Source organism: Chroicocephalus ridibundus, chromosome 18, assembly GCF_963924245.1.
Source record: "Chroicocephalus ridibundus chromosome 18, bChrRid1.1, whole genome shotgun sequence".
In the NCBI taxonomy this organism is placed as follows: Eukaryota; Metazoa; Chordata; class Aves; order Charadriiformes; family Laridae; genus Chroicocephalus; species Chroicocephalus ridibundus.
Window position 1 is genome coordinate 3234442 of NC_086301.1, and position 70738 is coordinate 3305179.

General features: G+C 47.5%; 1 protein-coding gene across 3 annotated transcripts; it reads right to left on the bottom strand.

Annotated features, from left to right (window-relative positions):
- Positions 1 to 24271: 24271 nt before the first annotated feature.
- TRIM29 (tripartite motif containing 29) lies at positions 24272 to 52554 on the bottom strand. 3 transcript variants are annotated; one of them, XM_063355273.1, is made up of 10 exons: positions 52543 to 52554; positions 47420 to 48435; positions 39720 to 39815; positions 38243 to 38476; positions 37680 to 37878; positions 33991 to 34074; positions 30513 to 30572; positions 29162 to 29263; positions 27971 to 28047; positions 24272 to 25113 (listed from the first exon to the last, which is right to left on the bottom strand). In XM_063355273.1, exons 2-10 carry the CDS (start codon positions 48275 to 48277, stop codon positions 25051 to 25053), a joined length of 1773 nt encoding a protein of 590 aa, XP_063211343.1. In that variant the 5' UTR covers positions 48278 to 48435; positions 52543 to 52554; the 3' UTR covers positions 24272 to 25050. The 3 variants fall into 3 exon arrangements, with proteins under 3 accessions (XP_063211343.1, XP_063211344.1, XP_063211342.1); XM_063355274.1 differs by lacking the exon at positions 52543 to 52554 and having other exon boundaries at positions 47420 to 47825; positions 47901 to 48460; XM_063355272.1 differs by lacking the exon at positions 52543 to 52554 and having other exon boundaries at positions 47420 to 48460.
- Positions 52555 to 70738: the final 18184 nt, after the last annotated feature.

The window sequence follows — 70738 nt, forward strand, 5'->3', positions numbered from 1 at the left end:
TCGCCTGACGTGGCCCAACCCATCAGCGTCTCCTCTTGGGAGTGATGGGATACCAGGGATGGCCCCTGGGCGTGTGGAGGGAGGCAGGAGCCAGCAGCAAAGCCTCTGGCTGGCTGGTTTCCTTGCTTACCCTGAACAGCGAGCACACGAGTCCCCGCCGTAGCTGGCCCTCGCATCCCCATGTCCAGGTGAGATCTCTAGAGGCAGCAGCTCTGCGACTGGTGAGGGCAACAGGTAGGGCCTGAGCGAGCTAGTGGTGAGGCCAAGTGGCTCACTGGGGTAAGGAGCCCTGAGCCTGCAGGCTGGGCGCTGGAGCAAGAACACAGGGACACAACTTCCTATTCTTGCACCTTTGGGTTAACTCGGTCTCGTTTCTTGGAAAGCAGCCCTACCTTTCCAGGGAGTTTATGGCACTAGTCATAAAGTAGTCATTTTCTATGATATAAAAAAATGACCCCTCCCAGGAAATTCCCCTTCCCTGCTGTTTCTGTCTTCTCAGAAAAAAAATTGCAGCCTTCAACACTTAGGCTAGTGCTAACTTGAGAACAGGGTATGCAGGCGCTACTCCCAGCAGTAATGGACAGCTGAGAGGATTTGTTAAGGACACAGGGCCTCTCTGGATTAAGCTCAACATTACGGGTCTTTTAAAAATGGTGTAATTTTGCTCATACAGAAATTGCAGCCTATTTTGGGTAGGAAGTAGGTTTTCATGATACATGGAGCCTCTTCAGGCCTGTGAATCTACTGTGAATCTAATAGCGACTCCAATACTTTTTATCCAAGGATCTTAAAATGTCTTAAGTTTCAGATAATCAAAGCCTATTTTGCAAAGGCACAAAGAGGACTTGCCTGTGAGCTACCCTTCAGCAAGACACTGCCAGACTGGAGGGGGCTCACATTGCTAGGTAACACTTTGTCTCTCAAACAGGATCCAGAAACTGGGGAAACCCATTGCATCACAGAAAATAAAGACAAAAATTACTGAGAAGGTATTTCTTTGGTCCCCATGCAGAATTTTGGGGAGGGAAAGAAGACAAGGTGTCTAATCCTAGGAAGAGGAGAGGGACACTCATAGCAGGGGAGGGCAGCAATGGCTCAGCTGATCTCACTGCAGTCCCAAGTCACAGTGCAATATAAGTTAAGCCCAGGAGTTTCTGCAGAAACTGTAGGAACCAAATAGGAATCCAAGTGGTGTAGTTCTTAATACTGCAACAGGAAAGTGTTACCGCTGACCTTGAGGTGAGCCAGAGCTGGTGTTTCAATACAGTTTAATTGTAGCCGAATATGTTTCTAGGGGATTTTCTCCTCTGCCTTCCCCAGCTCCCAGCCACAATCTCAGTTTAACGAACTGTGTCTCAATATATAGCTATCCCTTCCTGTCTGAAAATGTCTAATTGGTTGTGAATAATACTGTATTAACTCTCCTGGCTGGATCAAAAGGCCCTTGCACACCTCTCCCACATCCCATCTCCGTGGAAGGTTTTGTTATCGTGTTTATAAGCAGCCAACACAGACAAGAAATTTGTATATAAATAACCTTGCCAGCACAGAAAGGCAGCAAGAGGCACCTGGTACCTCCTTCTTTTATTACTCCAAAAAGAAGCAAGTTACAAGCAGGCCACTGCTGTGGGCAGCTCTGCTGCATCCCACATTCACCCCAGCAGCCACCCTGACCCCATAAACATGAGCATTCAGGTACAGACCAAGAGTTTGGAGGCAGCTGGTTGTGGCCTGCCAGGGAGAGGGTGGGAGCCAAGGCGCAGTCTGTGTCCCTCCCTGATGAAGGGCACTCTCAGAGTCTTCCTCCCTGGCCCTGCTATCAGAGCCGTAGTGGTACTTCTTATTTGTGGACTTGGGATTAGCAGGAATTTAGTAACCTGTTGGAGAAGGGCTGTGCTGCCACTGCAGGTGTGCTGTCCTGATGGAGACCTCACCCCCATGACTGCAGAGTGGGGGGCTGATCCCTGGGACTGGGAGGTTTTGCTGTAGGAGACAGGAGGATGTGAGTGTGGACACTGAGAAGGGTGACCTTGGCAGGCCGGGGAGAGAAAGAGAAATTTGGAAGGGTCTGGGGTGGAGGAGGACAGAGCAGGAAATCAGTATGGGCCTGGAGAGGGATGAACAGATAATGGGGAGGGGGCAAGAAGCATCAGGGTCACCAGCTCAAAGCGGGTATTGATGCTGGAACAGGCTGGTGAGGAATCAAAGGGGAGATAAAAGATGTTTGCAAAGCATATAAGGCTTTCTTCATTTCACACACGCCCCTTCCTTGTAAGTAAGGATAATGAAACAGAAACAATTAATAATATGTCAGCCAGGGGCTGGAGTGCACGTCCCGGCAAGAATAAATAAAACCCAGGCTAATCTGGCTAAATGTTCAAATACATTCCTGCCCAGATTTAACGCATGCACACACACATAAAAATCTGTGACAAAAACAAAGGTATTAAAAGAGAATGTGATGAACTGGGGAAGCAGAGTGAATTGCCTGCAGATAGGAGAGAAGGGCTGAGGCACAACAGAGACAGGGAGCATAGCACCATGCCTTGTCCAAAGCAAAACTCTGGTGAGTCAGGCAAGGACTTGACTTCTGGAAGAGATGAACCACACATAAGAAGTGCCCCTTTCTCTCTGCTGTTTTAAAAAGTAGCCGGGTGAGGTTGCTGGGTGATTAGCACACACACCTCTGTGCCAGAGGCATCTCCATTGGCAGAGCTGAACCTTGCCCTTTAAGTTTGTAATGCTAATTAAGGTGCAAGCCAAATTCTCCTGTTCACCTGGCCAGCTCTTCCTGTTTCTCAGCAATTTGAGTCCAGCCCTTCTTAAATGGCATTGATTTCCTAGTTATGCTATAACCCTTCGTCCTCTGAGAACAGTTACATTCAGGGAGGCGAGAGGGCTTGGCCAGTCGTGCATGGGAGACACTGTCATGTCCTGGAAGAGCATCCAGGCTTTCTCGGTCCATCTGTGGTTCATACGGCCCCCAGAGCAGGGGCAGCTTTCACCTGGCTAAAGCCCTGTGACCACGGTCAGAGCATGTGGTCTCAAGGCCATTCCTTAACGCCAGGAAAAAGGGGTGAAAGTCAGAGAGATCTATATAAGATCTCTTTGATATAAAAGATAAATATAAGATTTATTTATTTATGTATAAGATAAATATAAGAAAATATAAGATCTAGAGAAAGCTAATATGCTAGCTAACCTTCAAGGTTTGTTCTTGAACACTTCTTGCTGTTATCCAGATGGGACTCGTTCCAAGTGGATGTTTGTGTAACTCCTGAGGGGCATTAGCAGCTCTAGATCAGCATTTTAATCTTAATTCAATTTCTATTTTCTTGTATGGCCTCTGGGGACCATCTTGGAGCTTTTAGAAGAAACAGTAATGGGAGATTTAAAAAAAATGAAGACAGAGACTGAAGGGACCGGTTTGCAGACTAGGAGACGCTGACCCCCAAAAGGGGAAGTTTAACAGAAGTTTTCTGAGCAGGGCGGCTGACGTCTGCCATCAGAGCGATGATCACGCTGTTAGAACCTGCCTAGCAACCCGAAGCGCAGACACAGCTCTATTTGAGACAAATTCCCCCTGCCAGCTCCTGCGTTCTGCAGTACTCAAGAAAGAAAACTCCATGCCTTCAGAAGCAAACCCCAGGTTTTCCCAAATTGGCAGGAAATGACTCATTCCGCAAACATAGTCTCAGAATATGAGTACAGCACTCAAGTTCTCATCCAGGTATGGCTGTGGGAGCACTAGAAAATCACTTAATTAGAGTTGTGTGGGGAAGTGTTTTCAAGATCTCAGGTACTCTGCTTGTTCCCTGTTTGTTTCAAGCCTTTTCAAGCGTGAAGAAATGCTAGGGCTTGCCATCTATAAGCGAGGCCTCCGGTCTGTGCTAATCACTCCCAGTCCATGTAGAAAGGCTGTCCTGGGACAGCAACACTCGGATTCTGCTCTGCCCGCGCCATCCAGCTGAGCAGCAGTGGGTGGGTTTGTTAATCTCCCCGGTCAGAGCCGTACTGTACAGGTAATTAGCCAGGCATTGACTGACAGGCAGCTTGGGCAGCACTTACCCGGAGTTCAACAGGAAAGACGTAGCTTTGGGTATGTTTTTCAAACTGCCTGAAGAGCAGATACTTAAGCTGGAGTTGCTCTCTACTATTTGTCCTTAACAAAAGGCTGGCTTTCTTTGGCAGTGCCCAAGAATTCTACTCTATTCTCTTTTATATAGTGCAGGGGGAAAATGGATAGAAAATGACAGAAGAACAAAACAAATCCAAAAATAAGCTCCTGTGCTTGTTTGTGTTCTGTTACTGGATCCCTTTGGCTGTGCTGTTTTACAGTGGCTGATGTTCTTTCATGGGCATAATCATATTGATTCCATTAATGTTATTCTGTAGGATTAGCAGTGTTGTTCTGATGCTTGGGCAAACAAAAGCAAAAAAGCTCTTCTGGACTAGGGGTAACTGACTAGAAGGTTATCGTAAATACAAACCACAGGTCTGTGTATTGGTTTGGCTTGTTCTCTAGTGGGGAGCAAGGGGTTGATGGAAGTAAAGAGACACTGCAAACGTCGAGGTCTGTGCAGTAGAGCAAATCACATTCGTTCCCTTCGATTTCTCCACCTTTGCGCCCCTTTCTGTGTGCCTGCCTTCATCTTACTGTATATAAATTTCAGCGTATCCCTAGTCCCCACCCTGGTGCTTCTATTCCACCAGGGAATTTTCTCATCAGCATTGTAAAACGCCTCATTAGGAAGGAAGCAGGCAGAGCAGGCTTTGCTGAGACAGAACCTAGGGCTGTGATACCGGCTTTTCTTTTGCTCTTCCTCAACTCAGATGTGCTAGTTTCATCAGTGATACTTTACTTGAATTGACCCAGTACGTTCATCTTTCAGATATGGGGGGATTGTATTATTGTATTATTAATACCCTTTGCCGGCTGAACTGAATGACCCCGAGGGCAGTCTGTCCTGTTTCCCCAGCACAGACCAACTCACAAGACCCGTGCTAATAAGTACCTATCAGTTTCCTCTTCTGCATTTAGTTTCCATCTTTGTGGATTTCTCAGACACTGGGCTCATATTTTCAAACACCTTATTGCACATAAAGGAATTGTTCAAATTGCTACGTATAGATGCACTAGAAGAACTTGATCTGTTTGTCTGGTGGGAGTAAATATTTCTCTTAGGATGTTCCAAGCAAAACTGAGTCCATTTTTCTCCTGTCTTTCCTCTGCGCTGGGCTGAAAGAGATGATTTAATCGGATTTCATTTTCTTGATTTTTCTTTTCTTAAAGTTTCACCTCCACGAATCATGTGTTTATCTTTAAAATCAAGAAGAAAAACTCTCTAGCTCCCCCCCTTGCACTTCCATTAAAAATTCTAAAAGCTATGTAGCCTTAGAGAATAGCCTTTCTAAAGACATGAAAAAGAATTGCTGATTTATTTATTATTTATAGATCTCATTATATTTTAACTCCAGGGGGTGGCAAATACAGGATACACTCCTTCAAACAACTTGTGGGCCCTCCAGTGGTGCTCACCGTGTTTCTGCGCCAAAGAAGGTAGCAAAAAGCAGTCCAAGCAGCAATGCGCAGCACGGAGAGACAGGCCAGGCAGTTTTTGAACAATGTGAGTCTCGGTGGTCTGACAAGAGAAACAGCGCCGGTTTGGGCTGGACAACTGGACGTTTTCTAAGGGGTTTCAGTGAGATGGGAGGGCTGGGAGCTGGCACAGGACCACCCTAGCTGTATTGCTCTCCGCAGGCCCAGCGGTTGAAGGGTTGTCCCTTCCAACCTAGACAATTCTATGATTGTAGGAAGCAAAAGCTTTCCCCCAGGCATGCAAGGAGAGCGCTCTGAAACCTTCCGCGTGGCTCCCCCCCGAGCCTGCTCCTGTGCACATTGTCTCTGCTCCATTAAACTCCTTCGGGAAGCAATGTGCAAATGGGTCTCAGATGGCAAATGGGCCCTGGAGAGCGGGAGTTTGTCAGCGTGTAAGAGGCAGAAAAACGCCTCACAGACTGTAAGGCTTTGTGAGCAGGGGGGTAGGGGAGTCATTTGGAAATGCACTTGGATTTCTGTTGCTCTCCTCATCCCGTGGGCTGTGCTCACTGGAGTTGCCAAAACTCCATGTGGGTCAGACTGGAGAGGGCATTAGACGAAAGAGAGTGAGCAGGGAGAAGCCCAGAGAGACCTTGGGCCCAAGCCTGGTAAATTCCTGGGACTCGTTGCCTGTGAGCGCGCTGTGTTCAGAGCAGCAGGTAGCAGAGGTGTGTGCCTTAAAGCAGTTTCAGCCTTGGATGATCTACAGTCTTTCTCATGCCTCCTTGCAGTGTCTCTGCACTTCCCTTGCCGCATCTCACAGCCCAATTCCAATGCTCCCCACATGACACTAAAGGTGTTTTCCAAAGCTGACAATTAAATCATGCACCTGAAATGGGTGCTAATGAGGCTCAGTGTTGGCCTGTTCATTATACTGCTGAAAAGCTCGGTATGACTCCAGCAACTGAAAAAACCAACCTGAGAAATGCAAAAAGCGCAGAGCTCGAGGCTTGTAAAATACTTAGTCCTGGTGCTTCGTAGGAGGAGTCCCTCAGAGTCAGCACGGGTAGATCTCTTGCTGCCCCACCACAAGTGGGTTCCTGGCTAACAGAGCTCTCTAGCCATTCTATCCGACAGTGGGGACCTGCCACGGACCTCTATGGTGCCGATGCAGGGGAAAACACCAAAGCAGGAGAAACAAAGGGCTGAGGCCAATGTTGACGCTGTAAAGGTGCAACATTGGCCTGCTGTGGGACAGAGCTAGGCATATAGTGCGCTGACCAAGATTTGCTGCCTTATGGCTCTCTCCAGTTTCAGGAAAACAAGCTGTAACTTTAAAGCAGCTGAAGGGGAAAGATATTTTAAACTGCTGTGGCTTTACTCCCCCCACCTCTGTCCCCCAGCTATATCGCTGTGCGTCAGACCTAGGGAGGGACATGACATGCTTCAGTCTGTTTTCACCTCTCTCTTCTTTTCTTCTGCTGTCCTGCTGAGCGAGCAAGGACAGAGGAACTCATAAATAAAGCCACGGATTTAAGTCAGGACTGAAATCTTATTTGAAAGGATTTGCTCTCTATTTCATTTTTTGTTCAATGTATTTTTATTAACAAGTCTATTCAATCAGAACTGCAACTCGTTGCCTCCCGCGCCTGGAAGGATCTTTTCTCAATGTAATTTGTCAGCTGGATTCCTTCCCGGTCGTGCTCCTGGTTTTTCTCAGCACATTCTGAATCCCCCATTTTTCATCAAAAGCAGACATTTCCTATTGCTGGGGCACGGGGACACTTCAATCCTCATTTTTGTCCCAGACACACAGAGACATATATATATATATGTATACACACATTCCCCTCTTTTTTCTTTTTTTCGTTCTTCCTTTTGGTCTCAAGTTCTAGTTGAGTTTGCTGTGACTGCCTGACAACATAAGACATGAAATTACTGTCCCATCATCTATTTCACAGCAATTGTTTGTGAGTGTTGTCTACATGGGCAATTCCCCGCTCCTACAGCTGTAGCAACACTGGCAGCAGGAGGATGCACTGGTAGTTTTTGTTTTATCACCCAGACAGCAAGGCCTGGGGGGGAGTGTGGGCCTTCATCTCCTGGGAGAGTCCACAAATACCCCGTTTCTGCCCCTTGATATGTACAGGGGAAGAGACCTCCCTGGTTCTGTGGGGCACCCATCTTCATTTAAAAACTTTATGAGAGAGAACGGGAACTGACTCAAAAAACAGAGCTCTTAGCAGGAGTGATGGATTGAAACTGAGCTGGTGTTTGGAGCTACAGGCTAAGGGGGAAAGCCCAAACAAGGTGACTACGCTGTCCTTTACTGTGCGGTAGGAAGGCTGTTAGGAGGAGAACAGTATAAAACCATGTCTAGAATAGATGCCTAAAACCTTGTTATCCCGTACTTAAATCCCCTCATTCCTAGAGTCCTGTTTAGGCAGCAGCGAGACGTGATACTGCTGTCATGCTGTTGATGGTAATATAAATATAGACCTGAAGATACGTAGAGGAGACTAGAGCCTTGCTGATTTGATTTCCAGCACCCAACCCTTGAAGCTTCCACTATTTCCTGGTTTTAGGGATTTTGTGATGACTGCAGACAGGCGAGCTTTAAGAACTGGCAGTTTTCTGCTGATTGCGATTCCATATCAAAACTTTGATTAAACTTTTTCAAAATCCTACTCATTAGCATAATTTGGGTGGATTTATGCTGTGTCTCGGCAATATATCTGATTATTTATGGGAGCTAATGGCCGATTACAATTAACCTTGATGAATGTAAAGCTTTCTGGAAGGAGAAAAATATCCCCTCCCTTTGCTATAATTTATAATGCAGGTTAGTTTAGTTTGCAGGTACAAATAAATAGAACTAGGTCATAAAATATCCTGACTCAAGCAATGGGAGAATCTTTGCATTACGCCATCAGGTGGTGTAAACCAGGGTAACTTCAAAAGAACTTAAAGAATTGCACAGACTTGATGCAATCCAATGATCTAGTCCTTTATCTTTAATCTGTTCTTTTCTGCTGATTAGACCTTTACTAGGTGTTGGGGAGGGTGCTAATTTATGTAGATTTATGTGCACTGCCAATATTTATGAAGGTGCTAGTGTGTGCACACCAAAAGGATGGGGAAAAAATTGTATTATCGTCAGAGATGTCCATAGTGAGCAGAGGCTGTGGTCTCCAGAGAGGCTTTGCCTTGAGAAGCAGCTCTCTATCCAAGCGAAAGGAGAAATCTTCTTAACCTCAAAAATGAGAAATACTGTGCCTGAACACAGTACAGCCTTGAAACGCAGTAATACCCAGAAAGGTTTGCTGTTGAAATTCTGTGGCAAGGGTAAAGACAGCTTCTCCTGAAAGCTCAGTAAAGCACACCACCAAAGGCCGGGTACCACTCCATCTCCTCCGATGGGACGTTGTTATTCTTGTCCCACCACTAACAAGCCTGCGCAGGCTTTCAGGTTCAGCTGCCTTATTCAACCCCGCCCTACCTACATCTGCCTTCTGCGCAGAGGGATTATTTATTTGTAGAGAGAATCGGGCCAGTTCTGCTGGTGCAAAGTCTGTTGGCAAATCTGCCGCTGGCTTGCAAGGGTTAGGGCAGCAGATCACTTCCCCAGGGCTGTAGGGGTGGGCAGCTGTGTAGCTGCACTAGCAAGTGCTGAGGGCCCAGCGCTTGCACCAGGTAGTGGCACGGCTCGAGTTTGATTGCGTGATGGAAACTTACTCTGTATCCTAAGCAGCTCCGTAGTCTTTCTGCCTTGTGAGAAACAAGGTTTCACATCTTGTTTGGCATGAAGGGGGCTGCACGCTATTGTCTCGTTTCTGCTACTGACCTGGGGATAGAGATCTTGCATGGAACATTTTATCTGCTGTAGTAAATGCTCTTTCTTTATTAATTCTATTTGGGATCAATAATTAATGCTGCCTCCTTTACAATTCCCCTCAGTGTGAGAGGAGCATGGAGGCAGGTTAGTATTTCATAGCTTTATTGTCAGAAGAGCTTTGCGTTCCTTGAAGACCCCTGTAGTCCCAAAGTATACAAAGGTTCTTATGCTATGAAACTCCTTTCCTTGTTTAGGGTCAGCAAGATCTCAATTTAAGTAGACTGGCAAGGTATATAATTGGGCATATAATTCCAATCACAGAGAAGATGCCGTAAATGCATTGAGCAAGAGTCTCTCCACCCCATCCCTTCTGGTCAGAGATAGCATTAACAGACAGACTCGTTGGGGAGAAAGTCAGCTTTAAGTTGGTAGCACAAACAGCAACAGAGAGGATTTCTCTGCCAACAACCATTCCCCCGCTGCTTAGTGTTTTCTGACCAAGCCTCCATAATCTTTTTGCAGAGATCACCAAATTACAGGTTTGGTACTGTGCAGCCTAAAACTCACATGCCATTGGCGATTACAAGGTTGTCAGCCCCCTGTGACACCTCCTGCTAACAAAGCAGGGTGGGTTTGCTGCTAACTTAAAGGTGGAAACGCTTTGTAGTCTCCTGTCTGCCCCTTGAGCCAATGCATAACCCTGGAGCATCTCTTACTTAAAGTGATTTGGATTCTGCATTTTAGAAAACAAATAGGTCAAGACTAGGGAGCAAGAATTTCTTTAACTTCTAGCTAACGTCTTTAGCCCTTAGCTCCCCTCCGGCCAGTCCATGGCAAATCAGGGCTCTTTCTTGGCTGCTCTTCTGAATAATGCATTAACCAATGGGAGAGAAATCCTAAGCTTCTAAGTTTATTTGTGTTCCAGACAAAATGCCAGGGTGGGACAGCACAGCCCTATCTCAGCCACACTAGTGGCTGTTGAGCCTGCTGTGGGTAAAAAGGGACTTTCAAACAAGTTGGCAGGGTATCAGATAAAGGCTCAGTTAATACCATGCATCTCAATAGCCCCTTTCATGCAAGAATGGCAAATGGATTTTGCACACGCTGTTGAAGCAAGTTTGCTTCTATCCCTCAGATGTAGATGTTATCATCCTTCCACATGGCAGGGAAACAGAGGCAATGAGTTAGAATAAAATTTTCCCAATTCACATCTTTTCGGATAGTATCATTTCTGTGCTGTCTTCTCACAGCGTCTTCCCTGGCCTCTTACCCTCCCCTTCCCCTTTGCCCTTCCAAGTCGTCTAACTTGAAAGAATAAGTTTTTACTTTTGAATCTGAGAAGGGGCAACGGCAATTTAAGCCTGACCCTAATACTGGGGACAGATATTCAGCTGCCAGGAAGGTAGATCAAGCCGCTCTACTTTATGGAGAAGAAAACTCAGGTTTATTCTAAGGGCTTGTTCAGGCATTTTCCTCTTACTCATTATGCTTGTATCATGCTTTGGGGAAAATCCCCCAGTGCTCAGTTGGTGTCTGTTGGTGTGGTCCTTGCAACTCAACCTGCTGCTGGGCTGGGAACTTAGTGATTTATGACCACGTCCCTGCTAACACGCTTGAAGCTGTAGCGATTGGCCAACACCCAGCTCACAAATCCAGCTGAGAAGCTGTCATGCCAAATGCCTTGCATCGGTTACTGAACTGGTGTCTCTGCGGCTGCGTCTCAAAGACTGCTCCTCCCGAGCATGTCTTGGCTTCTCTGCGAGCCCATCATTCATCCGAGCTGTGAAGCAACAGCCACATTTGCTCCAGTTTTGCTTCAAGGTTGCTCGCTTCATGTTGCACAAACATAGGAGACAGCTCATGTATGAACTGATCCTCTTCCCCTTGGCTTTGTCCCACCCGCAGAGACAGCTGCTCACTGAAGTTCTCAATGCATGAATAATCCAGGTCCCTGTACAACCTGCTGGAAGCTCCTCCTGCCTCTGTTGTCCTTGTTGTTTGTTCTCAATGTTTCCACTTGCATCTGCAGAATTTGCTGATGGTACTTTTTTTTTTTCTTTTGATGACCAGTAACTCTCTTTGGATTGCATTTGTAGTTGCCCAATTCCTGGCTCATGTTAAAGATCTTCAAACAGATCTATGAATTCAATGAGGTGGTCGGTCTTTGCCCCACAGTTGAGCCCTGCACAGAGGCTCCATAGTATCAATTGCATTAGCATTGCCTTGGCCATCCTCAGCCTTTGCAAACAGGCTTCTCCTCACTTGAGTATTCAGTTCTCTTTGTTTTTGCCTCATCCTCCACCAAAGGCATAAATGGGATTATACTGTAGCCTCCAGATATTCACAGACCCAAAACATGAAAAGAATGAAGCTATCCGCCAGCATAAGTGAATATAGGATTCCGAGTCTAATTAGATAGGGAGACTGGGAGCAAATATGTAAATACCAAGACAACTATTGTAAAAAATATTTTTAGGTATTTGTACTGCAGGATTTCTTGATTTGCTGCTGGGACTGTGAGGTTTATCTCTGTGGTCTCTTAGGAAAGAAAAAAAAAATTACATGCAAAGCAAACAGTAGATGTCTGGTTTTGTTTTTCAAATATGCTGAAAAGGGGGAGGGCAGGTAAGCATCACTCAATTAAGAGGAATATGAGGTAAAGAAGAAAAAAAGTCTCAAAGATGATCAGCAGTCTGATATCTCTGAACACCATGCACCTGGACATAAACATGGTGTGACTAGTTAATGTCTGAAAGATATACAATACAAATAGATCCAACAAGAGTGCTCCCCACCCCCTGCTCCAGAAACCAAGCAATGAGCCACTTTTTTTTTTTCCAGTTAGAACTAAAAATGCCTGTCAAGAATAGTTTAATGAATGCTGCTTAAAAAAAAATGGATCAAGGAATAATAGACAAGAGGGGTATATGTCCATTCTGTATCCCTAAGGACTTTGGGTGGTAGTACTGTACGTCTAGATACATGGACATCCTCAGAATGCCATAGAAATGCACAGCATCTTGTACTGGAGATGGGGCACCTGGAAAGACTTACAGGCTAGACCCACAAAGGTACTTAGGCACTTTTTGAACGGTGGCTCCTTAATGATGTGCTGAGGTTGACCCCGGACAAAGAGCATCCTGCTCTGCAGCCCTGAGCTGAGGCCAAGCAGCCTGCTCTTGGAATTGCTGCAGGTGGCTGCTATGAGGTGTGGTACCCTCAGCCCTGCTGGGGAGCTGGCCATTGCATCAAGTTTACATGGTACATAGGACTTGGGGCTTTAAAAGCTACTGAAACAACTGCCCCAGGCAGGAACTTGTGCTCTATGGCAGGTAACAGAATTTGTAACATGTGCTGATTGGCAGGAATAAAGGAAACTGGTCTTACTGGTAATGCAATTGCCATTTAAGATCACCTAAACAACCTCGGAAAAAGAAGTTGCCTAGAGGAAAGTCTGGCCTTTGAGTAAAAGCTGAAGGAAATTACTGTGGTACCTCAGGGGAGACTCTAAAGAACTGATTTAAGACGGGTCAGAATAGTTCTTAGTACAAATTGCCCTGTGTAATTTCTTGTCTGCCAAGTGCCAGCCTATCTCCACTCTCAAATCCCTACATCTCCAAGAACCTTTCCTCCCATGATCTCTTTTCATCCTCCTTTCCTGAACTCTTAACCCATCTGCTTTAAATAGAAAGCATCTTTCCCTTCTGCTATGAAATGCAGACTTACTGTTATCCTTAAAGAGGAAACAGCCACTTGCACAAAAGTGAGTTCCTACATTGCTTGAGCTCCAGCTCTATTTTTTCAGCCCACCAGGGACCTGTTTCCAGACAGGAGAATGCTTAGCAGCTGAACTGCATCCCACAAGCAAAATTATAGTGAAAGGAAAAGAAAAAGAGAAAAGATAACAAGCTGGAAACTTGATTTGCCCCATGACAGTGTTTTCTCTGTGGCATAATTCTCACCAATTAATATTCATGAAATTAAAAGGAGATTCCATCCCGCAGCCACAAACTAGCCATAATCATGTTGACCAGTGTTAGTTTACCCATGTTAGCTTTTTCTCTCTGCGCTTAGCCTGATCAACTTTGGCTGATAATAATTTAGGAGTGTTTCTAGAATTCTTTGATTTGAAATCACAAAGGTTCTGGCATTATCATACCAGACATTATCATTGTCTCTGGAGAATGAAGGATGTTCCCTTTAAGTGTCATTAGGAAACACTTGGAAGTAGCTCACTCACATTTGGAGTTCAAGCAGAGTTCATAACCTGTTCTGAGTTAGTAGTCAGTAGGAGGGCAGCTTGCCACAGCTTGATATGACCTTTTTTTGGTCATCTTGAGGTCTCTGTGCTCTCAGGGACAGGAGATTCAGCTTCTGCTTGCTAGGAAAATTCACATGAGGTGAGTCAGGCAATTACTTCCTAGATGACGGCTAGTCTTGTTTCTAGTGAGCCCAATATGAATGGAGCCAGCCCACGCAAAGCCTTGCATACTGGTTCTAAATGAGATCTGGCGATGGGGCAGAGCAAACCCAAACCATTTCCAGCATTGACAAGTTTGTCGGCTTGGACACATCCAGCTGGTGCCTGCTGTAATACTTCTTGCATCTCCTGGCCCACGGCACTGTGAACCCTGGGAAACTGAAGTTGGGACATTAGCCATGACAGCTAGATTTTTCTTTAATTCTACAAAAGAGTTTGTGAGAACCAAGATAAATGAGATGTGCACGGGCTGAAATCGAGGTGTGGAGTCAGGAAGGCAATCCCTGGGCCCAAATTTAATTTTCAAATCACAGTCATGGTTGCAGCTGTATCACTTCCTATCTCCCTTCCACTGTCTAGGCAGGGACCTCAACATGGATAAACTATGATAGAACTCTCCGTCTTTTTCAATCTCAAGATCGCTTGATTTTTACTGGGGGGAGGAGGAAATCCACAGACCCTCTTGTGTGGCATTGCCTCAGTGTCTTTTACTTTCGACCGTGTAAAAATTACGCTAGCCTTTTGAACATACACTTCTTATTTTCATTTCACCTCTACTCTGTTGCTGCAATGTGTGGTGGTTTTTCTCTTTGGTGTTAAAAACTGCCTCCTGTGGTTTGGGTGAACCACAGGCTCAGCGCTGCGGTGGGTAACTCACTCTGGCATTAACTGTCTGGCAGCAGAGCCAGAAAAGCGAGTTTTTTGTGGTGTTAACCACGGAGCCATGCCCTCTCTGTTTGTAAGAGACCTTGCCGTTGCTACCGCTTCAAAAGCTAAGCAGCTAGGATCCAGGCTCTCTCCTGCCCATTGCTCTTAGGAGAATTGGGTGGTTGGGTGCCACCTCCGAGGTCTGCCTGTCATCCACCTGGTGCCTGCCACAGGGCTGGAGTGGCAGGGATGCGGCTTCTCCTCCTTACCGTGGCTGCAGCAGCACGGGGAAAGGCAGTGGGTGGAGCGGGAGCCTCGAAGACATTTTGCCATTAAGTGGTGTAATTTAGTCTCTGCTCGATGTTTTGATTTTGCCCAGCTGTGTCTGTGTGCATTTAGATTAATCCTGTTAGCTGGCAGGAGCAGGGCTGCCTGCTGTTTATCAAGAGTGCTTGTGCGATTTCTACTTGATATGCAGTTGTCTTGGAGAGGAACTTTGCAGCCTCACTCCGTGCTGTGGCTGGGCTCTTTTAAATCTATCTGGGAGTCAGAAAGGAGAGCTGCCGAGGGCAGGCTGCTGTCTTCCTTCAGACTGTCTGAAGCAGGGGGAAAAAGGGGCCAGTGCCTTCGTCACCCAGAGAGCCCCAATGTGTGGCCATCATATTTTGACAGAGAAGAAACTGGCCAGTTTATGTGCGTCGGTTTGTGCTACTGCCTGGCTGGCATCGCGACTCCTCCGCATTGTGTTTTAGTTTCTTGCAAGGGGCAGAAAAAGAGAAATTCTTCCTCACTGTAAGTGACAGGAGTGTCTTAGGAACTGAAGACTCTGGACTCAACCCCTCCCTTTGCCAGGGAAAGTATGGACTATTTATTGAAATTAATTGCTCCTTTAACAAATTACCGCTCATTAGCCAAGCCACTGTGACTACATGCACACTCTTAGCCTGTCTTATCTATGAAATGAAAAGATATTACCCTTAAAAAAACCTCTAATGATTAGTATAACTGAGCTGACTGGTCATAACTCTATCAGCATATGATAAAAAGCGGTGCCCTGTGTTCCTAACAGCTATAAAAATAAACCGTTATAATATAGCTTTGAACTCCTAAACGCCTGGTTCAGTATGGAATATCTTGGTGAGTCTCACGGCAAACTGAGGGGTTTGATCCTGTGGTAACAGAGATGGGTGCCTAGAATTGCTGTCCTAGGTTGGAGAGATGAGCTCTGCATTTTTATTTGTACGCAGAGATTTGTGACCTTGTTCATATATTTCATTAGTCTAAGTCCTAGACCTTTTTTTAATTCTACATATTTCAGCGGAACTTGCTGGGTTAAACGTGATGGAGGTGGAGCATCTAAAGAGGCTCAAATGGGGATTAATCATTTCTCTGGGTAATGAAAACACAAAGTTATTATGTTAGTTACGAAGGGCAAAAGTCCCCTATGCCTACTGAAAGTGAGAGTATGCTGGGATGAGTTTTTTCTTGATTATTTCCCTGTATTTCCTGTGCAGCTGTTCTTTTAGCAGAAGCTAATGGATTTGGGAATATTCAGTCATTACATCTCCCTGAAATTATTTTTTCTTAAAAGTATATCAAATAATAAATGTTTCAACTGGGAAAATTTTCCTTTTCTCATACTGATTTCCCCCACCCCTAAAATATGTTAGTTTAGGTTCCTCTACTTCTTTGATTGTGTGTATTATTACACCTTTCCGTCATCTCCGAAGTGATGCGCACAAAATATTAACCTTATTAACCATATCCTGTGTATTGATGTCTGCACTGTTTTCCCATGGTGAGATTATATATCAATTTAAAAGGCATGTTGCAGATGTCCAGCTGTCCGTCCATCCCCCCCCAGTGCTGCCTTGCCAACCCCCTCATTTTGATCCGGAGGTGACCTGTATGATTCGTGTCCCAATAAACATGCTACACTGGAGCAAAAAGGGTGGAGGAAATCCCTGCATCCGTCATGTCCTCCGCCTTCACTGGCAAGGCCGAGGTTCCCAGTGATGCCTGCAGCCTCTTCAGATAGAAGGTGGAGCTCTGCCCTAACCCTGTGTTCCCTGTGCTAATAACACCTTCAGTCTGCCAAGAGGTTTTCAAATGTGCTAAGATGTCTGCACAAGAGTTGTTTTCAGGGAAGTATTTTTATGAGACTAGGCTGTAGAACTCTTTGCTGCCACAAGCTACTCCCGAGCTAAGGGACAAGTGGATTCAAAATGGGATTAAATATGTTTGAGGAAAATAATCCTCTCCTGGCTGGAGATTAGACCTCAAATTCCTGCCTTGCTACAAACTCCTTTTTTGACCTTAAGCAAATCTTACCTTCGCTGTGCTTCTGTTCCCTGTGGTTGTAAAATGCGGATTCACATTTGCCATAAGTGTTGGGAATATAAATGCACCAGAGATCCTGATGCTGATGCTCAGCTGTTGTGCTAATAGGGAGCCACATCACTTATGTAGTTAATAGGATTTAAAAATACTAAAAGTGGTATTAATTAAGGACATAAGCTAAGTACTAACTGATGGGGTCAGGAGGAAGTAGCTCTCCCTAAACACAGTTTATCCCACATCTGTCTACTGGCCTCTTCCATCGAAGCATCTGGTACTGTCAGATGGGTTACTGAACCAGATGGACTTGCTCTGCAATTCACTCTAACACTGTCTTTGTTCCTGCATCTCCTGACTGATTTCCCCCTAAAAGTTTCCATTTTCCATTTGCTGTGTGTCAGTGGGGATTGATTACTCTAGAGCAGAATCTATACCCTATCCATGTGGAAACCTGATACATACAACAGGCTTGATTGGGACTGAGACTCTTTTTTTTTCTAATAAAATTGGAAATCGTAAATAAATATTGCTGGCTAGTGTTTAGACTTTGGTGATTTAGCCAAAATGGAGTATGATGAATGAGGGGGAATGAGAGGGAACAAGCAGTACAGAAAATTTGTTTCTTTACCCTGGAAGCACATGGTGGTACAGAAAGGTCAAGGTCACAAATCTGTATCACTGGCCTATGTCTATATCTGCATTAAATGTGTATCTTGGCTCCCTCTTGCCTGTTCTCCTCCCCAGCAGGTCACCACTGCATGCCCAGCCATGTGCGTTTGCTAGCACAGCCAGGTAGCCGCTCTTGTTGCCATCAGATGCCTGGGAGGTGAGCTGGGTAGAGGGTGTTTCTGTAGGCACCGATGAGTTCCCACCACTTGCAGAACCAAACACAAGAGCTGGTGCTGAACAAGTTTCCTTGGTGATTCCTGCTGCCGACGTTTGGTCATGGGTTGGGACAAGGAGTTGGATGTCCTCAGCGACAATCCTTGTCCCCAGTAGAGCCAAAACTTGACTGATCAGAGCCACAGCAAAACAGAGGAGAGGAGAATTCAGCATGCTGCTGGTGTATGGGGAGGCAGAACAGAGGTAGGTCTGATAAAGCAGAGTCAGTCTGGGAGACCTGGGGCACCCCTGTCCCACCCACCAGCTCTGCACAGGTCCTGATGTGCCTCTGGCACTCGCAGCATCAGCCAGCCGAGTATCTTGCCAGGAACAGCTGACTGATGTATTTTAATTAGAGTGAGAGTAAATTACATCGGACTACGAGAACCCGGCTTTTTCGCAACGGCTTGGGGAAAATGGAAAGACTAGCATTTTCAATTTAAGGTTTAGTTAGATAATGCCTGTTGGTGCCAGTAGATTACAGAGTGGATATTAAATCCTCCAGGATTTGCAATGGGAAAGTACTTATGGAATCCCTAAGTAAGCAGGAGAGCATGGCTATGGAGCTGTCGTCCCCTGGAGGTCCCAAGCGGGAAGAGAAAATGTGAAGTAAATCTTTTCTTTGAAGGAGGCTCCACGTAAAGAGCACACATATGCAGGCTGTGGCCTTTAAAGGTTTCCCTGTTAAGAAGCTTTCTTGCTTCTGACAGGAGCCAAATGGCATGTGAAAAGGTAATGGGGTCTGTCAAACTGCTGGAGCAGGGAATGCAAGGCTGGACTCCTGCATCCTAATGCTCTTGCTGTGGGGTTTGAGACAGGTCTCTCTCTCGGATCCCACAAAAATACCTTCTGTGCATGGCCCTGTAAAACAAAGACAGCTGTCCTGTGGCACCCGAGTTACAGGGACCCAGAAGCAGTTCCCAAGCAACTCTGGTGCTGGGCTATCTCAAAAAATCACTGTAAGCTGCTGCTGCTGCAGGGGTTTATGAGCAGTTCCCATCAGCAGCAAAACAGACTCTTCCTGGTGACGCAGGATCTGTTGGCCCATTTAGCCCACTCCAACTTCAGCAGGACTCAGGGGCACCTAGAACTTGTCAAGTTCTTCCTAGAGCTCATCGAAGTCAGAGTAACCAGGTTTAGCATGCCAGCCATAGGAAGATTATCCAACACAGCAGTCCAGGTATCGTAAAGCATCCGGTATCAGGCCTTACCAAGTCAACAAACAGTCTGAGGTAGTTTGACAGAATCTGCTTTGAGTCCTCCTTGGAACATACCCAACAGCACTGAGTGCAGCATCAGCAATGCCAGGGGAGCTGCTCCCTCCGGCCTGTCCCTCTGTCTCCTGATGGGGGAACTGCAGGACATGCTTCCCTGCCTTCTCAGGGAGAACCTGTTGAAAACTCCTATTTGCGAAACCCAGAAGTTTGCGTAATAACAAGCAATAGAAAGCACAAAAAGCTTATCCTTCATTACTCTAACATGCAGGCAGCATTGTCTGACAGGGCATGGCTACTATTCCAGGATTAGATATGTCCAGGAGAGCTGAACAAGATGAGAAAGATTTGTTTTGTGACATGTTGAGGTAGCAAAATTACCGTCTGTACCAGATCTGCAGATGCTAAGTATTTCCTATTCGTTTCCAGCCGCAGTCCCATGTGTGACATAACCACATACTTACTTTTACATGTAGTAGTGATCTCCTGAAGGCAGGTCCTAAGCTAGCCCCTGAGATTATGACATATTGAGTGCAGAATTTGGCCTTGACTAAAGGGGTCTGAAAGTGGTGTCGCTGTGCCCTTTGGGTCCAGCATGGTCTGGAGGAAATGCTCTGTTACGCTGCATCATTTCAAGGTCTGTAGCCTGAAGACCTAAAAAGATCGGATTCTTGGCAAGGAAAATTCAGAAGCTATCAAAGTCTTTGATTTGAACAGCTCAATAGTTTTATTAAGAATGTGTCCCTGTATTTTACGCTTGCTAATTAGCAAATTCAAACACTTTATTTCTGTGTTATGTTTGTGCAAGAGTGTGGCAAATTTATGTCATTAAAATATTGCAAAAATTTAAAGGTTCACAAGCAATGAGATTTTATTATTTGTGTTTATGCTGCTGAAGAACTGTTCATTTTAAAACTTTATAGTTAATATGTACAAAAATAAGACAGTGGCCTGTCTTGCTGTGGCGACATGAGTGAGCTGAACGAACTAGTAAAGATTATCAGCGTTTGGAGCTACTTGTTTTGATTCTTAACTGACTATTGCAGCCAATTTACACCCAAGAAGAGGGTCTGTCCCCATGTTGTTTATGTTTCCTCTGGACTAGCACAGATTATGCACCATTCTAGTTCAGAAGCCCAGAACTACATATACGCTGGCAAAATTCAGCATAAACTTGCTCTTATTTGTGTGTCAGTTGGCTTCACCCTTTTGATTATCAGGCGGCTTCGTTACAGTCAGATAGTCAGTTAGACAGTAATACACCCTGCGGCACCCACCTGTGTGTGTGCACCCACACCCCCCAATGTTACCTTGGACTGCACCGAGGGTGCGTTGGGCCGGTGTCAGGCTGGGTCTAAGGAGCTGTGCCGGGGTAAGGTGGAGAGGCTGGTGTTGCTCTGCTGGGCAGTGTGGGTTTACGACTAGAGTCTGTGCTGAGAAAAGCTGTCCCTGGGCCAAGAAACTAGACCCGCAGCCTAAACTTTCAGGAAACCACAAACTGCTGGGGGTGAAAGAGGGAGAAGACCACTCTTGATGACATCTTGATGCTTGCTCCCCTCTGAGACAGCCTGACTGTAAGTTTTGTCATTGTGCCTTGCTTTGACAGCCCAGCTTTGGGTGTCCAAGTGTCCTCTGCAGCTGCTGGCTGGATTGAGAGACCCATCACCCCCCTCCCTACTCCTAGGGATCTCTTTGGGATGGAGAGAGGATGCCTGACCCCAGATCATAGAATCATAGAATCTTCATGGTTGGAAAGGGCCTTTGAGATCATCGAGTCCAACCATACACACATAAAAAACCCCCCTACAATCTCTGCCACTAGAGCATGCCCTGAAGTGCCACATCTAGACGTTTCTTAAACACCTCTAGGGATGGTGACTCAACCCCCTCCCTGGGCAGGCTGTTCCAGTGCCTGACCACTCTTTCAGTAAAGTAATGCTTCCTAATATCTAACCTAAACCTCCCCTGCCACAACTTCAGACCATTTCCTCTGGTCCTGTCGTTATTCACCTGGGAGAAGAGGCCAACCCCCACCTCTCTGCACCCTCCTTTCAGGGAGTTGTAGAGGGCAATGAGGTCTCCTCTCAGCCTCCTCTTCTCCAAGCTAAACATGCCCAGCTCCCTCAGCCTCTCCTCACATGCCCTGGTCTCCAGACCCCTCACCAGCCTGGTCGCTCTCCTCTGGACACGCTCCAGCACCTCAATGTCCCTCTTGTACAGAGGGGCCCAGACCTGAACACAGCACTCGAGGTGAGGCCTCACCAGTGCCGAGTACAGAGGCACCATCCCTTCCCTGCTCCTGCTGGCCACGCTATTCCTGACACAAGCCAGAATGCTGTTGGCCTTCTTGGCCACCTGGGCACACTGCTGGCTCACGATCCAACCCCTCCGGTCTGCCTGAGCAGAGGGAGACGATCAGTGCGCTCTCCTTCGCCCAGGCTGGCTGTCCTCCGTCTGCAAGCTGGCTGCGCAGCAGCGCCGAGCTCAGACAGCACTTCCAGGCTGCAAAGTTCATTACGGCCTGTCTGGGGCTGCTCTGACCAGATTCCTTAAGCAGGCGCGACGCGGCCCGGCAGCTGCAAGGTTCATTATTCCATCCCCATGCTGCCAGCGCGGCCAGTCCTGCTCACTGCCTCTGACCGCTCAGGCAATGAGCCCCATTATTTTACCTCGTGTCGCAGAGTCCAGGAGCGCAGAATGCGCTTGTAACTTGCTCTTCTCATGCTTAAGTGGTGGAACTGAGATGTTTGCAGCAATTTCAGGACAGGAAGAAGATTTCTCTTTGATTGCTTTTTAATCACAGTAATAACAGTAATGGAGGCAGTGAGTGGAATTGATGGGAAAGAGCTGAGCTCTGTACTCTAGTAACTCCCATGTGGGGTAAACAAGGAGAATTTACTGGCTTCTCAAGTGAATTGGTAGTATCCTCACTCTTCAGGAATTACTGTCAGCAATGTCTGGGGAAAAACAGCTGGTATCCAGTACCTGGGAGAAGAAATATGCCAGGCATCCTCTGGAAAGCTCCCTGCCTTGGTGTATCTAGGGTAAATGAATAAACCTTGCTTGCCTCTGTTCTTATCCCCACAGATTCACATGTACAATTGCTCTTTTAAGCAGCTGTCAGGGCTACCTCTATGCGTGTCTGGCCTTAAATCGCATCTTTAGCAGCCCACAAAGGATTTATTCTCTCCCTCAGAGACAATAGAAGCCATGACATAGGCAAGAAATTTGAGCTGTGCAGAACCAGAGGCCTGTATCCCCAGAAGAGTTCAAGTAGGTGGCGGGTCCCACTGGTGGCCAGGGGAGACTCTGGTCCAGGCTGGGGCAAAACAGTGCCTCAGCTCAGCAGGTCTCCTTGCAGCCTGGTCTCTGCCAGGCTGATTTTGGGCTGTGTACGTGTGAGCAAGTGCTTTCCCCCAGTGGGAACAGGTGAGGTTTTACTCTGGCAGGGGAGAGGCGCTGAGACCACGAACAACCACAGGCTGAGGGGTTTCTAGAAATGCCCTTGCAGGGGAAGGACTTGTGTGGCACCAGTGTTTGGGAACTGACCTAGCTGGGCATATCTGCAGAGTAGTCTCAAGGTATTACACTAGAAGTGTGTGTGCATCAGTCTGGCTTTGACCTTCAAGGATGTGGCAATTTTCTCTGAGCTGACGTGACCCTGACTCAAAATATCCAGAAAGCAGTGAAAAGAAAGCCTCTAGGAGCTGGGAAAATGGGTTATCCAAACCTCTTGCTCCTATGAAGAATGTTTTGAAGAGACTTAACCTCACTGAGACTCTTAAAAGCATACAAAGACAGAGAGACCTGGTCCCCAGGGTTTTTGGTCAGACATGGAGCTTTCTCCTTTATTTCTGCAGTATGTGTTGCACACGTGAAGGGCCTCATTTACATCAGCGCAGTCGTGTCCTGTCTGAGGAGGTGGAATTCCTCTTGCTTTGCTGATCAAGACAAACACGACAAAAACAGTTCATGCACAATACACCTCGGAGCCGCACCGCTAGTTCCCCGGGACTGGGAGGCAGAGCAGGGCCGGAGCTGTGCCCTGTCCCGCGCTCCTCCGGCAGGGCCAAGGGCTGCTGGAAGAGGGTGATGCCCGGCATCCTCCCAAGCTAATGCACAATGGGGAGCAACTCCATTCCTGTCGCCAGTGTGGAAAGTGGTGTGTGCGAGGTCTGAGTGAGGCCCTTGTCACGAGGAGAGGAAGGGGAGCAAACAGGCTGGGAGCTGTGGGGCTGCAGAGGTGGGGCAGGGCAGGGGGCAGCAGGAGGAAGGAGATGCTTCGCCTCCTCAGACGGTCAGTTGTGAGCTGGGCGAGGGGCTGGGCAGATCCCAGCTGATACCAGCCTTCTTTAGGGCAGGAAAGATGGGGGGAATTTTAATATCTGAGTTTTGGAGGAGGAGGGAGGATCATGCCCGCATTTTGTAGTATAGAAAGGAGGTGGTGGAAGCTTTTACTGGAACATAAGGGACCTAAGTGATTACTGGACACCTGCTCAGGGGCAAAACAAACAGTAAGATTGGGGGGGTGGTGTGGTGTATTTTATCCTTTCACACACATACTCAAACTCCTCAGTACATTTCTTAACAACTCTATCCCACTTTCCCTTTCTTCACATCCTTCCGTACCATTCTATCCCTTTCTCCTCTGGTCATTAAGGAAAAAAAAATAATTGTAAAATAAGTGCCATTTCAAGTATTCTGGAGCAACCAACTTTCAGCCTCAGAAGTTTTGTCTGAGGTGTCAGATGAAAAAGCAGTGAGTATCTTCGCACGGGGATTAGCAAGAAAGTAATTTTCAGGGAGCAACAGGCGTGACCTCTCTCAGCAAGGCGTTGCAAGCACTTGGGGGTAGGAAAGGTGAGGGGAAGCTGTTCCAAAAAATGCTTGAACAGAGCAAACCATGAAAAGTAGCTGTCAGGTCTTGATTCTCTGTTCTGCAGCTCCTTATTGCCGTTTGAGGGCTGTGATCCTGCAATGGGCCATCTGCTCCCATTGACTGGCCTGGGGAGGGTTTTGCATAGCATGGACCTGACCTCTCAGCTTTGTCCAGGGGGAAGGAAAATAATCTCGGTGAGATCATGGAAAGGTTAACCAGCCCTGGCTGGTTTGTAAGCTGGGTGCTGACACGATTCGTCTATCCAGGGGACAAATAAAAAAATATTATCCCTAGCAAAAAGCTGTGGTACTAATTCCCGTTGCAGGAAAAACACCTGATATATAAATCAATTTTGGTTCAGGGGATTTAAAAAAAACACTACAAAACAAAAAAGCCCCCAATACCTGTGACATCTAATCAATCTTATGTTAGTAGGATGGATTTTCTTTTTATTTTTTAATTTGAAAATGTAGCTGGAGGGGTCCTTTAATGGGATAGAAAGCCTCTCTGCCCTCCACCAGTAGCTGGCCTTGGGCTGTAGCAGCTCCGAATGGGTCCTCTTGACTGGCTTTTTGGAAGCCAGCAGGAGCAGATCTGAGCTGATGAAGGGCCCCGAGGAAGCGTGCCCCAGCATGGGCTGGGGGAGTCTGCAGGGATCTCGGGGAGGTGGAAGTACTGGACCTGATCCCAATGACAGCAGTGCGTCCCCATCTGAGGCAGGGGCCGGGTGACAGGGTAGAGAGGCGTGGGATGAGTTTCAGCCTGTCACTGCTCCCAGTGGCTGGGGCCTCTCCATTCCAGGAAGACATTTGGACCCCCCCCCAGCTTGGGACCTTTCACCAGGACTTAATAGCTACGGTCATATAAACACACTCAGGACAAGGGGGCAACTGGTATAACAGAGGAGTGGTGTGCTACCCAAGCATGCATGCTTCCCAGGAGAAGCAGAGCAGCTTGCTCTGCAGAGGCAAAAGGAAGGGCATTGACAGAGAAGGAATAAGGAGGTGACAGTAGAGGATGGGGTTACATTGTTAAGGCCTGCAGAGCTTTCAAGGTGGTTAGGTGATTTGGAAAAAGTCCTTGTTTGCTCTAGTAAAGGCTATTCCCTTCTGCACCTTCCCTCTCCCTGGCAGAGATTAGAGCAGTAAGGTTAATACAGTAGCAGGTACATCCATGAAAATCCGCAGCTGAGTCTTCACTCCAAGTGCTGCCAGCTCTTCCCTAAATCTTCAGGAATCAAGGTGCCTCGTTGGAAGTGGCTCCATTGCCTTTGTTGACGTAAAAGGGGCGGTAATGTGACTGCAATGGAGAATTTGGGGCATGTGAGTTTGACCTACCTTCTTTTTCTGACCTCCTATGCTTCACCCCCCTAGGTAGCCTAACCATACGTATCTTAACATACTCCTATCTTAACACCTTCAGTCTTTCCTCTTGCAGAGCATCACTGCCTCATTTCACTACTGGAGGTGCTGGAGTGATCAAATGCAAATGGTGTTGGTTTTTGATTTACACGCATGCTTTGCATGGGCTTCATTCCTGAGCCAAATGAGTCTGTGCATCATCTAAAATCTCAGACTATGACTCATGGTTTAATGAGAGGTTTCGGGGAGAAAAGGAATGTCACCTTTATTTTTATGCTTCTGTCAGTGTCTATTAATTACTCACTAACCTGAGAACATGGGAGTTTTCACACTTAAAGCCATGCACAGTTACGCGAGCAATCAACTAAATCGCATGGTATTTATTTGTGCTCTCTGGCTGGCAAGCCAAAACTCTTGTGCATGGCAATTCTCCACAATGGTGTATTGTTTATTTGCGCCTCCACACATTGCAGGGCCCAGTACTAAATGTTTGTGTAAACAGAAGCATAAGTGGAGAGACAGGGACAGAGCCTAAAGGAATTGCCATTTTCCTGTCTCTGTTTACTGCAGTCCCTAATTGTGCCTCTTCTCATCAGGACCTACCCCTGGAATTTAATTCTTATCTGCGCCATTACAAATAAGCAACATGTGGCAAAGTTGTCGTGCAGCCTAGTGTTGTCTTGGAATGATTGCAAAGCACGAAAGCCAATTTATTGATTGTGATAGCTGGTTGCACTGCTCAAGGCAAAATCTTTAGCCTGGATGAGAAGATGCTTACACCAATGACGTGTTGACCAAGGCAATCGGGAACACCTGTGGTTTTGTAGTGTCTGATCTGTCTTAGGTTTGATCCACTGCCTGGATCTCACTTGCAGAAGGTGGGAGAGACCTGGCAGCAACATGCTGGTACACTTTTGTGCTGCGCACTGTGAATATCAGGCATGGCGGGAGGCTGGAAGCATGGGCAGAGCAAACCCAACTCATCTTGCAGCTCAGTGCCACCTCCCAATACCTCCTGCTCAATGTTCCCTTTTGTTGAAATTCTTTTCATTTTATGGCTTTAATTTGCAATATAATTAAGAGATGGAAGAAGGGGGCTTCATTTTAAAGAACTCCCTGTGGGTTAAAAAGACATTCCTCCTTAAACAGTATAGTCCTTTGTGAAAATTCATATTTACAGAGCTTTTAGAATGTGGATTACTTAAATACATATTTAAGACTATTTTAAAAGCTAGATTATTGGCCCAGTAGACCATAAAAGCTACTGCAGTCCAGAGCGCGTATTTCTATTTTGGGACTTCTTAATGCTTGTATTTATCAACTCAGTTGTTAGGTTCAGGGCTATCTGGTGAATATAAGCTATAAAAATAAAATAGCCGCTACAAGTCTATGCATGAGAGAGAAAGGGAGACAGAAAAAGATGGGTGACTTCAATGTGGGAGAAGTTACTCAGGCTTCCTCTGTGTGGATTATGGAAAGCATGGATTGTGCTGTGCAGTGGGGTGCTTATTGCTAAGAAGACCATGCTCACATCCACCAGTGCCCAGTGCCAACCAACTTCACTTTCCTGGCCAGACTTCCCCAGTATATCACCACCATTAGGGAGGATAGGTTGGTATCTAAAATCACTGGCAAGAGTCTCCGTCTGAGCACACACATGATGGAGCCGATGATGTTTTAGAAAGGCAGTGATCGAACACAAGACAGAAGATATTGCAAAACTTTGGTGTTCCCAGGAGATATGTTTTGTTGTAGCACATTCAGAGGCTCAAGGCTGGATTTTCTGAAAGTGATACAGCCTACCAAGGAACATCCCTTTCACTGGCATTCATCTCCTGATGGGGCCTTGAACATTTAGCAGAGACATACAGCTGCAGTCCTTAGGCAGCCACTTTCTAACTGTTGTGTATTTCCTCTGTTTCCTTCCTTCAGTGTGGGAATGCTCTCGCTTCTTGACCTTCTCCTCCTTACAAGTCTTATTTCCAGGGAACAGTAAATAATCTTTCACAAATGTATAATCAGAATTCAAAATACAGATTTCATCTGCGGAGATGGGGGCAAAAACTTGGCAGTCTTAATTCCGATCATGCAAGATCTTAATGCAGCATGTGAATGGATGTTAAGAAACATAGAAGAACTTAGTGTTTCTGTGCTTATGCATTAACTGTTTGTTAACCGTGAATATTTAAGATTACAAGACCTAAAATATCGCTTTCCTCTGTCCCTTATAATGTGCTGTTACCCATTTTGTGATAACAGCGCAAAATGAGTGACTTACAGATGTTCTAGTAATTTATGATTGTAGTCTGACCCCCTCATCTTTGATATTGCATCTGCCCACCGTAGGATGAAATTAGCAAGATACTTTTATATGGTTGTCTGCTGTCATTTACACAGCCTGTGCTTTCTAGATGTCACACAGACTACTAAGAGTGTATGACATCCCTGAGGGAGGAAGAGTACTTTGGATAGATTCATGTGTGCTATAGTATTTGTATAGTTTCTAGAAGCCTGGATCAAATTTTAGACCGGGGCAAAATCTTTTAAAAATGTTGTTTTGAAGTATGGATTATTCCTACAACCCAGCGCTGTGGAGGTGGGGGCGTTAATGTACATCCCTCTGTGGATGCAGTTAACCACTGAAAAAAATAATAGAAGCTGTTGACGTGAAGCTTTTACTTTCCCATCTCCAAAGGACCCAAGCCCTAGTCTCTCAAGTCTCAGGTATCCCTAGAACAGATAGTTTTCCTGCTGAAGCTGCGCACATGCTTTCACACCAAGGGTATATCTCTTACCAATACAGACTGCTTAGAGGATTTCCATGTCTGTGGCGTCACCTTTGCAGACTGGTGTCTCACTATTGAAGGATAAGCTGTGACAACATAAAACAGCCTGTTATAGATCAGTCCCTGCCACCATCCCCGTCTCCCCTTGCGAGTGTCAAGATGAGTAGCAGGACTGGAAGTGCCACATAATTAGTATTGCGTTGCTTAACATTGAAATGCAGCCATTTCTGGGGTGGGACACAACAGCCATCAGACAGATGCCTATTCCATCACCCAATCAGTTAGGAAAAGGGAGTAAAGAAGGTCTGTCTAATTAAAATGTCTGAGGAATACAGAGAGGTGGAATGCAATCAGTCCAATTAAATTTAGGGCAAGTCCCGAACTAAGCATTCTGACTCTTGCAAAGAACACTATAGGCTATTTAATTAGTGCAAAGAGCCGAGCCCTGGGTTTCATGTCAGAAATTAATGACAGTACCTCTGGCAGCGTGATAAATCCTAACCCCCTTCTACCATACCACCTCCATTCTCATTCAAAAATAATACCAGCGCTGCTGAATCACAACCAGTTTCAGTGCAATCAGGCAATGGCGTTTCCCCACCATCTCCCATTTGCAAATTAGTCAGACCCGACTCTGGCAGGTGCTGATGCTCTTGGATTCCACCTCTGGTACCCTTGAACTAGTGGGTAGTGAAAAGAGGATTATGAGATGGTGAATGGGGAATTCTGGTTCAGATGAAGGAGGACAGGAAGCTACTGCATATTTTTTTAAATGGTTGTTTCTCAGTGGCTGTTATTCTTTCAGGACAATAGCTGTTTTAAAGTACTGAGGAAGCTAGACGGCTAAATGGCCATGAACATCATTTCCTAGTACCTTTCTCTCCCTGGTCCCTATGCCTCTAAAATAATCTAAAATTCTCATCTCTACCCATTACCAATGAAATTTAAAACTCCTTCAACTAGATATAACTTTTTAATACTCTTCGACACTCTTTAATATAAACTCCTGTTGCCCTGGTTCAGCAGAGTGAGTTGCTCATGTAAACATGTGCGTGTATCAGAGACTGACAGTCAGGGCAGGAGGTACGGGCCAGGTGTGGGACTGCTCCAGGCCTTCTCTGGGAGACCAAGAACAGGATTAAATGTCTTACCATCTAAAAAAGGGTCAGAAGGAAGGGGAAAAAACTCAATGCCTAGTACCGGTCTTAGTGAAGAGGCTCCCATCAGACTGTTTGCTGAAGTCACCAGGCGGATTCTGTCCCACCGAGGAGAACTGAAAAGGCAGCTTAGTACCATTGCCTACTGGAAGATAGAAGAGGTTGCGTTATTCCATGGTGTTGCGTGCTGAGTGGGGAAGCCTAAGCATTGCAAAACACACCCTGTAAAACTACCTTCAACCAGCCTGGGGGAAAATGGGAACTAATAGCTTTGTCCCTTTTCTCTTTTAGTAAGAAAAGGCAGATGAGGGCAGTTGTGGGGTCCCGGTGTACACAGTGTGTGAGTGTGAAGAGATCCCAATGCTTCAGGCAGGCAGGGAAAAGCCTTTCTCTGGAGAGACCCAGAGTGCAGGTGTGACTGAAGAGCAGCAGCTTCCTCGCAGGTAAACTGCATCTCCAGAGACTGGAGCGACGAGGCAAACCTATATACCTGCCAAAGCTCCCTTGCCTCCAAGCGGTTGAGGCTTTATTCAAAGCCCATTGAAATTAAAGCAAGGCTTCCCCTCCTGGCCACCTTGGGGTCAGGCCTCACTGCCAGAGTGAATCTGAGAGCAGAGATGATGAGAGGGAGACAGCCCTGCCTGTGGCATGAAAAGCAGGAACGACTCAGGTGTGGCTGTGAGTCACGAGAGCTCCCCCAGGTAGAGTGGCCGTGGATGCTTGTAGGCTGCCTCTGAATGAAAGGAAAGGCAGGACCCTCTGAGCACGAACCAAGCAGAGTAAGAAAATACAGGCAAGAAAAAGGAAGGTGGGGATCTGGGAAGAAAAGGCATGACTCGCTGCTGCTGGTTCTCGGTACACTGGATCAAAGCACCCCCACCCCCTTGTGCTGGACGCTGTACAGATAGTGAACATTGGGCAGGCTCCGTCTTTGAGAACTTAGGAGCTAAGTAAAAGGTGTATGTGTGATGAAGACAAGCATCCTTGTGCTTCTGAGACTAGCTGTGAGTATTTGGAAAAATGCTTCTGGTTCTGCCACAACCTTCACGGGTTATCTGGGATGATGCTGGCACTCCCATCGATGGCAGTTGGTTAGGTGTCTCAGGATCTTTACAAATTGGCCCCTATGTTTTCTTTTGTCTTCTTTCACTGTCTGAACAATAAGGACCAGGAATGCCTTTCCCTCCTATAGACATTGCACCTAGAGCAGTGAGACTCTGAGTTGGGGTGTATGCAGTCGGGGCTGATAACCCAGCTAAGAGATAGTTCTGTGAGACAGTGTTGAGAAGTGACAGGACAGCTGAGAGGGGAAGCAGAAAAGGTTGGTTAGCCAGCTAGAAAGCTGTGGCACGGGGGGTTAGATCCTTTCAAACTGAAGTCGGAATTACCCGTACCAAGTGTTTCCTCAGTTGCTTGGAAGGAGGAAAATTCCCATGATCGTGGGTTGAAACTGGCTGTAAAACAAGAGCATCCAGTTCAGCAGTCGGCTCCTGATGAGCTGGCTCAAAGGCCTGTGCCTGGCATTGCTCTATGAAACAGTCCCCACCAATTTGGAAGCAGCCCCAAACCAGAAATCTGGGTCCAGGGAGTAGAGGAGAGCCTGGTCTTTTTTCTCTGGGTTCTAGGGAATGGTGAATAGACTTTTCATTTAGACAACAAAGCACTGTCACTGAGCTGTCTTTAGCTGCATTAAATTGCCAACTCAGGTTTGTCTACACAACATGACTATTCTGCAAAGAGACCTGCAGGCAGAGGCTTGGATTTAGAGCTCAAGAGACACAAGTAGAGGAACATTTCTTGCTCAAGCACACGTTGTCTTAGCCACTGTGACAGGCATGTGCTCCAGGGTTTCACTAGGACACCATGCTGTGATGCAGACTAGTGCTGTTGTACCCCTTTTGTGAGACACTGGACTCCCAGAAGAGGGAAAGAGAGATGAATGCTTTGAGCTGTTTTGCTGCCATCCTGTGGACTGCTTTTCAATTTAAGTACTGTTTCTATTTAAGCAGTTATCTCTCCCTCTTTGCGTGCCTGAGTCCCCTCTACTCTTCATTCAAAGACTTCCAAAGGCACAAGATGATCTCTCCAGCCTCCTCCTGGCTTTGGCCAAAATGTTTGCAACACCAGGAGAAGAAAGCTCAGTGGAAGAGGACAGAAAGGAGTGTCGAGCAGATGAACACATCGTTCTTCTATCTTTTAGGCAGCATTTGAAACCTTTAAGGTCTCTCTTCTGCCTCATTATGTCATCCCTGAAGGCAGATGCTCTGTGATACTGTCTTTAATGACAAGAGCAATGGAAGGCTCCTTGATTTTAAGCAGGGCTTAAAAACCTATAGGTTGAGCTCAAATACAAGCAGTTTCTTAGTATAGGCTGCTGCAGTTAGTGCAGGACACTACTTGGGTAGCATTCCTCAATGCAGCGAACAGACTTGCCGCTGTGGCCTCAGGCAGAATTTGCAGTGATCCAACCCAGTGAGAAAAAGAGTGTGTTACAAAACTATCATGAGATATTCAAGGATTCTGTGGATATTATGCAATGCAAAGGGTGGTCCTCTTTTTTTCCCCTCTCATTTTATGGAATTCCTTAGCAAAGATGCAACTGGAGACAGCCCCGGACTTCTACGTGACACATTAATAGAGCATAGAAAGCTCTAGAGAGTTAAATGATTATGGGTATATTGCATTATTCATCGGATAATCCTTTGCTAGCCAGCATGCAAGCTAAGTGGGTCATGTCTCCTGTTTTGCCTACTGATTCATTCTGTTCCCAAAGTCCCCGTCAGTGTGGTTTCAGCAGCTGGTTCCCATAAAGGATCACGCTTGAGCCCTCGCCCTGGTGGGGAATCCAGTGCTGCTCAATCCCCATTTCAGCAGAGACTGTATGTGCAATTGTGTGCTTAGTTTTTTTGAACAAAGTAACTTTGGTGGCAGATAGTATAGAATGAATAGCTTTGGAAGGCAACCTGTCTGTGCTGTCAGGAAAATGTAGATGTGTAGGCGGAACAAACGCTCCCCCAGTATTTGTATATTCAAAAGTCCCTTGCAAGAAGCAGTAGGCCACTGAACTGCAAGCCACTGTTCAGCCCTCACAACCCTGTTCAACCCTGACTGCATCCAGCGAGTGTCCCCACTGGCTCCAATAAACAGCACTATATAAGAAATCCTGTCTCTAGCAGTCGTTGTTGATCCCTCCTGTCTCTTGGCACATCCTTCAGGAGGCTGGGATGCTGGATCTCGGCTGGAAACCAAGGAGCCCCTGCTCCCAAGTCTCAGCTCTCCGATCCTCCAGAGAGAAGCAGAGGGAAGTCCAGGCACTACGGTCCAGAGCAGTGAGCAGCCAGGCTTCTCCCTTCCTTTTGCCATGTCAGGTTTCAGCCCTGTCCCAGACACACACGGGAGAGGTGGTGGCAGAATGGCATTATCTGCTGTGCTCCTCTCATCACACCCCCACCGTGCACTTGAAATGCATGTTGGGCCATTTCTACCTGTACCCAAAGCCCCACGTTTTGGGTAGAGATGGGTTCAGCCCGTGCAATTTTAGAACTAACTGTCAGCCATCCCTTAAGGTTGAAAACAGTTTTGGATGCAGGGCTGAGGCTGTGGTCTCTCCCCAGCATCAGCAGCTCCACTTAGCAGAACATGTGTTTCCCTGACAGCACAGGGCTTGTAAAGCCCCGAAGCAGCTGGGGCAGAACAGCAGCTAAAACCATCCGGGCGGTGTTTGGAGACAGGCCCTGTGCAAAACGAACCCACCACTGGCAGAATGCCCCCCTGCAGCCTCTGATGAAGAGGCTGCTCCTTCACTTGGGGGTCTGCAGGAGAGAGTCCTGTTAAAGGCTTGAGGACACTGAACTGGGAATGTCGACTCTGCCCCTGGTCTCTGCCCCGAAGGGCGTCCTCACCCCCACGGCGCCAGGCAGGGCTGCCAACGAGCTGCCAGGCGTGGGCCGATAACAGAGGAGAAGGGCAAAGTGGAAATCCAGACAAAGGGCTCAGTGTTGGGATCTGGATTATCCCCATGAAATCCAAACGACAGAGCAGGCAACATCGCACTTCAAACACGCCTTCAGGGGAGTGCCACTGCTAATTGCTGGCATATCCCTTCGCCCTGCCTGCCATCTGGCTTTGCAGAGCAGCAGCTGTAAACACCTGGGAAATGCAGGCAGGGCCTTGCTCTCTAGGGACCAGAAGAAATTTGGTTACTTATTTTGTGTTACCCTTTCTGTTCTTTTGTTTCTGCAGGCATTGCCTTGCCTAGGCTTTTAGCACTCTGCTTCTCGCTCTGGAGCTCCTGAAGCTAATTTAGAAATAGACAACTGCCATTTTGCAACTGAATGTGCTGAGAACAGTCATTCACTCCAAAGTCTCATCCTGTAGAGTTCATGTCATCAGCGTCAGAGCCCAGAAAGGAACTCCAGATTCCTGTTTTTTTAGGACACATTCCTCAGTTTATCCTTTCCCTGCAGGGAAAAAGTATGTTTTCTGGTGAAAGTAAAATCCTAATGCAGAGCAAGCCTAGTGTAGCTTTCACAGATAGCACAGTGGAATAAGCTTCTGGTGGAGAATAACAGTGACTAGTAACACATGTTAAAACTCCCCTGTATTCACAAACTACGCTCTTTGAAAGAGTTTGGTCGCTCCAGCTCTCATCCGTAGGGATGAGAACCTTTGCTGTCTTGTTTGGTGTGAAAAAACTTCTCAAAGCTCTGTAGGCTGGAGAGAAGACCTGGCATAAACAAATGCAGAGGGACCGTTCTTGTCCAGGGGACAGCAGGAAATATCAGGGAAAGCAAATTTTGAGACAAATCATTAATGAAGATCCTTTCCTGTGCTGTGTTTGGAGGAAACCAGACCATGGTTAGGGTGCCATACCTTTGGGAGACAGGAACATGGAAAATCTCTTCAAGTTGTCGGGCTGGTTCCACTCATAGTTGTTCATCATGTACCGATGGTCACCTGGAAAAGCAGAGCCAGGGCATGAGCCGGAGGAGGCAGTTGAGTGTCCTTGAGAGGGACGGGAGGAGGGGCAAGGGGGTAACAGACTGGAATTGCTTCCTCAAGTGCTGCAAGAGAGATGGTTCTGCCCTTTGAAAACAAGTTCCTCTATTTTTGTAATTCATCTGCAGGACACTGTCTGGGGTGTAAAGCCGTGCTGTAGCTGCCCAGAGGTTCAGCCTGGGATAAAAGAGAAAGCTCCCTCGGAGGCGTAGCACAGCTGAAGCATTCGGCCATTCACTAGATACGCTATCTCCTGAAAATCCATAGGGACACTTGAGGGTTGAGGCATTTTCCTACCAAAATACTGCTGGGTGACTAAAAATATATCCCACTTCAAAGGCAGTGGTTTGGGTTTGGCTTCTTTTGTATGTTTAACCTGTGCACAGAGCTGGCTTTCAACCAGCAGATCTTGAACTGCAAGTATTACAAAGCTCAAGAAAGTCAGTTTGGGAGGGCTCAATGGGCTGGTTTGTTCAATTTTTAAACAAAGATGCTAAACCTGAGTTGCAAACAGCTCTAGCTTCCTGGGCTCTTGGACAAGGGCATTTGGTTCAGGCTTCTTGCAAAGTGGATGAAACCTACCAGTTGCTGCCCTATCAGTACAGTTGCTCATAAAAATACTTTCTTTTAAGGCCTTAAGTGTTATATAAACCTATTGTTCTCTGCAAGGGGGTAAATTTGGTTCCCACATTTAAATAGTTTCATTCTTTGATTCTTAAGTCACTGAACAAACTTTTATGTTATTTCTCCAATTTCTTTCTGTGTTATTTAAACTCCCTGGATGCCCTCTGATTATTTGTCTCCTTGCCACACTACTAAGTAGGTACCTGTTATGACAACTAAAAGAAAGTGGATTCCCTTTGGAGTCTGCTATTAAGCAGGTTTCATTCCATTAATACAATATTTCTTCCTGGGAAGTTTTTTTACACTAGAAGATCAAGCCAGTTGCAAATGAATTTGTTGGAGTGACTCAGGGGGAGTCTGAGTTAATTAAATCCATTAAGTAATTGTGGAGTTATTTCCTTGCAGTCACTAGATGCAGAGTGCTGTCCTCTTTCAAGTGTAACTGTGGTTTGAAAAATGGAGAGCTCTGAAGTTTCTGAGACTCACCTTAAATAACATTTCCCAACCGAGTGGATACCACTGTTCTTCTCATTAGGGGGACTCCAAGCTGTGTCCATTAAATCCCTGGTAAAGTTTCTGAAAGCGCCCACGTTTCTGGCAGTAGTTAATTGTTGCCCTGCTCAGAAATGTTTTGGCACTTGAATCCCACGGATTTGAAGTACCATTGAGGACTTCTGCATCAGTAACAAGGAGGGGGACCCTAATTAAAAGTGATCAAGTCATCAAGAAGTAGTCAGTCTTCATCCAGAGCTACTAGAACTGAACATATGCATACTCTTGTTGGGTTGTACAAATGGCCAAGTAAAATGTATTTGCTTCAGGATTGGCAAAAAACAGTTCAGCAACATGGAAGGTAACTTCCTAAGTAACGTGAATGCAAAGTGCTTTTATGCTGCTCATGTAGTTTTCAGAATTGCTGTGAGTAGTCAGTCAGGCATCCAAAACCCCTTCGGCATTATGCCATCGGAGTTTGGAAATTCTGTAAATCTCCAGGTGAACAAAGAAGAAGAAAGAAAAATGTACAAAAGTGATTTTTGGATCTGAGCTGTCTTGTCATCTACTTGTATTAAGTTATACCCAAAATTCTCATCAAATCTTAGCACATGGAGGGTTGAGAATCTGACCAGGTACGTTGCAGTGTTACATGTTGGAAAACAAGTAATGTTCATTTCTGGTACTACTTTAAGGGTAGGGAGATTGTAAAAATCTGGCTTTAGCTGTGAGCACTTTGAATGTGATTCTTGACTTTTCTGAAAGGTTGGTTCTCTGTACCAGAAGTCTGTCTAATTCATGTCTAATGGAGAGTCATGGTGATAGATAAACATTAATGAACTGTTTGCAGTGCAGACTCCTTGGGGCCAGGGACTTACTCTTTCTCTCCATAATGTAGGAAGGCAGCAAGCTGTCGCTTGATGAGTACTAGTGATTCTCATTACAGATCAACATGTTCTCTGGTCCCATGTCACTGTCATTCTTATTGCTCTAGATTGTGAATGCCAGACAGGCTTATTCACAAAACCCAGGCTCTGAAAAACGTGTTGACCAATAACTGAACCTGTGTTGTTCTGACCTCTGTGCATCTTTTCAACAGGCTGTATTTTGTGTGGCTTTTTGGTTTGGGTTTTTTTGTTGTCGTTGTTTGTTTTTTTGTTGTTTCTTCCTCTCCTCCTTTTTCATATCATCTTGTAATGTGTATCTGTCTTTTCTGGAAGGAAGTGGGAGTGATTTGCATGGCTGTTGCCCAGGAAAAAAGGTTGTCTGTTAATATGGGAGGAATTTCTAGTGAGTACCGTGAATTTGAATGAAGTAACAGTGATCTTGGAGATTTGCAGCAGAGTTCCTCAGCTGTTTGTGTTGTATGGACTGGACTTGAGATTATTCCTGCATCTTTTCAAGTTATACGTCCTCCTGGACAGCAGGGTGCAATTTATCCTCATGTTACCTATCCAGCTTCTTGACCTTTATTGTTCTGGTATCTGGGGTTCCACAGTTATTAAAAGATTATATCCTTATAGCAGCCTGGTAAGATAACAATTAATTCTGATCCTTGTTATTCTTTGTGCAAGAGGTCATTTCATGGGATTAAGTAACTTGCCCAAGGTTATAAAGGCTGTTTGTGGGAGACCTGGGAAGTGAACCTCCGTTGCGGAGTCCTGTTCTAGTGCCCTGTCCTCCTAATCTTATGTGTGAGCTTGATGCAAGATAAGTCCTTTCTGCAGAACTAACTGGGAGACACAGAAAGTAAGTGGGTTCTAAAACTTAGAAGATTCCTTGCAGTGCTGTGGTATTGACTATGACACCTCTGTTCACATAAGAAAGATCACTCATCCTTAAACATCACTGAAGAGTGGGGACCATTTGGCACTGCATTTTCCCTGAACACCTTGGCTCAGGGCAGGTGGGAAACAAACTGCTCCCTAGTGGAACACACAGAGAAATACGATCAGAGAGTTATGCTCGTTCAAGTCAGAGCTTAACCTGAACGCCAAAATGGAGACCTTTTTACTTGGAAAATCTGTTATTAGACTTTCAGTGACAGATGCTTGCAAGGTATTCCATGTTCCAGCTGGGCAAGCAGTGCCTGAAATGGTCTGTTGTAAAATGGTATGTCATACCAGCACCGTAAATGTGCTACCCGAGCTGTACAAATAGGCTAATGACAGGATTTCAACGTTGCCTTACTGGGGTGGTGCCTACACATGAGATACTTTAAATCCCTGGCCATTCAACTGGCTCCATCCCCACATAGGTCTTGTTAGGATAGCTCTGATATTCCAGAATGAATTCCAGCTACAGGTAGTGTTTCTCCTACTTTCCTTGGGTCCTTGCTTACTTTCTCCTCTGTGAGAGCACACTCATCACACTTAGTCTCCTCTGAGTCTGAGCTAGGCTTTGCCCAGGGAGGGAGGGAGGTTAGGGGCAGATCTCAGATACTCTACCATTCTCCATGTGGTTCCTCTCTATGAAGTTGCGGCCAAGGTCAGCCTTGCATATCTTCTCCACGTGCCTCATGCAGACATTTAGGAGATCATCTCTGAGGAGTCCCATAGATGGGCTCATGCTCTCCCCTTCAAGCAGCACACTGTATGTTGGGAGAGATGGAGGGGGGACATAATTCCGCATCAAAGCCCCAAACTCCTGCCAAAAAGAAGGGAGAGAGATTACTGAAGAGCATAAGAGACGGGGGCTAGATCCTACGGAACTGGCAAACGTTAGGCTGCAAATAGTATGAAGTGCAAAGGAGAACAGTCAAGATGGAGGGGGAAGACAAATGTTCCGGCTGTGAACTGTAGCCATCTATAAAAAAACCCAGGTGTTGGCATGCCTAAGTTCATTCTTCATCTACCGGAGCAGACATAGCTTCAAATGTAAGGGTTGGTTCCTGCCATACTTGTGCGTTGCACTGGAGAAGATTAATGCACCTTCCACCAACTTGGGATTTGTCTTTGGGACAAATTTTGTCTTCGTGGGAAAAGTGAAAGAAATATGAGATCTCAGTTACCTGCAGGAAGAGCACAGAGTCACTGATCTGGTGGATCTGCTCCCTGTTCTCCTTGTCCTCCCGCAGAAGCTTTGCCCTCTCTTCCAGCTCATCCACGATTTCTTTCACATTCTCTGATGCAATCTTTTCCCTCTGGTCCAGGGCAGCCTTCACTTCATCCCTCTGCCTCTCCAGGTCACGGATCAGCTCTTTGAAATGCTGGTCCACTGTGGCTTTCTCATTGGTGGTGTAGTTCTACGGAGGGATGGGGCAGAGAGAGGAGGCAGCAGGAGGAGAAATAAAACGTTAAACATCTCTGGGAGTCACTTGCTAGTAGAGGGATACAGAGGGGGACATGTCCAAGCATCCTCAGCATTTAGACTGTGACTATGAAGACTCTAGGTATGTAAGTCTTAGCACCTGAAAAGTTGTGCCAAGAGAAGTAATACTTGTTCTTGCAATAATTGTGTGTGTGTGTAATCTACAGGGTATGCTGTCTTCCTGACTATAAGAACATATCTTTTATTTCAATTCATGAACTGCACTCTTAGGTGATATTTAAAAACACTGTTTTAACCTTATAAATCATGGTTCTGCCTCCTCAAGAATTCGAGGACCAAATTCCCACCATTTCAAAGGATGAAAGGTGCTGAAACACTTTTTACAAACCTGACCTCTAGGTCCCTCTGAAATATTCCTCAGAAGGACTGTGGATGTAACTATATTCAGAGTTAAAATTTCTAGGTCAGGTTTCCAATAATAATAGTAATAATAATAATAATAAAGCAGACAAAAAGCAGAACTGAGAAGCCAATGTGTGTGTACCACATAAAAGGGAGAAGAATGGCTTTGACTATTAATACTATGCAAATTTTCTGGGGCGTCTCCAAATAGTGTTTTCTCTGGTCTATTCAGTTAGGGTATAAATGAAAAAAAAAACAACAAAACACTATTACTCTATTCTAACCCTTAGCATGGTGAAAGAATTATAAAGGAGCCCTGTATCAGTATGGAAATAAGCTGTTCCATTAAAAACAAGATGTTTGTTGGTGTGACTGCATCTGTTCCTGTTGCCTTATCTCTGTTTGGGCAATCTAGAGCCCTTCTGGAGTTTATTTTTGTGTGTGGTCTAGCAGCGAAAAATGCAGCACACCTTTGTTTCCGAATCAGCCCTTGCTACTGGTGATTGAAGGACTATAAGGGACCCAAAGCAGGGAGGTGCCTTGGATCATTTTGTAACAAGGCTGTGCTGCCTCTTCGTGATCTCCTGCAGGGTATGTTGCAAGATGACTTCAGTAGGAGTTGTTGTTTCCAAGATTTGGCATAAGTGAGGTTTGGAGAGTGATGAGATAGAGAATGGGTAAGGAATGGAGTGAGTAAGAGCTGGATGTGTCAGAGAAATTGAGGAAAGGAGGGGAGGGATGGGAAAGAGTGGAAAGGAAAGTGACATGTACAGGAGAAAGAGAGAAGTGTGCTTAAAAGACTATTCCATACGCACCTTGATACGGTCCCTCTCCTTCTGCCACTTATCCATTTCATCTTCTACCTCAATGATCTTCAGTTGCAGTTGCTCCTTCTGCAGTGAGAGCTCAGCCTGTGAGAAGAGAGGAGTCTCATGAACTGGGGCTGAGGGTGGCCCACTTCAAAGCGGCGCTGTGCTTCCACTTATGGATTTGGCCCTGAACAATAATAGCTGGGAGGTACAGGTTCCTGGCACTGCTTGAAATGGAGATCATGTGCTGACACTGGACAAGATCCCAGAGCTTCTGGCTGGGTCAAGAGATTCAGCTCCCTCAGCAAAGGCTGCAGCAGCAGCACCCACTTACTAGGCTACTGTCATGGTGCCGCTTTTAATCACATTACAGTCATTAGCTGGAGGGGGAAGAGGCCTGTTTCAAAATTCAGCTGTGTATGCAGTGAAGGGCCCATCCCAGGGTGTGCCTCTGCAGCAATAACAGTTTTCATGTAATTATGGAATGACGTTTGACGAGTGTTGCAACAAGAGGACGATGCCTCCGGCAGGAATTCTGTTTAGACAGGATTGTGGATTAATTTGCTCTGAATTGAGAGCTTTCATGTTATGATGAAGCTGGGGAATGCTTGGAAAAAATAAAAAACACAAAAGGAGGAGGGAGGAGGTGTAGTCAACCGTGCTTGGCTTAGATCAGCAGCTTCACTGGGATTCATTTGCATTTCATTTTGCCCTGGCTTCCCAGAGAAGCTCAGACCAGACAGTTGCATGCAAGGCGGTGCATAAACCTGGAGCCCGTGGAGGGACGGGCAGCCATGCAGTGGTGTGACGTGCCGGTGGGGGTGCATGCCGTGTCTCTGGAGCAGACCGGCTGTTTAGTAATGCCTTGCGCCGTTAACTCTGGGCAACCCCTCCCTCGGTCATTCATATTCACCACGTCCCTGCCCAACAGATCATGACAAAGCCTTTGTTTACGCATTTCAAGATCTTTCTGTGTTTCATGTGTGTACAGGTTGGTCACAGCACAACTATAACTACAGGCAATCTGGCTATGGGACGCATCCCCAGAGCTGTTTAGGAACTATGCAGTTGGCAGAAATTACCTGTATTCCACAACTGAGCTATGTTGCATTACAAAAGTTCTGAAAACCCGCTGTTCATGTGGGATCCTTTGGCAAATGGTTGTATTACCCAAAAGCACTTACATTTAGGCCAACAGTTAGAGGCAGGGGAGATGAGGGAGGGATAAATCCACTCCCACAGCAACTAACACAATGAGGTCTCCCTGCTGTTTAAATGCAAGGTGCAGTTCCCACTGCTTTGCCACCCATCCAAGAACATAATACAACACGAAAACCTGGGTCTTCTCTTGTGATCATAGTTGCCCTCAGGCTGGGAGTGTAAAAACTTTCAATTCATCATTCAAGTAGAAGAAAAAAGCATTACACAAAGAAGAGCGGGCAACAAGCTGTCAACCAGCTCAGACCAAGAAAAGAGCCCAACAGGGCTCATGTCTTGGTGCCAGTCACCGTAGTGTCTGAACATCCTCTTGAGCTTGAATTAAGCACAGCTGTGTCTGAGAGCCATTGACTCTGGCTGTTCCAATTTAGAAAATCTCTATTTATAGAGGGAAAACAATTTGATTGTTGTTTTATTGCCTTATAAAACACAAGAAAGGGGGAACAAAAAAGGCAAATGTACTTGAAGGTATCTCAATGCCAGAAGAGCTGCATCCTCACATTGTCATTGTAATTGTCCTTGTTTGTTGAGAGTTAGGGGAGCACTGTCCCTCTAATATTATCCATACACCCTGCCAGCCTTCAATAGTCAACTGAATGCCATCATGAGCTGAAGCTCGTATTCTGCAGGGGTTCAGAGCAGACATGGATTTGTGATACAAGATCATCAGGGAACCATAAGGGTATCAAGATGAGAAAATTTACTCTACTGATGATCGAGAGAGTAAAGGCATGACCTTGATCCTGTAGTTTTCACGTTTTCAAGACAGTGACTTGGAGGAATGCATGCTTTTTTCCATTCTCATGTGCACTGTGAGATGTGCTGTGCATCAAGACACAAAGGTGTGCAACCATCTTTGCACAGCAGGAAAATGCAATAAGATATAAGCATTTTAGATCCGGATATTCATTGCACTGCAGTAACTAATGTGAGAAATTACACTATAATGCAAGTTGTTTCCTTGAGCCACAAGGCTACATCCAGATGGCATTAATTGTTAGTAAAGTAAAAAGCACATCTCCTGAGCAATGGGAGATCTTGTTTCCCTCCGCATCCCTAAATATCAGGAGGTACTTATCACAAGAATGTGAGTGAAATCATACAGAGAAGGACTGGAGGGATTTTTTTGAGAACAGCAGACCTTTCACAGCCACATAAAGACTCCCAAACACAAGGGATTTGGAAAGAAAAATAAGAGGAAAAAAATTCAGGTGATGGCTCAAAGGTGGTGCTAACAATATTATACTTTTATAGTACTTCTTAATTAAGATGGGTCTCAAAGGAATTTTGCAAACTATTACTTGCTCAAAAGTGATAGCTAACTCTTAACAGCTTGTTGCACTTACAACATCCCTTCACCCAGAGAGGTAGTTTGGGTGCCTCTGGGATGGGATGTAACAACTATTTAAGAGCAGACCCACACTACAATTTAGAGTGAGAATTATGATTTGCAAATGGAAATTACAGAGATAGTTCCAATAGCCAGAATGCAAATACCACAGTCATCCAGGTTCGGCTTAGGTTAAGATGCCCATACTGAGGGGAAAAGGAAACACTACTACAGACACAGGGAAGGGAGGTGTTTCATTGCATGATAGCACCAGCACTAAAACTAAATTTACCATAGAAACAATGTTAAAAAGAGGTCCAGGGAGACTATGGAATAGTACAAGAACTGGTGACATGGGCACAAGGAGGTGGATTCAGTAGGGGTGCTCTGGAGGTGGAGCACAACGTAAGGGGTTCATCAAAGGTGATTTCATGCTGGTTTTAAGGCCCTGTTCAGCCTGGGACTTGCTGGAAGCTGCTTTAGCAGTCCACGTATATCCAGTGTTACATTTACAGAAGGGTGGTTACAGGTACTAGGGACAGTCAACTTCTCAGCTTCATTCCTTAACTTCTCTCCTAGCTTTCTTCGTATTTCTCAGATTTTCCAGGGTCAGCAATCCCTGATCCCCTTATATGATGGACCACCCAGAACAAATCCATTGGGTGAGACCAGGGGTTCAGAAAGTACTAGTGAAAAATTATATAGCAGCTCCACCCATTGTGGAGGGAGTCCCCACAGTGCAGAAATAACAATAACATTGAAGAAGATTTAGGAAATACAGGTTTAGACCATTCGGTTTGCCTATAGTAAGTCGAGAAATGCTGGCACTGAGAGTCTTTGAGCTAAGAGCCTAAGTTAATTAGGACAGTCAAGAGGCTTAAGTGAAAGTTCAGAGCGTACACCTAAACATCCACAACTGAACCCAGCCCTTGTGCTGTAAAGGACCTAGAGATGTGAGATTATGAGTCTTGCATCATGATGCAACTCATTTTTGCAAGGCAGCAATACAAGCATCATCATGTCTTAATGCTCTGGGAACCCAGTCCCTGAATCAGGGAACACCCCTATGTCACCAGCCTGGGAGAGCTATGCTAATTACCTGACAGCAACAACCAAATGCAATAATGAAGCTAGAGAAGAAGTGTTTAAACTTGTTGTCCCAGTACAGGGCCTGTACTAGAAATGGCATGGCTGAGAAATCAGAAAATTGTTTGAGACATTATTTCTGCTGGTTTTGCCATTACGTTTTTCTGCCTAAGCTTTTGTCAAGCAGAGGTGTGGGTGTCAGTGGGCTACAGTCTCTGGAGACTGCAAAAATGCCACTAGTCACTGCACGAGCTGAGGCCAGAAAAGGCTCTCTGCTTTGCATGGTTTGAAGAGAATTCCTTACAAAATGGTGGATTTTCCCTGGGTTCTGCCCGTACCGTAGAGGCATTAATGCAGAATGCAGGCAAACAGGCAAATCTACTCTAAGTCACAATTTGCAGCAGGTCAGCTTCCCCCGCCTCCCAGCTTACGAAGAACGTGCTGCAGGTAACTGCACCACCTCTGTGGAAAGAGCATCTATTTTAAGCGGTGTCCGCAGAGCAACCACAACTAGTGTAGATAAGGGCTCACAGCCACGTCGTGTCCTAACCTTCCATCGGTGGGACAGGCCAAAAATCCTTCCTCTGGCATATTGGTACGCTCTTGTTTGTGCTCTATTCAGACAGTGAAAGCAACACAGAGAGGGCTCAGATGGAAATCCCTCTGGATCCATCTCAGTGGACGGTTGACTTCAAAGCCTAGTTCAGACTCTGTGAAGTCTCCCCTTTTAAAAGTCGCTTTGTTGAAGCGAGGAACACCCAGCTCCCGTTTCTGCACAGCAGTTCTCTGCTACCTCTTTAAACCTGCTGTACAATGTGAACTTCTCTTTAAAGGTAAAGAATTAAAGAAAAAAATCAAAGTGCTTTTCACTAGAACTGACCTGACATGCTGAGTACTAAGGCTGGCGCTGGGTAGTAATGCCGGGTTATTTACAGCTCTCTGACTGGCAGGCATATGTGAAGTTGTCTCATTTTGAGAACAGGCCTGTAAAACAGGTTTTGAATGAAGGATCCCCTTTCAAAATGAAGGATGCTGTCTGAAAGGGGGGCTCTAGTTCTGCTGATAAATCAAGCTGGCCAGAGGGTTTTATTTGAGTGTACGAGCAGCTGTTGACAATTCTCACTTTTCAACTGTGTGTGGTTATTACCCAGCCTCACAGACTTTTTCTTGGTTGTTTCTTGTACTGATTCTGGTGCGGGTGTTACTTTGCCTTTAAATCTGTAGCAGGAAACTAATGCAAAGTGGATCTGCGGAAGGCATTAAAGGTTTGCTGGGTAGAACACACAAATACCACTGGGTGGAAACTCAGAAAAAACGTCTCTGTCTTCCCTGCCAAGTTGTGTGTGTCTGACCCCCGTGCCTTTCACTTGTGCCTGCTCAGCAACACACCAGGAAAAGGGGGATGACCGATTCTCACCCCAGGCTCCTGAAAAGTGGAAGATGTTGCTGTCTTCTCCCTCTCTCCCACTGACAGAGAGATCTCAGGCTTTCCACCGCTTGCTTAAATGCTCTAACCAGTAGGTGTCTGTATACTGGCTTGTTTGCATTCTTGTCTTAGCTGTACTGTCTCTGTCTGCATTGTGGAGCAAGCAGAGTTACCTAATTCCACAGAAAGCAAGCTCTCCCTTGCTTTCCCAACGCTGAAGTACAGCACCTCTCTTCCCTACAGGCCTATAGCAAAGATAGACAAGATAACCTCATGAAAGAGACTGCGACCTGCATTAATTCTGCAATACGAAAGGAACAGATGTACCTAAACCAAGCATATTACACCTGATTATGTGGCAGTTCTGTGCCCCCATATTGCTGAGCGTCCAGATTGACAGTCAGGCCGAAGTGCTTCACAGCACAGAGCCCCCCTACCCTGTTCTGCTGGCATCGCCTCCAGGTTTGGGGTCGCAGTATCACCAAGGACTGGGAAGTCCTTGCAGATAAACCAATTGTTCCTTGACAACCAACACTGTATGAAAGGGTCTGTCTGGATACAGCTGTATTCTGGTCACCACTCCAGTGGCATAGTTAGCAAATTTGGAGGCAGTAAAGCTACCCTGAAGCTGCTTAGATGACATGCTGTGAAAACAGGGCAGGGATGGGGTTGACCTAATGTGGGTTTTTTGCTTATTCTTTCCACAAAGGCCAGCAGCACCAGCCACACTTTGCCACTCTTCCAATTTGTGGTCATATTTCAACTCGGCTGATCTGCAAGACTTGAAAAGAATAGGTGGTGCACACAAGGGACTTGGAAATGTTCATGCCTCCTTGTGGTTCTTGCTAAGGCTCCACCAATGGTTAATAAATCAGAGCTAGGAATAAACATTTGTAAGCAACAGCTATCCTATTAATTGTTTTTGTCTGAGTGAATACTCACTCAAGTTACAACATGATCAAAAGTTATTGTCAGGAGAAACTTGCACATGTGTATGACTCATATTGATAAAGCCCTAAATCCTTTAGGATTAGCAGCAGCAGAAACGGTGCAGGGGACAGTACAGGAACTAAAGCATGGAGCTAAAAAGAGTAGCACAAACACTCTAAGAAAGAAATCAAGCACAATTTAAATCTTAGGTAAAGTCTTCTCTGCCCAGCTATGGTTGCCTCTGAAAGCAAGGTGGTTTAGGTCCATCCAACCACAGGAAGAAGGCTTTGGTCCTCAAGGAGCAACTGTTAACTGCTTTTTAGTAGAAATGTCTAAGAGGAATTGGACAACCTGGCAGACACTAGACACAGCTTTATGAGAGTTAGGCATATGCTATGTTCAGAGCTGACATCAAAAACACAAGAACAAGCAATTATGAAATAAACAGCAGGCTAGCGAGCCCTGCAGGAATTCCTTTAAGAAAGACTAAGACATGGAAGAAACCTCGTCTGGTTTCAGCAAGGCTGCAAGTTGGAGATGACATTGCAAGAAAAGACCAAACATTTGCACAGGAAGGCAGAGGTAAGCTCTAGATAAGATGTTCTTTCAGCACATTAGAAAGAGTTAAACTGTTCTTCCAAGTTAAGGGTAACTGAAGAATTTCCAACAGAGACTACTTGTATTTGCTGGCTCACCACATCAGAGAGCTGGCTTGGGCTGTGCTTAAGACAGATTTAGCAGATCTTAGTGCCCTTCTAGTTTCTGCCACAGACTGTGTGACTCTAGGAAAATTGTTTTACATTACCATTTCATGGGTCTCCTTTCTGTAATCTCTCCCGTCCTGTCTGCTTAGATCAGAAGGTCTCTAGGCCAGGACGTGCTCTTACTATGGGGACGAACAGGACTGAACGTGGTGAGACCCTGATCTTGACTAGAGCTAGTGGAATAATCATACATCCACCCAGAAAGCAAACAGCATAAGACTCTAACCAAACAAAGGTGGAAGACTCTTCATTAGAGTGAGCGCTATTTCACATACCAGCCTCATCTCCTTAGATGTCCATCCTCTGAACCTATTGTAGTAACACTTCAGGCGAAATTATGTTTTGTGTTTGCACCAGGATTTTTTCTTCATCGAAGCTTCAAAAGACTCTCCCCATAGGTGGGGCTTGACACTATTATATCCGTAACAGAAAAGAAAAACAAAAAGCCGTAATCTCACTCTAAGTAGCGGAGATGGCAATTTTCAATTGTAACCTAACAGCCACTGATCTGACTACCTGTATTCTGGAGGTCTTGAACTTGAGCAATGCCCCACCTTTCTGGCTGTGGATAACACTATACAAACACTGTCAAAACTTGAGACAATTTTTGAAAACGTAGCATGTTGGGCTTTGATTCAGCTTCTGACGAAACTCAGTGGTCCAACCAGGGGTGGAAACCGAGTTCTCCACCCCTCAGCCCCCAACCCAGTCTGCTACACAACACCAGTGCTATGCTGCTCTAACCAGCCATTAGGCGAACAACAAACCTATTGCAGCAGAACCCCAGCAATATCAGTTCTCCGCTAAAAGCTTCCCATCCAGAACCCTTGTATCCCAGAATTACATTGCAGACATGATTTTAGGAGAGGCTGTAGGCTGGAGAGCGAAAGCTGGGGTGTAATTATTGAGGTCCATTGGAAAGATTGGGAATGTGCAATAAAAAGAGCATTACCTCTTTTCCCGCTTTCTCGATCTCCACCGTCACTGTGCTGTGGTTCTTGTGCTCCTGGAACATGCAGAGGTAGCAGATGCACATCTGGTCTGTCTGACAGAACAGCTCCATGGTCTTCCCATGCACAGGGCATTTTCTTGCTTCAAAGTCCCTGATGGGGTCCAGGAGCTGGTGGTCCCGGAAAGCTGCTCCCTCCAGATGGGGCTTGAGGTGCAGCTCACAGAAGGAAGCCTGGCACACCAAGCAGGACTTCACGGCCTTTTGCTTGTTGTCGATGCAGGAATCACAGAGAACATCCTCGAGCTTCACCCTGGGCCGTGACCCAGCTGCTCTGTCAGGCTTGTTGAAGGTGGATCTTCTCAGGTCCCCTGTCTCCACCAGAGGGAGGGAAGTTTTCTTCAGGTCCCCCATCTGCCCCCCAGAAAACAATGACTTCCTCCCTTCCCCTTCACTAGGCAGGAAGCTCTTTTTGGAATCCAAGGAGAAAAGGGATTTCCTGAGATCGCCTTTCTCTGCAAAGGAGAGGGGTGGTCTCCTCATGTCTCCTATCTGTCCACTGGCATATTGCATCTTCTTTGAATCTGCTGAATCCATGCTGAAGTAGGTCGATCTCTTCTCATCGGATGACTCCACAAACTGAATGATGGGCCTCTTCCAGTCACTCCCAGAGAAGAGGGAGCTCTTGATTTGCCCTGTCTCCAAAGAAGGAGTGCCAGTGCCCTTCATAGGTTCCTTCTCACCTCCGCCAGGGTTTGTGGTTTTCTTCACTTCTTCTTCTTTTTTGGGGGCAGATGGACTCTTCACATCCTCTGGCTTCCCAGTGGTACCGTTTGTCCTTGCTGCACTCCCCGTTTCCATCGTCTAAACAGGGTGAATTGGCTTCACTGCTCAGTCTTTCCTCCAGTTCCTGTCTCTCAGCCCTCTACAAAGTGGGTATGTCTGCCTGGTTGTTGTCTCAGCAAGGAATGACGGTGGAATGCAGGAAAGTTTCTGCCCAAGTGACGCACCTGGAGCTCCTGCAAGGAGGAGGAGAACGCCTGGATTATGCTAGGTAGACGCAGGGAGAAAGAAAGAGCAGACGTTACCAGGGATCAGAAGCTACAGCTGTGCAGTTAATTATACAAGGCAGTCCACACCCAGGAACATTCTTGTCTAACCAGGTTTGGGAGGAAGGGCTGTTTATATACATAGAAATGTTTTTTTAAAAAAAATAATTTTCATTAAGATGTAGCAACCAGTTCGACCGCTTGTTTCAAAAATAATTTTGCTCGTTGTTGCCAGGAGCTGAGGTTACCTCCTTGCAAAGATGGGCAGGGTCAGAGAGACCATGAGATGCCGAAGATGGGTTTGTTAACTGGGTCATACTCACGCACAAAAATAATTATGGTTGTAATTAAAATGAACGCCTAGAATAAAGCATTCTTAAACGGGGTTCCCCTGAGGGCTTACTGTATTCAGTAGGACAGGGAGGGGAAACATATGGATAATACTGGGTTTAAAAGACCCTGTTATCTTTATTTTGATTTTGATGTTGTGTTTGTGCAAGGCCCATCCATCTAGACCTGGAAATGGCCCAACCATGTATCAGGGAACACAGCTGACCGGAAGGAAAAATTGGCTAGTCCTGCTTTTCCCACAGGCCAGGTGATGACCACTAATGTGACCAGTAGAATTAAAACCCCCACTGCCTATTTCATTGCATGTTCTGAGATTGAGATAAGGGTTCAGGTGTATCTTATGTAGCTCTTCCCATAAATGTCCACTGAACTGAGAGACATCCCTGAAACATACCTGGAAGAGGAAATATTTTACAGCTAGATAGCCAAAATATTTCTTGCAAGAAAAAGGAACTGAGAAAGAGTTTTAAAAATAGATCTGCCTCCACTAGCTGTATTCCTGGGAAATGTTCAACTTGTTGGAATCACAGAAGATTTCAGAAGCAAAAGGCCCTTTATAAGCACTGGTGAATTCCATCAACTTCAAAAGGAGGAGGTTGATCTTCCACTCTTATCATATCAATTTAGCATAGATTATGCTCTGAATTTCAGTGAGATTGCTCTGAGATTAATTTCTAGGGTGTAAATTAACCATGCCTAAGATTTGTGTTTAATTTAACTTTCACAGAAAGCAATGGTGGTGTTTCTGGAGAATGTGATTTTTAGCCTGCAATAATTTCTCATTAGAAATTCACTAACCACCCCCCAGTTGGACATGTCCTAAGTAGTGGAGGAAAAATCCAAGTCTCCATTTTGCAGCTCTTTTTTAGGTGTGGAGGAAATAGAGGTGCAGCCCAAAACAGGAACAGCATACATTTTGGATCTGATATGAGAATGAGATAGCCAGGAAGCGCCTGTCTTACAGATATAGTTTCTAAGGGCTTTGTCTGTGCAAAATGAAAGAAAAGGAAAGATAATTTTTTTTTTTTATTTTCAATTGAAATGCAGTTGGGACCCCTGGCTCATAGATCTAGCCCCTTTTACTGCCTCTATGTTGTTATGGCTCTCTATATATGAGAAATGATCCAGTATGCAGTATTTTCTTGGATAATAGTTGTTGGGAAAGGCCATGCCTTTTGCAGTAATTTCTAATGGACAGGTTTTTTATTAATAGGACCATAGTCTTTCATGAGTCAGAAGTCATTCTCTGGCATAGGAAAGGGCAGTGCTATTTTTTAAAAACAAATTTCATAAAAGAAAGAGATTGAATGACATATTTCTTTCCCCCTGGCTTCCTGGGCCGAGCTGATCTTTACAACATCAACACTCCCATAGATTTCCAAGTAATTAAAAATACTGGAGGGTGGAGGCGCCTGTTCTCACGTGTACAGAAAAGACTCAGCAGAGCTTTTCCAAGCTAGCATCAATACTTAAGAAACAAAAAACATCTATAAAAAGAGGTCTAACTTAGAAGAAGGAAGGGTTTCTCTTTTCCTCACACTTAGTTAAGACTTTGGAGTAGGGAAGGCAGTCAAAAGATTAAGGACGGATTTTTTTGCATCTTGGTTTTACTGATGCGAATCCAGAGTAAATGAGTTTAATCCAGCTATTCCAGGCAGACTTGGGAGTAACTGGGCTCAGGCAGAGGTTTATTATTGATTCTCCTGCCCATGCAGAGGCACATACAAGACTGGCACCTTCCAGCAAGTCCTGATGCCAGCCATGGCTTTAGCTCCTCCATTTCTTGCAGTACTAGTGAAGTATGGCCATACTGGAGATGTCAGATATTGTAATGCCTATCATCTAATGCCGCACCAGTCAGACTCAGACGGGCTGTTGTCAACCCTCATGACAGTTGATGTGTTCCGTAAAGCTGCAGGTTCTGCTTTGGCTTTTGAATAGTTTGGGTGGCATCTGTCCTTGCAGCTTAATTTTGGAGAATCCTCAGCTTAAATGTTCTGTGTCAGAGAGAGAATCATGTGCATATATGCACATCCAGACTAATGGAGCCAAGTGCAAACTGGGTTTCTTGCAAAGGAATGTGTTTGCAAGTAGTCCGGGCTGAACCTCCCTCGAGTCTGCAGAAGAAAGCAAGCATGTCACTCGAGTGTGCCTAAGGAACATTCCCCGCTGCTGCCAGTCACTTCTGCGGAATGCCACTTTCAATGGGCCCCTCTCAACCTCAGCTCACTCTCGCAGCATCCCACATGCCTGGCGTTAGTGCCTTGGGCATGTCCGGCTTGCAGATGCCTGTGAAACCGTGGCAGGGCCGTGGCAGGCCCATGGCAGGTGTGACCAGCAACATCACCTCTGCTGCCACGCGTCCTGGCACTGCAGCTGTGCTCCGTAGCCACAGACCAAGCCCACTCTTTTCTCCATCATCTCTCTGCACCTCATCACATCTCTTCATGCCTTTTTCATGCCAAAAAATTGCAGATGGGGCCCACGTCTCTCTTGTTATTTCTGGCCTTTCCTGGGAAATCTGCTCTTCGCACCTGTCTGAAACTTGAGGTGCACTTGGCCTTGTTGGTGCCCATAACCACTGCCAATGCTGCCTAATTCTACCTGGGAATCATAGGAGGACTACTGGAGTTAAAGGGCAGTTTGTTAGTTAAAGGGTAGCTTGTTAGACAATTTGTCCTTCAGCACACAACCATATTTAGAAGGCCTGTGCGCGCACATGTATTTCAGGCAATTTAGAAGCCAAAGTAAAGTACAGACTGGATGTCTCTATTGCAGGCTTTATCTTTGCACCTCCCAGAGGGTGGCTCCTGATTTCTATAGCATGAGTTCACACTTGTGTAAGCATCATCTGTGATTTTTGTACCAGCCACCCCTGCGTTTCCTGCAGAGGACAATGTCTCCTATCTAGTGCACTGCGTCAAGCCGATCACACAATATGCCCATGTCTATGCCTCTGACTCAGAGCATACACCCACGTTTGGCATCTGCAGTGCCTTTCATCTAAAAAAATTCAGAGCGCTTTTCAAAGGTTCACAAATTAAACTTGACAACACCTTTGCAAAATAGGTCTGGGTTGCTAACCCCATGTAGCAATTAGGGAAACTGAGGCATGTACTGTGGAACTGACTGGAATTTTTCAGCAAAAATAAAGCTGTTTTTCTGAAATAGCTATGCAGCCTTTTTGCTTACTCATTCTCTTTTTGTTTTTTTGATGATTGTGACCCCCTCTAAATTCCTAATTATTTTTTTTAATATTCCATGATGGTTTTGTTCTTGTTTTGAACTTCGTTTTTTTCATTGTATATACACCAGTAAGTTTGGGTAGTTTATTGCTTGTACTAAAGTGTTTTCACTGTGCAGTGTGCTGCACAAAAATCTTCATGGGTAGGTACCTGAAAAAAAACCAAATTTCCCCAAGATGGAAAAAGTGAAAAAATTGGGTCTATTTCAAACTAAATAGAATAAAAACAGTTAAGCCAACCCCGGGGCACTCCTTTAGACAGGCTCCAGAGCAGAGTTTCAAAAACCAATGACTGATGAAGTCATGGAGAGTCATGGAGAGTTAGATCAACCAGCCCATGATTCACTGGCCCCAGTTCTCACAACTCCAACCAAACTAGGAGCGGGGAACCTGTCTGCTAATTGCCTGCTCTGTGCTTTACCCACTAATCCACACTCCCTTTCACATCCTACATATTTTCAGTCCTTTCTCATTTCTTGTACCATTATATAAAATAAGTCCACAGCTCGGAAAATGTTACGCTGAAATGTATGCAGGCTGCTCCTGCTACAAGAAAGCAGAGGAAATCAGTCCGTCGAGCATGCAGACACCATTGAGCAATGACCATGCATTAACCAGCTCCCAGTGCAACAGCAGAGCAGGCAGAACGAGTTCAAGGCTTCGTGTTGCTTTCACACGTATCAGGTTCAGTCAGCAATGCATCCAGATAAATCAGTAGAGCTATCCTGGTACAGAGCACGTGGGGAAAAAACAACAGTGCTGCAGCTGTGCTTAAAGTAGATCTACGGATACTCTCAGAACTGTGATTTATATGCGAGAGACTCAATTGATATGGCATAAACTTAAGTTCAGGAATTTGTGACAATTTGGGCTTACCACCTCAGTGTGATAATATCGGCTGTGTGTCTCAGAGTGGGTGATGAAGGGAAGGAAAACTGAACCAGGAGGATCGTTATTTGGGGGATGCATTTTCATGGTAGGGGGCATGCTGAAGTGAGGGCTCGGTGAAGGTGGTCAGGACCTGGTTTCAGATACAAGGACTCAGATTTTTAGGGTAGTGTGAGCATCTGAATAGCTCCTCCAAGGTACCATGGCAGGCCAAACACAAGCATCCCAGGGCTTAAATCAGGCCTGCAGGCTACGAGCTGGACCATGGGGAATCTTAATTATTGTAACGAGTTACAGGTAGGACATAAATGCCCGTTGTGTAGCAACGATACTTGGTGAGTGTGCAGAAGGAGGGTGATTCACTGAAGGAGTGAGAGGGTGTGTGACGGGACAAGGGCATTAACTGGAGGATATGTGCTGCCTGGGGGAGGCCCCCTTTCTAGTGGTTATGCTGAGTCTTCATCTTTGAAAAGGCTGAAGGGGAAAATGACTACTCAGCATTAAATTCATGTGGAAGACAGGAAAGGGAATACCAGCTAAAGAGGGAAATCTATTTGAATTAAAGGACAGTGCTAGTGTAAGATCAAATAGGGTAAATTTGTTCATTAAACAATATAGGCTAGAAATTAGAAGATGACTTCTAGACATCACAGGAGCAGAGTTCAGGGATGGCCTTTGAAACAGTGTCTTGGGCACCAAGATCCGAACTGGATTCACGATGAGCTTGCTACAGTCATCAACACGTTGCATAACAGTGTATGGATGATATTGCACGCCTTCAATGTGCTTACAAGACTTGTTGCACCATGTTCATATTGTTTTTAATTAATTAATTAAGGCTGTGTTTCAAGGCTTCTGCTGGTTGCCTGTAGAGGCCAGGAAGGAATTTTTTTCCCCCCTCTTTGATGATTAACTTGGTTTCTGTGTCATTGGTTTTCAGTTTTTGTTTTCTTTTCCACCTCCTTTTCATGCACTAGAGATTGGCACAACCTGAGATGGGGAAGTTGGGTGGAGCTGGTTGCACCTCTCGGGTGTCTGCTCAGCACTAAAACATGATCTCCAAATTTGGGATCAGGAATGTTCCTTAGTTGGATTGGCAAGGACCACTGGAGGCTTCTACTTTCTGCTGTAGGATGGCATATTCTCTTTTGGCTTCTTTGGAGTGTGGTCACTGTCAGGTTTCAAGTCAGCCTCAGTAACTGTGCAGACATGATTTTGCGGAGAGTTCCACATGCAAACTTGAGAGATCGTGATTCTGTTCTTTGTTCTGCTCCGACCTGTTGATAATCTTCTAAAGTGCTCTGGGATCTTCAGAAGCAAAGCATACTAGAAGAGACAGATATTATTCATGTAAAATTAACAGTTCATATAATCTTACAGTTTTGGGGGGCTGTAGAAGAAGTAGTAATATATTCCCTGATTTACAGCTGGCAGAAATTAATTTATTGGTATCTGGATAGCTGCAACAGATTGTACTCCTTCCAGAAAAAGATTTGGTCCTCAGGTATAGGTGCTGGCTTGGGTCTGTAGCCCCCAGGATATCTTTGTGTACTCTTCTGTGAGGATGCTCTTTTTTCTCTGATGCTTAGAAATTATAACTTTCAGCATAATTTGCTATTGTCCCCAGCAGCAGGTTAGGTCTAGTTCTCTATGGGTTTGCATCTCAGCAAAAAACGTCCTGCATCAAACTCTGCAAGGCAGGGGAATGCCATCTCTATCTCATGCCTCAGGAAACTAAGGCCTGCCAAAGTTGAAAAATGTTGGCTTTCCAGCAAGCTAAATGCAGAGACTGGAAATCCCCTAAGAGGGACTCTTTTGTGCCTGCCCTGTTGCTTAAAATCTTGTTTCCCCTCTAGAGCCTATTTTACTGATCTATGAGCTGCAGTTCCAGTAGCTGAGCCGCTGAGGAGGTTTCTGGCACAGTGTGTCAGCAGATGGGAAAGCCTACGAGGGCACATGTCAGGCAGGCTACAAGGGCACATGTGTGCCAGGGCTCCTATGTTTCTCTCCCTCTGAAGAGTTGTGCTGATTGAGCTTGTCATACAGCTATCTGGGGTCCTAGACTGGAAGAGGGGTGCTGTGGGATGGAGCCCAAGCCGGGAAAGGGTTGAGACTACCACTGGTAGAAGTTTTATTTGTGAGGGGAGAGTCTTGACAAATCCACATCACCTGCTATAGGCAGGCTTCACATCGCATGACTGAGTCCAGAGGCTCTGTGTTAAAGGAGCTGGAAGGAGCTCTGCATTTGGTGATGGATCACAAAAGGTGGTTATAAGGAGCGTCGCTACTTGTTCCTCAGTCTCTTTCTGAAGGTCATCCACTTCTCTGCAATCCCATGGTTCCCTGCTCCCCTCTCCAAGCATCTGTGCTCCCCCATCTGTAGCTGTTCCTCAGCTTCCCTGTCAGTCCAGAGTCTCTGCCTTCGCGAGATCAAAGTCCCAGCTCCCTGGTGAGGTCTGGGAGTGAAAACAAGTGAAGCTGATGGGACGAGGTGTGATTCATGGTGCCAAGCCTGGAGGAGGCAGGTAGAGAGAAAGAGGGGAAACATAGGTGGATAAAGAGCAGAACAAGGACAGACAGGGAAAGAAGAAAAAGGACAGAGAGCTATTAATAGAGTCTCCCTAACAGATGATCTACTCTGAAATCCGCTGGATTTGGCAATATCAAGCCAAGCTTTCCTCCAGGCACGGAGAGCCGTGCACAGAGCAGCACTCCTTGCCCTGACCTGCCCTGGAGACAGAAACTGTGGCTCTGTCCCTCCCGAGGCATCCAGGCCCATGTGGCTACCAAGCAGCCCAGCACCGAATCATGGAATAGTTCAAGTTGGAAAGGACATTAAAGATCATCTAGTCCCAACCCTTTTGCCATGTGGGGTTCACCCTCTGCCCGAGGAGCATGTTGCAGGTGGGGCAGAGGAGGGGATAGGTGCTTCCTCCCCTTATGCGCTCTGTGTTCACAGTCCCATGCCAGGTACTGGTGAGGAGCTGGAGGTGGTGGCAAGCTTGTGGGATCAGCTGTAGCCCTGCTAGCGTCTTCCTCGCTCAGAGCAAGTGCCATCTCCCCCAGATCTTTCTTCACCTCTTGCTAGAGCATCAGTGTCTCAAGTTGGTGCTTTCTGCTGAAGGCTTAATCTCCTGAGACGGGCCCCCCTGCAGGGAAGTTCCTTAGAGGGACAGGCAGCCATCACCCACGCAGGGCAGCAGGGCTGGTCTGAGCAGTCCCACAGATGTGGAAGAACCCCAGCAGGCAAGGTCTCGGCTGCCCATGGCTTCTGCCCTGCGTGGAAACCTCGGTTGGAGGTTTTGCCTGTGTGAGGGCTGCTGCTCCATTGTGCCAGGAGACAGCTCAGCACCTGGGGAGGTGCAGCCTGTCCCTGCTGGGCTTCCCTGCCCGCCCGGGAGGCTTTAGGGGAGGCGGTGGGTGGGCCCCGGTCTGTGTCATTGTTGGGTGCCTGGAAATTGGAGTGTGGGATGGGGGGAAGCCTGAGGAATGAGGCCACCACACGCAGCAAATGACTGTGAGCTCAGCTCTTGTGTCTGGTTGTTCAGAGGAATTCTTGGTCTGAAAAGCCCCTGGGAAGTTAAATGGGAAAACATGTTGAAACAAGGACGCTTATTCACTCTATGACTGAGCAAGACAAATATCCAGTGTGTGCGTGTGTTTCTTGATTTACTCCCCTCTTCCCTTCCTCTAGAAATACAGAAGAAATAAATAGGACGGCAAAAGAAAAATGCAACAGAGGTGAAGGGGGAGACAGAAAGAGGAGGGAAAACACTGAGAGAAGGGAGGAGAAAAAAATCAGAACAGTCCTGGGAGAAATGTAAAACCTAGATAAGAGAGTGAACCTGGGGCCTGAGCCTCCCTTACTGACTGCCATAAATACAGGATAATTTGAGAGAAAGCGAGGCAGGGCGAGGGTCAGGACCAGCCCTCGAGGAGGGTTAGCTTCCACCACTCTTGCTCATCAGGAGCAGCGCTCTGTTGCATGCCCTGCCTGGACTTGCTTGCCCTTGGTCAGCATTATCCCTCTGCAGCCAAATCCCACCCTCTGGTTTTAGGGTGGTGGCAATTACCTGGGAAACAACTGTGTCATGCCATCCCCTTCTCCGGGTGAAAACAACAGGATCAGCAAGCTGCGGGGCAGGCCAGCAAGGTTGTTTTCCGCCAGGCAGCAGCACAGAGACTGTATTTTGGTTGCTGGCGTTCAGATGGAGATGGGAGCAAGGGGCAGGCAGTCCTTGATGCAGCTTGTCTCCCTAGGTCCCTTATCTGCTCCTGTCAGGGGCCGCTCAGTGTTTGGGACTTGGGAAGGGATCTGCAATTCAACAGGAGCATGTGGACACCGGCCCTGGCTTGCAGAAATGGGAGTGGAATTTGGCATCCAAGGAGAGCGGTGTCTGATGGAAAATGTCTGATGTTTGCCTTGGAAAGGATCTGGGGACAGGCTGATCATGGTAGCTCTTACATCGCTGGCACTGAGCTCACAGTCCCTCAGCACCTGTTTACACCTTCTTCCAAGCCCCACTGCTAAATGGCAGGAGTTCAGGCTTCGCCTCTCATCCTGCCGTTGTGGCTCTTTGTCCTCACTTCTGCCTCTCTCCAGGTGCATCCTCACTGCTCTGGGCAGTCCAGAGGGTCACCTGCACCCTGAATCCCTCCCACCGCCTGCCTCCCTGTAACCAGCCTCCGTCTTCCTGCCAGCTGCACTGGGGCCTCTTTGCTTCACTCCTATGCGGCCTGCTGACAAAAGGCTGTTCCCGTCTCCACCCCCACCCAGCAAAACAAACCTCTGAAGGGTTCTCTAGCTCAAGAAACCCCCACAGCAGGACTTAACTCAAAGTCAGGGGAGAGAACGGGCTGCTTGGTGGCACAGGCACGGCCACCTGCTGCATCCTTGCCCACGGAACCCTGCCTGTCCATCCCATCCTCTCACCTGCCTCCCCAGGGCAGGGCTTTCTGTGCGGCTAGCATGTGGAGCTCTCCTCCGGACTTGGTGGCAACTCTGTCACTGCGGTAGCAGCTGTATGTGGTGAGTTAAGTGCCCATAATAAGGCGCAGGGTAGCAGACTGGACACTGGCAGCAGCAGCAAGGGGCACAGCCTCGGGCCAGGCATCTGCCATGCACCCTGCGTGCCAGCCAGCACTGTCACTACGACTGCCTGCTGGCCCCGCAGAACAGGATGGCCGGTCAGGTTGGAGAACTCTCTTGCAGCTGCATGTGAGCTTTGGAAAGTGCCCAGCACCCAGAGGGCTCAAAAGCTCATGTGTTCCTGCCTCCCCACCTCGCTACCTCCTGGCAGAGCCTGCTTCTCCAGCAGTGAGCTGCTGGCAGAGAGACAGGATTTGGCCTCCTCGTTGGTGGTATAGTTGTGAAAGAGGGTAGAATAATGGGGGAGATTCCCAGGCAGCTGTGAGCTGTGTGCTGGCGCTGCAGCTCCGCAGGCCGCAGGAATGCCAGGGAGTGAAGAAGGGATGTTGCTTGTTGTGCATGGGCAAGGGAACACCTGGAGCTTGGGCAACTCGGGGAGCCGTCCCTGCTGCTCCGGTTGGCTCCACACATGCACTAGCTGCTGGCCTTTATTACATTAATTGCATTTAAGTTTGAGGCTCCGTCAAGTCCAAACGCAGCCTAACGTAGCGTCATGGGGCTGGCTGGCACCCAGGAAGGAAAGCCAAAGGGGTGGAGGAAGATTGGGTGAGAAAGCTGCAGGCCCAGGGCAGCTGCAGCTCGCTTCTGGTACAGGAAAGGGCGCGCTTGCCCTTGCCTCACGCTCCCTGTCTCCCTCTGCCCTGGCAGCAATGACCCTGCCCTCTGGGCTGGCTGCGACAGCAGTTCGGGGCGAGTTCCCCATGTCAGGGGTACATGCTGCCATCCAGGGCCACCACTGCAGGAGAGGGTGGGGGCAGCAGGGGGTCGCTCTCACCCGCTTGCCTGCACCTCTCCTGGAGACCTTGGCCCTGTGGCAGCAGGAAGGGGCGAGAGGCAGTGTGTACGTGTGGACACACATGAAGGATGCCTTCACTCCTGCTGAGGAGAGCGCACGCCGCTCGCCACCCAGCTGAACAGCAGCCGATTTGTAAAAGGGTGTTTCTGGCAGGTGAAGGTCTGTTGGGCACTGCTGGAAGATTCCCATGTCTCTCACCTGCAGGGCGTTAGTGCTCACCTTTTCCTGTGCTCGATGTTCACATCTTGCCTGTGCAGCAAGGGAAAATGAGACAGTGTCTGGTGAGGTCCCTCCCAGCACACTTTTAGTGACTTTTTTTTACAGAGCAGAGCTCTCTGAGCATCCCAATGGTGGGGGGGAGACCCCAGGCTAGCCAGTGCAGCCCTGCTGGCCACCCAAATCCCTTTTCCCCTATGCCACATCTGCAAGCCTCCCCCAGCATCCTCTGGCCCACCCCAGCTCCCTTTATCCTGCCCGTGCCCTGCCCCGTACTGGGGAGATGTGGAAGTCCAGCTTGGGAGTGCACAGGAGGCGCTTACTGCTCCTCGCTGACCTTCTGCGCCCATGTGCCCATACCGTGGAGCGTTCAAATACTCTCCCACACAGCCTGCTTGTGCGAGGAGGATGCCACAGGTGCTGAGCCCCACTTTAGCCCTCCGTGATATGGGACTGGGCAATTTCCCTGGGCCTGGGGCTTGTGTGCGAGGGCTAAAGGCAGGGAGGAGAGCTCAGAGAGGAGAGTTCCTCTCAGCCCTGCTGCTCCCACCAGTGATGGGGCGAGCATCCTTAGGGCAGCCTGCCGGCCCCGGTGCCAGCAGGCAGGGTGCTGTGGGGCGAGGGCAGCCCGGCACGGCTCGCCAGCCACTAGGTGTCCTCGGTGGCCCGCACACGGGTGGCGGGAGTCCCGCGGGGAAAGGGGCCTCCAAAAAGGTGGGCATGCTGGAAAATCCCTGCCGGAGAGGATGGGCCAGTCCCCCTCCAGCTGCCCGTCCTGCCTGGGGCTGAGCAGGGGTAGGGGGATGTTATCTCAAGCCCTCATCTTTGGCGGTGGGGTGGATACCTGGACCTGCCCAGGTCCACATCCCGGTGGGATGTGTCCATCCCTGGTGTCCTGGAGATGTCGGTGGCAGGGAGGAGGACGGGCAGGTACTGAGGTCAGGGCAGAGGACAGGGCTGGAGCTTTACTAGGTATAATCTTCCTGGCTTTTCTGTGCTCTGCTAGGAAGGTAAATCCACTGCCAGTGAAACGCAGCCAGCCTGGGGGTGCGGGAGAGCTGCTGAGCCCGGCCCTGAGGCACAGAAGGAGCAATGAAAATCTGCCTGTGTTGGAGCCAGCCCCTCCTTGTGCTGTTCCCCTGGTCCATCCCTGTCCTGCAGGGTCCTGAGCGGGGCTGGCAGGGTGCGTGCCTTCATGATTAATTTTCAGCAGGTACCTAGGGCTCCTTGGGGGTTTGCCAGTACCTCTTCTTCTCCTACTTCCTGCTGGAATGCCCCACATACTGGGAAGGGACAGTTGGGTTTATAGCAAGGAAAACACCCCAGCTTCCTTGCTTGGGGAGAAAAACGTGATACTGGAAATCTCAGCTCTCCCAGTCTTGCTTTTCTGTCCTAGAAAGACCTTCTCCCTAAGCAGCCTGAAATAAATGCTCAAGAGTAAATGCTGTTGCCTCTATAGGATGCCAGCAGGGTATTTCCCAAACACCTTGCAGAATACAGCTAGCAGCTTCTCAATATATTCCCCCCTTGTTCAAGTCAGCTAGTTCCTGCACTATCTTATCAGCACACTCATTATACCCTCAGAAACACAGTGTAAACATCTCCAGCAAACTGCTCTTGATGACAATTTCCTTGCCAAATAAGCCACTTCCCTGCTTGAGTGATAGTTATGAGAGAGGATTTTTGTAACTGCTGCTGTTTGAACAAGTGAGAAGTAAATACAGCTCCCTTTCTGGGAGCACACACGTGCACCTGCTCTGCGGAGTTTCATCACAGGCAGAGGTAGGAAGGTGTCTGTGGGAACTGCTCATTAAAATACTGGCAGCTCATCACTACTGCTTTGTTCAGTTTCTAACCTGGAATTTGGCTGAGGGAGGAAGATAACACTGGCAGAAGCTGCCAAGGGAACTTTTATAGTCCAGGCTGTCAGATGGTTAGTTTTACATCTTATTCCAAAAGATGGCACCTCCACTGGCACAGCATCTCTCATCAAGCGCGTCAGGGTACTGACACGGGCTGTGTTGGTAAGAGATTGGTTGTACTGGGGATGACAAAATTGCAATGCTGCTGCTGGGCACCAGTCAAAGAGCAAGGTACTGCTGTGCTCAGCAGCAGGAAAACGACAGAGCACTTGCCGGCTTCAGCCTCCGCCTGTCTCTGCTTTCATATATCTGCCGTGGCTGCTGTGGGGTTTAGAGGAGTCCCCGGGCTGCTCTACTTCCCAAAAGGTAGTCCCCTGTTGGGGATTTCAAGTGCTTCCTGTGCTCTTCAGCATTTTAGCTCGAGCACAGCCTAAGAAAGCCCTTTCAGCTTTCCCTGATGTTTACTCCTCCATGGAGTGACCCAGCCTGCCCCGTCTGAGCCTGTACAATCTGGCAGGAGCTGAGCCCTTGGCCGCGTTGCTCTCCTATTCAAAGAGGGAAGGAGGGAGGATGGGGAGAAGGGGAAAAAAACAGAAACTAAATTAGTCTCCCAGCTGGTAGCAGAGCTTCCGTGCACTGATTCCAGAAGTCTGTCCAATTTCTTCTTCCATTACGAGGCTTTGTTGCAGACCCTCGCAGATTGGTTTGAGCACTCTTCCTCTGCGGGAGCACTGTGCTAATTCCTCCTGCAGTCTGGGCTGGGATGGCTTTCTCAGATGGGCACATTCCCACCCCACTCTGCCTGCATCTCTCTTCTCTCTCAACTCTGATTTCACAAAGATATGGTTTTTTCTTCCCTTCTCCACGTAAATAACTCCACATATGGCCACAAGCAGTGTGTTCAGCCAGCAGGGCTCCCTTGACAGGAGCCAGTGCTAAACTGAGCAAACAGTACAGTTGAGGAGCCTGGCCTGATGCCCACCTTAGCAGGCTGAAGTAATGCTTTAAAGATCAGGGAGGGGGCAGGAACATCAGGAGGTGAAAGGGAAGATTTTTAGAGGGGAGCTCAAGTACAGCTTAGAGAGAAAAGAAAATCTCCTTGGCGTTCTGCATTGATTGCTTTGGTTTGTTTCTTGCAGTGATGTAATGACACGGAGGCAAATTTCTGTACCGCTTCATGACTCCTGCCACACGTTAGAGCCAGGTAGTGGTGTACAGCATGCTTTGTACTATTGCTCTGTGTCTGCATTAGCTCTTTGCACCTATAGATCTAGCAGGTTTTGTTATGGTGACTGAGAGGAAGATTTAACTGAAACCAAGATCTAAGCATACACACTTGGTTTTTAACTCTGCTTTTTGGAGCTGGAGTGAGACAGAAGGTAAAGCCTTGTCTAAATCCCAGTTTCAGTCGATCCCTAGTTCAGGGAACTGCATTTCATCACCATTTGCAGCGTGCCCTGCTTTCTGGGCAGAGGATGTATTGCACCATGCAATGCCACATCTGGCTGATGAGGTTCGGAAACAGCAGGCTCTGCAAACCTTGCTCTGAGATTAGATCTGAAATAACTATGATTCCCTGAAGGTATATATGGTAGAAGGGGCAATATAGAGCTTTAGAGTAAGAATCCTCCAAGTCTTGACACGCCATAAAAGGAATCTATTAGATTGAAGATCGGTGGGGAAAGAAAGACGGGCTGGTCCTGGCATTGTGAGGGGGCTGTGCTGTACATTTCCTGGGTCAGACTGGGACATGGACAGACAGTCCTGCATAATTATTTGTCCGATACAGGCTGAGAAAATGTGTCCTCACTCAGGAACTGAAAGTCTCTTATTTAGCATGAAAAGTCAGCATCGCCAGTAACACTAGGAAAAATATTCTGGCATGCGATAGTGGGTGAATTTCTTCACCAGCATTTGCTGAACCAGTGAGTTGCCCTGGACTGGGTTTTGATAAGCAATGAGGGCACCGTACTGAGAAAGTAACCTTGGATTCAGAGATTAACTGCTGATTCAATTAAAATGAAATGGAAAGACAAACAAAGCTTGCAAATAAGGTTCTTGATTTCAAATAGGCAAATCCTTGTTGGCAAAGAGAAATCCACAGGAATGAAAATTGAACTCAGGAGCTCAGAGGAGGCTTGCGATTTTTCTAAGTCAAAAAAACCAAAGTTCCAAATGTTTGAGAGGTGGGGGGTGGGGACATCTTCCAAGGGAGGTTTCCAGTTCTAGCTAGATGAATAACCACCTCAAAAGGATGCTAACGGTAATCAGAATGCCTGCAAGGGTTGTAGAAACAGGCCAGATTAGCGGAGAAAGCAGCAGCTTAGAGGTCGGCGTGTGGAGGAATCAATGAGAGCTGTCAAAAGCGAGATGACTAACCTTGCAATGGGTGTTAAAATAATCAGCCCTAAGTTCTTCGGGTGCAGAACAAAAAGAGCAAGGAAGGAAGGAAGAAATGGTGATGCTTTGCAGTCAGCATGGGGCAGAGATTAAGGCAGGTCTAAATATTGCCTCAGAAGGACTTAATCATCAGTGGGAAAAGGACTAAATGTGGGGCAAGTGAAGGCAAAGATATAAAAAGGGAAATTGCCAAGTTCCTGGTAGAAACAAAATTCAGAGCTTGCTTTCTGGTGGGGGGGATATAGGGAAATACCTTCTGCCCTCTGGTTCTAAAAGAGTGGAGGAAATCACGGATCCTTCATCAGGATTTTTACCAAGTCTGTGTCATCTCAGCATTACCACAGGACCAGAACACCTAATTCAATACCTGCAATTAAAAAGTGGAAGGGGTGGGGAGAGATTATCGTAGATGATACAGCAACGCTACCTCACTCCTCGGCTGGATGTCAGAGAAAATTTTGCAGGAGAGACGTTTTAAGGCTACATATAAATGGAAAATGAAATTACTTGTGGCTGCCTAGGAGGGACTAGTTGTTTTTCTATCTAACTAGTGGTTTTTCTTTTCTAAAATAATTCAACTTGTAGATAGAGCCTGGGGGAACAAAAAACTCTCTAGCTCACTTTAGGATGAAGCTTGAGCTATTTCGAGGAAGGGAGTGTGTGATACAGTTTCTCCTAATACTACTCTAGTAGATCCTTTCCCATTCCTGGAGGAGGAGACAGGGCTTCTGAGAAGTGCTGCTGTTGGTCGGCTCACGTGTACGCTGTGCTGGGAGCAAGAGGCCGTGGAGGTGCTTCACCCTGCAGTTGAATCGTGCCGGTTCCCAGCTGAGTCACTGGGGAGTTCGCTGCACAGCCCGTTTCTTCAGCGGTGCCCTGCCCGCCTTGTCCGTGGCGGGGTGAGCGGGCAGGGGGGCGGTGGGGCTCACCGGCGGCAGCAATGCCCTTCAGTGGCTGCGGGTTCCCTAATTGCAGAGTGAAGAGGCAGTTTCAGACCAGAGTCTGGTTTCTGGGTCCTCCTCTTGGCTCTCGCGCCACTGGGCTGTGTGGCCGTGGGCATGTTGTGACCCCGTCTCTGAGATTATGGTGCAAAGACGAACAAGGCCAGAGAGATGCCAAGTATTACTGCTCTTTTTTCCGACCCTAGCGTATTCAGGTCTCTTCCTCCGCTTCATTGCGCACGCTCTCTCTCGGCCCTAGTAGCTCCCAGTAACCCGAGTCTGTCCTTCCCCTTTTCCTTACTTTCTCTCCTCTTGCTCAGGCACGTTCCTCAGCAGGCCAAAAGTCAGCCTTGCTTCAGGAGGGAGCCCCTGGTGCTCTCGGCAGTGACAGGGGAGGAGAGGAGCCAGCTGGCAAGGAAAGGAGTCTGAGAGGGGGAGAGGTGGAAGGAAAAGGGATAAGGCATGATGAGAAGAGGAGAGAAAAAGTTAGGAAGAAGAGAGAGAAAACATTCCTTGCTCTTATTTGTGGGAAATCTCTCTGCTGTCCGTTAGCAAATTTCTCCTGTTTTTGCAGCAGCTGCAGCCTCGAGCTACAGCCTGGAAGCAGGGGAAGATGAAAGAAAGAGAAGAGGTGGGAGAGGGCCCAAGTCTTGCTAAACCAGCAGGATGTGAAACCCGCAGTACTAACTGGCTGTCAGCGCTTTCTTACTGCTCCCTGCCACTTTCCTGGCAGTAGTTCTGAGCCCGGCAGCAGGGTGAGCCTGCAAGAGAAGGAAGGGGCTGCAGAGAAGCGGCAAGGAGAGCAATAGGGATTGGGAAGGAGGGAAAAGGAGGTGGGAGAATGGCAGGGGAACTGTGCTACCGGGCGCCTCAGGGCCCAGCAGTGGCCAAGGGCTGCAGAGGACTCCCTCAGGGCCTTTCTTTGCCAGCCAGGAGTTTCTCCAGGGCTGCCTGGTACAGACAAAAGCTTCCTCTTTCTGCTTTGGCTGGCAGGGAGCAGTTTGACTCCAGTGCCTGCTTTGTCTCTTGGCACGGGAGGAGCAGATGGGAAGATATTCTAGCTCAATTGGAAGAGTCTGTTCATAGTTTGGGGGTTTTTGTTCTTTCTTTTTTTTTTAAACCACAGTTAATGCCTCTAATACTAAGCCGGGCTGCTCATAATTCTCCTCCAAATCTTGTCCTAAGCAGGCCCGCTCCTGCTCTGACTCAGGACAGGAGATGTTCAAAGTGCTCCTGCAGGGCAGGGTAGGGGGCTGGCAGCTGATTGCTTCATCATCTCTTTCAAAGCTGTTCATTGACCTTGCAGCTCTACACCCTCTTCTGTCCACCCCGGACTGTGGCCTCTACCTTTCTGGCACCCCCATGAGTCACTTCCTCAGTCAGTTTAAGGATGTTTTTGTGTGGGAGAGCACACCTGCCTTCCCTCCAGATGCTCTGTATGGGCCCTCGTGCCAAATAATGACCAGGTCGGTCACACTCATCCTCAGAGGGGCTGCGAATATTCACCCCCAGCTCCCAGAGACAAAGCATTCCCTAAATACCAGGCATGAACATAAGGTTGTTATACCAGGCGACAAGTCCTACCTGCCAGGATTAATCATTACACCAAATGTAATACTTCCACTAAAACCTGAAACTGCATTGCGTGAAAACCTGAATGACTTCAGTGACAAGCTAAGCAAGAGCTGTCCTGCTCTTCCCTGTCCTGCCCTCGAGCAGTCCCTTGCAGTCCCACGAGGAAGGTGTTGGTCCTCACATCGTGCATTTAATGCTTGTGTGGCAGCATGGCGGGAGCTCTGCCACTGGTGTCAAAGGTTCCCTCTCACCCCGCCGCCAGTATTTGCTGGTGCGTGGCAGGAGGCAGCCAGCTTTGCCTGGGATCTGTGCTCGTTAGCGTCATCAGTGCATACCATAGCAGAGCGACACGACCGGAGAGGGCCCAGCAGCCGGCTGCAGACTGGCAATAGCCTGCGTGCATGCCCAGTACATCATGCCCACCTCCGACCCCTGCCTCCCTGCCACTGTTCTGTAAGGGTCCGGGCACGGGGAGGCTGCCTGGCATCTTCCGCTGCCTTACTTCACGGCTGGTGGCTTTGGTGCGAGGGGGGAGGCTTTGCTCAAAGGCAGGGAACAGGACTGCGTCTGTTTGGAGCTTGTGTTTTGAACGGGGGCCCCTCTTTCTGACCCCACCTCCTTTCCCCTTTTACGAGAAGCTGGCCTCTTTCAACTGACAGCAGGCTTTCCTGCCAGGCTTGTTAGCTTTAGCTGGAACAATTTCCTTTGAACTCAGCTTGAATTAACATCTCCATGGCAATAGGATCAGGGCTTTGTCTCTTGCAACCTGCCCTTCACCCTCAACAAGAGGTTCTACCAGGAGGTGGGAAGGGAACAGTATGCCACCCTGGCCAACACCACCACCTCTGCCTGGGGAAAAGCAGAGGCGTTTACTGAGAGGACAAGGCAAGGATGATTCTACTGTTTGTAACTTCCCTTGAGGAGGAGAGGATTGGGGAAGCTGCAACAGATGCTGGCAGGTCCTTGCTCAGTTCAGATTAACTTGCTGTATAATGTGCCAGTGAGTGAATGTGTGTGTTGGGGGTAAAAGGAAAGTAGCTTGTTTCGCTTCACCATAAACAATCACAAACACACACAGTTCCGCTGGGACTGGATTTCTCTGGTTTTCCCTGTCTGCTCCTTCATCTCCATGGCTTGGGAATCTGCTGCTGCCAAAGGAGGCTGGCTGGGTCGCTCTCCCATCCTCTCACTAGGTTATGCGATGTACATAGCATGGCCTACCATAATGCCTCCTCTCCTCTGCAGTATGAAAAAGCCATATGCAAGTCACTGGCCATCTCTCTGTCTGCTCATCAGATGCTCCTCCTTCTTCCTCCCCTGGTTTCCCCAGAAGGAAGATCCGCGTCTTCAGGCTGTTGTGAAACTTGACCTTTCCAGTTATGCTAACTATACATCAACCCCGGCGCAGGCAACCCAGGCACCAGATGAAGGGCCAGTTTATTCCCTCCCTGTCTCACTCCTACTCCCAGCCCTGGCCCACGTGGGTCCGTCTGTTTGGCAGTAGTGGGCTCTCACTAACAATATGGGTTTCTTTCCTCGTGTAGAATGAGAGGCTGGTTTTGCAGCCAAGTCTGTAGGTGGGAAAAAAGAGGCCTTTTCCTTTGAATGCTGAGTAAATTCTTTGGGAGCTGCCTCGGGGAAATCCAATCTCAGTTACTTCTTTTTGGGGGCAGAACAGGGGGAGATGTAAACACTGCAGCAACCACTTACCTTTCTCCTGTTCCTCTGCTTCGTTCCCTGCTCCTAAATACCCCGAGAAGGCTGTGCTCTTCCTGCTCCCCACTCCCGACATCCTGGGATGGGCTGCAGGTGTCTGGGCAAGACAGGGAAGCACCAGATGGATGCTGTGTGTCCAGAATGGATTGGCTGGGTGTTACATTGAAGTCAAAATCATTGCAGCTGTGATCCCTCAAGAGGCCCAGGGAGCAGGACAAGGTCCTCTCCAGCGTGACGTGCTGGGATCAGTGGGGCTTTGGCTGGGTACGTGGGGAAAGGAGCACAGGGGCAACACCACAAGGCTCAGAGCTCTCAGCTCAGGCTTTGCGAGGCAGTTGTGCTTGTTTGATTTCCTTTTCTACCTCCTTCTCCCCCCACAGTGCATTTTCTCCCTCCTCCAACGGGGTTACTGCAGCTGGATCACAGCAGGCAGTTTTCATTCTCTGTTAATGAGAAACTCCTGCACTTTGTCCCTTGAAACGGAGCCACGTTCGCCACGTGATTGTGGGGAAGGGCTCCAGCTAAGGTTACGGCAAGAAAGAGAGGCGAAGGGATAAGCTAGCTCCCCTCGTACACATGGTTCCTATGCTAGGGGCTGAGCCGGCTGGTGGGAAGGCACCAGCTGAAAGCCAGTTGCTGGGGGAATCAAAGCCTGTCTGGCCTCACCCTGCTGACCCCGCGCTGACTCAGCGGGCTGTCTGGATCTCTTCATACCAGGGAACGGGAATTCATCCCCCCCCACTTCCCACCTCCCCCATCTCCGTCCTCAGCTGTGATTAGCACGCAAGAGGCTACATGCACGTACCAGCCTCCACGCTCCCGTAACCGTGAATCATAAACCAGTGGGATGGTTTCCTGGAGCTGGAGAACAGGGGTCATTCCTCATCTCCTGGTACAGCTGGGCTGGCCCCTTCCCACGAGAGCAGCTTCTGGTCGGGGTCAGGGAAACCTCCAGTGCTGGTCGGCTGGGGCAGCCCCCCCCAGCTGCTCCCTGGGGCAGCTAACGGGACCGTCGCTGAGAAGGAAGGGGAGATTTCTTTTCCACAGCCTAGGCTTTGCTGCCAATGGTGCCACAAACCTGCTTGGCATCGCCAGGGGTGCAACTCTCCCCACCAATCCAGCCCCCTGATGCAAAAGCATGTTCCGAGCATGCTAGCGGGGGATGAGACCCCTTCTGTGCACCCCGTCAGGGTACAGCATGTGCTTTGTGAGCTTCTGCTCTCCTGCCTCTGCTCTGAACAGGCGGAGCACAAAGTGCCAGGCTCTGCCTCCCTCCTGCTGTGGTTAGTGCCTCTTATCTCAAGCAAAAGGTATCTCTTTTCTTGCTAATACAGACAAGAGTGCCCTGACCCTTTTGTGGCTCCATCCCAGTCAGGGATTCTTGTTCTTTTGCAATCCTGCCCCATGAGCTGTGAAGGGAATATAATGTGATTTCTCCTGCAGTGCTAAGAGCCACTCAATTAATTCTGGGCTGCAGGCTTCCTTGCAGCAGCGCCCCACAAACAGCGTGATGGATTCTCTCACGCCTGGCACTCAGCAACGCGTGGGCTGCCCAGCCTGGAAGTGGTTGGCAGGGCAGCTGCAAGCAGGAGCATCTTGTTTTGTCCTTAGCCAAGCTCTTGAGCTTCATGCCACAGTGCCCTGGGCACACGAAGGGGACTTCCCATTCTTCCCGGCGGTAGCTCTGTCTTACTCCAGCTCTCGTGCCCCCTTTCTGTTTTAATTCACGCTTCTCTGCTTCCATGAATCGCTATCTAATAGGGGACTCTGATTTTTCTCCACAGCATGACTGAAAGGCACATCCCAAACTCCAGAGCAACAGCTTGAGCTAAACCTCTTCAGACTTTGGAGTATTTGAAATTCAGAGCCCTGCTGTCTCATGAGGGAGCTTTGGGAGCTCTGGGATTTGGGAACAGGTAGCTTCTCAAAAGATGCTGCTGATTTTTCCTACATGCCACAGAAAGAGAGGGCAGGAACGTTTTGCCTTTGATGTACTGGAGAGAAGAAAAAACTTCCAAGCTCTGAAGGCTTCTCAGCTTTTGCATTCCTGCTTTCCCCACCTCCTTAATGAGCCGGGGGGGGGGGGGGGGGGGGGCGCGCTACGGGAAGGGGAGGCAAAGCAACAGGAAACTCTCAGACAGCTGTGATTTTTCACCAGAATCTGAGAAACTGTCTGAGCTCGGCAGCTGTACTTAGAGCTGGGTCATTAAAATGACACAGCAGCTCGGCTGTAGGGAAGGAGAGCTGCCCAGCACGGGGACCTCTGGGAGCAGGGGTGGGGGAAGCCCCTGCTCTGAAATAACAGGGGGAGAGACAAAACAAGAAAGGACCTTGGAAAGACCTCCTAGGGAGATGGAAAACATTCCTCTAAAGTCCTGGTACTGTGCCCAGCTGGTGAGGTGCCGTGGTTTTTAGCCACCGGTCTGGGAGCAGGATGGTGGGGGTGTGAAGGGTTACCTGGAAGAGTTGGGTTTCCTTTGCTGGCTTTGTGCTTCTCACGCTTTATCAGTCCCCCCCAGCAGCGCTGGAACTGAGGCCAGGCAAGGAAGAGACTTTTTTATTTCTTTTTTTTTATTATTCTCCATCCTCCATCCCCCAAATGCCACATCAGCAGCGAGCTGCAAGCTGCAGGATGACCTCAATGAGGAACAGATTGTCCCTTGGCCTGCCTCCATCGCGCTGCCTGCAGGGACATCAGGCAGGAGGACCTTGAGCTAGGAATTGAGCTGGGAAGACAGAGATGAGGGAGGGTGGGTGGACTGTTTCCAGGAGCCACGTGTCAGGATAACGGTACCCAGGAGCTGGAGCCAAAGCAGCAGCAGGGCTTGGGAGCTGCAGGAGGGACTGCAGGAACTGGCACAGGGGGGATTTCTTTCCATCATCTCTAGTTTGATGCCTTGTTGGCAGCACGCGGCAGAGATTTACAAGTGTTAGTCAAGAGCTGTGATCAATTGGTGATGCTAGCACCACGACTGGGACCTGAGCTAGCTCTGCCTCTCCCTCTCCTCCACTGAAGTCCACAGCGTGGGGGGACTGCTGCCAGCTTCACTTCAGAAAGCTGGGGAGACACCCCTCCTGGGCCCTGGCAGGCCCATGGCCACAGCCCCGCTGCACTGGAGCTCGCAGCCTTCCCTG

Excerpts from the sequence above, each read along its gene's own strand:
- TRIM29 (XM_063355273.1), bottom strand. The coding sequence starts at position 48,277 with ATGGAAACGGGGAGTGCAGCAAGGACAAACGGTACCACTGGGAAGCCA. Across the intron at positions 38,477-39,719 it reads AGGAGAGGGACCGTATCAAG|AACTACACCACCAATGAGAA; the intron begins GTGCGTATGGAA and ends ATCCCTCCGTAG. Across the intron at positions 25,114-27,970 it reads CCTCTAAGCAGTCTGTATTG|TCACATTACCGCCCCTTTTA; the intron begins GTAAGAGATATA and ends TCTCCATTGCAG.